Raw genomic sequence first — 72,089 nt, 5'->3', positions numbered from 1 at the left:
CGAGGCGAGTAGGAACTAAGCCTGGGGATGCTTGATACGTCCCAAACGTATCTATAATTTCTTATGTTCCATGCTACTTTTATGATGATACTCACATGTTTTATACACATTATATGTCATTATTATGCATTTTACGGCACTAACCTATTGACGAGATGCCGAAGAGCCAGTTGCTGTTTTCTGCTGTTTTTGGTTTCAGAAATCCTACAAAGGAAATATTCTCGGAATTGGACGAAATCAACGCCCAGGGGCTTATTTTTCCACGAAGCTTCCAGAAGTCCGAAGAGGAAACGAAGTGGGGCCATGAGGCGGCGACACACTAGGGCAGCGCGGCCCAGGCCTTGGCCGCGCGGCCCTAGCGTGTGGGCCCCCCGTGACTCCTCCGACTCCGCCCTTCCGCCTACTTAAAGCCTTCGTCGCGAAACCCCCAGTACCGAGAGCCACGATACGGAAAACCTTCCAGAGACGCCGCCGCCAATCCCATCTCGGGGGATTCAGGAGATCGCCTCCGGCACCCTACCGGAGAGGGGAATCATCTCCCGGAGGTCTCTTCATCGCCATGATCGCCTCCGGATCGATGTGTGAGTAGTTCACCCCTGGACTATGGGTCCATAGCAGTAGCTAGATGGTTGTCTTCTCCTCATTGTGCTATCATGTTAGATCTTGTGAGCTGCCTATCATGATCAAGATCATCTATTTGTAATGCTACATGTTGTGTTTGTTGGGATCCGATGAATATTGAATACTATGTCAAGTTGATTATCAATCTATCATATATGTTATTTATGTTCTTGCATGCTCTCCGTTGCTAGTAGAGGATCTGGCCAAGTTGATACTTGTGACTCCAAGAGGGAGTATTTATGCTCGATAGTGGGTTCATGCCTCCATTAAATCTGGGACAGTGACAGAAAGTTCTAAGGTTGTGGATGTGCTGTTGCTACTAGGGATAAAACATCGATTCTTTGTCCAAGGATATTTGTGTTGATTACATTACGCACCATACTTAATGCAATTGTCTGTTGTTTGCAACTTAATACCGGAAGGGGTTCGGATGATAACCTGAAAGTGGACTTTTTAGGCATAGATGCATGCTGGATAGCGGTCTATGTACTTTGTCGTAATCCCCTGATTAAATCTCATAGTACTCATCATGATATATGTATGTGCATTGTTATGCCTTCTTTATTTGTCAATTGCCCAACTATAATTTGTTCACCCAACATCTGTTTATCTTATGGGAGAGACACCACTAGTGAACTGTGGACCCTGGTCCTATTCTTTACATCTGAAATACAATCTACTGCAATACTTGTTCTTTACTGTTCTTCGCAAACATCATCTTCCACACTATACGGTTAATCCTTTGTTACAGCAAGCCGGTGAGATTGACAACCGCACTGTTACGTTGGGGCAAAGTACTTTGATTGTGTTGTGCAGGTTCCACGTTGGCGCCGGAATCCCTGGTGTTGCGCCGCACTACACTCCGCCGCCATCAACCTTCAACGTGCTTCTTGGCTCCTACTGGTTCGATAAACCTTGGTTTCTTTCTGAGGAAAAACTTGCTACTGTACGCATCACACCTTCCTCTTGGGGTTCCCAACGGACGTGTGTTAACTGCACGCATCAGTTGGCAAGGCAAAGATGAAGACTTCTGCAAAGGATAATGATTCCATTCCGTCGGAGGCTCCCAACCTCCGATTCCTGCTGTTGACACACGTCTGTGGGGCCCATCTAGAATCAGGCTTATCTCTTTCCAATCCCCTTTTCTCTTCCTCCCTTTTCCCGTCGCAGTCGTTGGTTCCGATGCTCCTCCGTGTCCATGGCTCTGCCGACGCCGCCCTCCTCTTCCTTGCTAGCCAGGCGTGCTACAAGCCACCGTATAGCGCGATGACAGCGTAGAGAGGTGACCGCCTCCTCCCTTCCCTCTCCCCTTCCTCCCAAACATCGGGCGTCATGGCGCTCCCGTTGGATACAGAGGCACAACACCACAATCGTAGTGTCTCCGGCCCATCCCTGTCACCGGCGAAGGTCATGATAGAGGCTTTAACTCCTCGTCCCGCTGCCTTATTGTGACAAATGCTGCGTCGAGGATGACGTGGCGATGACGACCGCGATAGTCAAGCTGCCTGAGAGGGACCCGCTGCTGGAGGAGGTTGGAGGCTTTTGTTGAGTTGCGCATGCGGTCGCAAAAGGTGGCGCATCGGTGGTGAAGACGGAGATCGAGATCTCGCCGGTGGTGGAGCTGGAATGGCGGTGGTTCTTCCACGGGAAGGGCAGTGCTGCTGCTAGGGATGGGTTGCGTGCTGCAAACTGTGGCTCCGTGTGCTACCTATGTCGCCCGGCGGTGCTACAAATGGTGGTTGCCGATGCTGCAAGGAGTAAGTGGTGGTGCTACCATTGGTGGGCAGCGTTGCTACAAGGAAGTCTCCGACAAAGTACCATAATTTGGCGAAGTGTTCACCGAGGTCTCCGGCGAAGTACAGTGTTGCGAATGGTGGGCGACTGTGCTGCAAAGGAATGCCTATGTTGTTGTAAATAGTCAGCAGCAGCGCTGCAAAAGGTCACCGATGGTGCTACCACCAGTCAGTGGTCGTGCTGCAAGAATGAAGTGATGGTGCTTCCAGCCGGAGTTGGAATAGTGTCGGCTGTGCGCCGACGAGGAGTAGTTCATGATGGTACACTTGTATATTTTCTGATACAAATGTTATGTGGTTCCGCTACTTTAGTATATATGTTTTGCTATGAGTTCTCCTGCGAGTCTCCGGTGATGTCTCCGGCAAGGTCTCCAACGATGTGTCCGGCGAGTCTTCGGTGAAGTCTCCGACGAGGTCTGTATCTGGCGAGTTTTTTTTTCTGGACGAACCATTTTTTTCCTTCAATGAAGTAAAAGCGGGACTTTTTTTGCTACGATGAAGCAAAGCCTGCAATTGAGGTTAAAGTGGACACATGTCAAGCAGGAACCAGGATGCTGGGAAGGTTGGAGCCTTCAAAGGATTCTCAACAGTCCCCTTCTGCAAAACCCAGATTTGTTATAGATTAACATGGATCACTCCTCAGCTCCATTTCGTAGAAAACAAGCCATACAAGGTTCAAGAAACATAAACCGGCAGGGGAAGGAAACCTAAACCCTACCAAATCAAAACAAGGAAACTAAAAGGAAACGAGTGCACCGATTAACATCTCCAAGACACATCTATACATGAAGCAAAACCGGACACATCTATCCTTGAAGCAAAACCGAAGCAATCAATGTCATATACACAGAGGAGCATATTACGAGGTTTGGAGTTGCAGAAGCAGGGCTTGGGCTTAACACATAGTGGTTTTTGTGTCTGATTGTCAGACTTTGGTGCACACTATGAAGTCCAGCAGCCACGAGCTCTCTGAAATTGGCTTACTCCTTGGCGAAGCAACAAGCAATTGTGTGGGTCATTTCGATGATTTCGATTTTATGTTTTGTCCCGTAACTGAAATCAGGTCGCTCATTCTCTTGCCCGTTTTGGGTTGGGAAATGAGACTGAATGTTCGCGCTGGGTAGATGTTGCCTCCTGTTTGTCTCTGATCTTGCTGCCGGCGATATTGCCGAGCACCCAATTAAATCTTTATTTCCCCCTCAAAAAATCCTTTTTTCGATATAGGACTTTTGCTTTTACGAATGGTTTGGAATTCTTCAGAATTATACTCCAATATCTCTATATTAATCTATACCTAATAATAAAGAAAATAAGGTTTCCGTGGTTTGGTCCGTCCAAAAGTTTCGTCCGTCCGCTCCAAAATTTTGGTCCGTCCAACGTGTTTTAATCGTTCCCTGCTTGCTAGCGATTTTATCGGTCCGTCTGGCAGCTAGATTTCCATAGTTGTAGTTCATGTCGTCGTGGGCCCAGAGACAGCCCAAGAAAACAGAGATCGCAGAAGGTTTCTTCATCTGACTTGGTCGCGAGAAGAGACCGACCCAAACTGAGTCCCCGAACCACACCCGATTCTTCCTCCTTTTGCTTTTGCACAGTCTTTAAATATGGAGCGATCTGCATCTACTGCCTCACATCAAATCTATTCCATCTACAAAAAAACCTAACAAGAAATCGAGCAATAGCCACAGTGTGACCATGACGGACAGAAACAAAACTCCAGCCTCCCCGTCAGCCCCGCGGGCGATGTGTTTGTCGTAGTGTCGTATAATCGTACTACATCGGACCAGAAGGCTGAGAAAGCATGGCCACAGCACCGTCCTGATCTGATGCCCACCTCTGCCTATGTCGACCTTTAACAATGACCACTACAACGGCGAAGACGACGAGCGTGGCGGCGCCATCGATGGATCTGTCCCCGATCGATCTCGACGTGATGGGCGCCGCCGCCCGCCGAGCTTGATGGCAATATACAACACTAGGACCTAAGACCGGGGATTAGCTTCGAGGACGTTGATGTGATCGGCGCCACCGGCCACCACCTTGGTGTAGATGCCGCCACCGACCCTCACGAACAGCGCCATATGGACGAGGCGCTGATCCCTGTAGATGATATCTACTCGTACAGGCCTTCGTAGTAATCGTGGTAGTACAATCCTTTTCTGGATCTTTTTATCTTTGCGGCAGATTAACTTCAAAGGTGCAGTTGCTCTTGGGCCAGCTTCTTCGCCGCAGAACTCAAACTAACATGGTGGTCGCCCGTCATGGCATAGACCACCAAGTCCATCATGAACGCGCTTATCCTCTCGCCGACGGGCGCGGGGTGTTGAGCAGCTCAAGGAGGCATGTCTTACGGACCCGGCGTGCACGTTAAAGCATTAATATGAGCCCATTTGTGTTCCCGTCAGCCCCGACAACGCCGACATGCGAAGCCGGGCATGCGCCGTGCAGGAGCAGGGCGGGAGGTTTACTACGCGCCTACGCCAGTCCAGTGTCGTTGTGCACTTGTGCTTCGGAAGCTTGAAGATGACAAAGACAATATAGAACACAAAACCACCAATCGACTTGCTCTTACATGGTCATGGTGCAAGATGATGGATGTATACCAACCACTTGGCGCAGAGGCATGCATCAGTACTTATGTGGATGAAGCTTATTAGTATTAATTCAGAGATGTTTTCTTTCTTTCTGCATGGATTAATTCAGAGGTGGTATTACTTTCTGCATGTGCTACACATCACCGTATTGCACAGAGCTTAGGCGATTAAACATGTAGAGATGATGGAGCAAGTTTGACAATCCAATTCACATGGATAACACGGCCATATTCGCTGTAGGAAACTGTTTGCGGGACTGAAACCCAGGGCTGCCAACCTGATATGGCCCCGTAGCAACCATCAAATCAAATAACACCGTGTGGTGGTAAAGTTTTTGAATTATATCACTACTAAAGAAAATTACTTGGTAAAAAAAATTGATACACAAGTTCAGAAATTCAGAGAAAAAATGCTTACAAATGCACGCATTGAAAAGGATAACTGAACGAGGCAAAATATCACAATTCACAAGATATGCATTGGGCCGAGTTGTTTCAATGCCTCCGTGATACATATTTTTCAGTCCCGTCGCAACGCGTGGATAGCAAAACTTTCAACGTTCTAATTTTTATTTTAATAAAAATTAAGATTCAAAGGTTGTCAGGGATGATAAGAATTGGCTGGTTAGAATCAAAATTAACGTGGCAGCTGACATCAGCATGTGAAATTTTTTCATGGGTGTCTGAGATTTATGGACAGAGTAGACACCTAAAAATTAGCAAAAACGTATTTTCAAATATTCTCGATGATAGTTGTGTTTCCATCAAATAGCAACAATTAATCCGCCGCAACGCGCGGGCATATTTCCTATTTATCTAAATTCAAATTAATATAGACACTGGATACTATCCAATTTGTTATGAATCTTAGCCAAATTTCATGAGACGGAAGGCGTTCTATGAAATACTATGTCAAAAGTTATTCTAAATTCAAAAGGTCTAGGTAGAGCTAAATTAAGGAAAATTTTCAACATGTTCTATAAGATGAATTCAGGCAAATTTTCAAAAGTCTAGGTAGAGCTTCATTCAGGCAAATTTTTAACATGTTCTATAATATGAATGGGCGTAATATGAATAAAGATGGTTTTATTTCATTTGAGGATTAGGCTCGCGAAGAAAAGAGGAGAAGGGGTGTTTTTATACACGCTCAACCAAATACATATTAAGGGGCAAGCTAGGTGATCAATGTAACAGTGACTCGAAAACTATGCGGTGCACAAAAAATACAATGTAAATTTTGTGAAAAATCATGTTATTATACTGTAATATACACTTTATTCTGCTATAAGATGCAATAAGAAAAATTTAGGTGATTGCCCTTATAGGTTACCAAATGAAAGATGCAACTTGTGATTTAACGTGCTACCGTAGCAACGCACGGGTTTTGTGCTAGTATGAATAAAGTTCCATAACTTTAATTAACAAATAAAATATGAAAACATCAACAAAAATAATTCACATTATCTGCAAAAGAAAAAAATCACACAGAAAATGAGTATATACATACTTCAGTTGGTACCAGTGGATCATCATGGAATTCTTGCGTCAAGTTTGCTAACAATCTTTTTTTTGAAGGGGGGGGGGGGGGGGGGACTCTTAATTACTCAATAACAGTGTTTACAATAGCAAGTTCGGCAATAAAATCTGGCACTACACCAACCCACTGATTATAAATACCAGACCGACTAGCTAGATGGGCTAAGCCATGAGCCAGTCCATTGAGATTTCTCTTAGTGAAAGACAAAAGACAAACAGGAATACCACACTTGGCTTCCTCAATATCATTGAAAATGCTCCACTGCCGTGACTTGTTTGGAGTCTTGTTCCTAGCTGCTTCAACAACCACCTGACAATCAGATTCTAGGACCAGACTCTCCACCTGCAGCTCGAATCCAAGTTTAAGACCCGCTAGAATGGCTGCAGCTTCAGCGTCCACCACATCCTGGCATGTTCTGATGGGTTTATTGATCGCGGAAATGACGATACCTTGATTGTTCCGTGCTACATCTCCAATTGTTGAAGCCCAGGAATTTGGATAGAAGGTTGCATCAATATTTATCTTCACAGTTCGTTCCTTCGGTGGTGCCCAGGAACTTGGAATCCTGCATATATCTCCAGTGGGAGAATACGAGCAAGAAACAGTAGTAGGAGTGCAGATCTTATGTACAAGAGCTTTACCTTTGTCATCTCTCTGAACCAGGACATGATCGACCAAAGCTGAAGCATAAGCCAACAGAAAATTTACAGATTTTTTTTATAGTTTCTTTACCTTTCTCATATATCGCATCACACCTTATATGCCAGGCACGTCAGAGAACAAGCAAAACCCCAGCTCTTTGATTCGTGTTGCAACGATCAAGAAGAATTAGAAGCCAATCCTTTCCAGTGTACCGTAACATTGTCTCTGGTGGTAGATCCCAGTAGTCCCTCATTTTTTCCCTCAACGCTCTTGCTTTGGTACAGGAAACAGTGGCATGGAAGCTGTTCTCCTCGTTCATATCGCACAATTTGCATGTGCTCATATTCTCCAGATTTGTTCTATGCCTGTTCCTTGTTGTAGCAAGGTTATCACATGCAATTCTACAACCAAAGATGCACATCTTGGCTGGAACTGGCACTCCAAATGACACTCCAGATTTTCCTTGCATTGTTCTGTGCTCCGCTCCCTCCAGCGAGCCACCTGGTACCATTGTTAAGATTGCAAGCCAACTTATAAGCGCTTTTAACAGAAAAGTTACCATTTCTTTCATAGTGCCACACCATGATATCTTCACTGGACTGGTCTGGGAGCCTCATATTAAGGATACATGCAACATCCTCAACATAGAAAATTCTTCTCACGATGTCCTGATTCCATTCGTTGGATCCGTTGGTTAGCAATTGGCTAACCCGTCGAACTCTAGCATTACTTTTACCAGCTCTTGGTTTCAGATTGTAGTCTCTTGGCAGCCAATTGTCCCACCATATGTTGATTCCTTTTCCGTTCCCAACTCTCCGGATCAGTCCCTCCTTGAGCAGCTCTAGCCCGTGCTCGATGCCACGCCAAGAGGGAGAGGCATCCTGTCTAAACACAGTATCCAGAAAGTTTCCATTAGGGTAGTAAATGGATTTTAGTAGCCTTGCACAAAGGCATAAAGGCTATTCGGATTTGAGACGATCTTCCAACACTTCCTAGCTAGCATAGCTTGGTTCATATATCTAAACCCCACTCCTCCAAATTCGTTTGGTCTGGTAAGCACGTCCCATGATTCCCAATGCACTTTCCTCTTCTTTTCATCCTCTCCCCACCAAAAGTTCCTTACCATGCGGGTATAGTCGTCGTGGAACCCCGCTGAAAGTTTGAACACGTTCATGACATAGTTGTTCATTGTTTGAGCCATGACTTGATGAGTTCATCTTTTGCACCCATTGACATAAACCTCTCAGCCCAGTTTGAAAGCTTTTTACCCAGACGATCCTTTTGTGGTTGAAATTTACCCTTCTTCATGCGACCTTCTGGGGTAAGCAGTCCAAGGTATTTGTCCTCAAAGTCTTGATGTTCCACCTCCAGGATGCTTGTAATCTCATTTTGCTTCTGGAGGGGGCAACTGTCACCAAACATAATAGAACACTTGTTTGCGCTTAAATTCTGCCCCGAACCCTTTTCAAAAGATGTGATGGCTGATTTTATAATACTAGCTTGCTGGTGATCCGCTTTGAAGAAAAGGAAGCAGTCATCTGCGAACATTAGATGGGAAACCCCTGGCGATGTTCTTCATATTTTCAGCTCCTTAGGTGTTGATCAAGGATTGCTCTATGAATCCTTTTTGACAAAGAATCAGCCACAAAGAGAAATAGATAAGGGGACAGGGGATCCCCCTGTCTTAGGCCTCTAGTTGGGACGATTTCTTCAGTGAGGTTGCCGTTCACTTGGACGCAGAACTTAACCGTGGTAACACAGGTCATGATCCAGCTCACCCACTTTCCATTGAAACCCAGCTTTAGAAGCAGATCTTTAAGAAAGGTCCAGTCGACCATGTCATACGCCTTGGATAAATTCATTTTGTAAGCACAAAAAAACTCACTTGGTTTCCTATTTCTTTGAATTGCATGGAAACATTCAAACGTTATTAGAGCGTTATCTGAGATGAGTCTTCCCGGGATAAAGGCGCTTTGAGTCTCACTTATAAGGCCGTGTAGGTGAGGCCTAATTCTGTTGACAAGACATTTGGATATGATCTTGTAAATCACGTTGCAAAGGGATATGGGTCTATAGTCTTTGAGATCACAAGCTTCATCAGATTTCGGAACCAACACAATCTTTATCATATTCATGCCATCAGGTAGTTCACCATCGTGGAAGAACTTCTTGATTTCCTTACAAATTTCTGCTCTCAAGAAAGCCCAATTTCTTTGGAAGAATCTTGCAGGCAGGCTATCAAGGCCTGGTGCTTTGTGCGGTCCAATCTAAAACAGTGCATCGCTGATTTTTTCTTCAGTAAACTCATCAACCAGTTGACTATTTATTAGATCAGTAACAACAGCTTCCACGGATTCCAAGGGGAGATGGCTCAATCTCCGGGTCTTCTGTATAGAGGGACTCAAAAAATAGTTGAGTCCTCCTTTTAATTTCTTCTTCGTCTGTAGCAAATGACCCATCATTTCTTCTCAGTTTTACAATTCTGTTTCTTTTCCTCCTACCTGAAGCTTTCCGATGGAAGAACCTAGTGTTGCGGTCCCCATCTCTCAACCATTCAATCCTAGAGCGTTTTTTCCACATAATTTCCTCCCTTAAGAGAAGCTCATCCAACCTAGATGAAACTCTTTTTATTTTCTCCTGGTTTCCGAAGAAGTCCCGGTTCTAAAGTGTATCAAGAATTCTTCTCAGATCCTTTATTTCCTTACTTACACGTAGCTGATCAACTTATACATAGAGGCCATGGTGGAGTTTAGCTTGTCATGGATACCTGCAAGGTCAGCAGCAGGACCAAGGTGGCTCCAGGTCTGGTCAATGTGATCAAACAGAGAGTTGTCTCTCTCCCACATCAACTCATAACGGAGTTGGCATCTTGTACAACTGCTCCTTTTTTCCTCCTTCGGGACGACCAAGATCGGGCAGTGGATTTAGGAAATGAAAATACGAGGGATAAAAAAAAGGATTTGCGACAATGTCACGTTAACGAAAATTGACCGCAAAGCGACCACTCAAGGGACCTCAGCATAGGAGAACTTCAATCATTTTGATTTGTTGGAGGGCATAAAAAAGAGGTACGTCTATCCCAACACTCTAAATTATCCACGAATCTCAATGACCTTGAAAAGAATTCATAATTCGTGTGGAAAAGAGTCGTAGAATACCAGGAATTTCCAAAATAAATATTTTTTCTTGATTTTCTATTAATGAACTACGTGTCTGCTTTAGAAAAAAAAGACATATCTTGTCCATGCGGCCATGCCAATGAATAGAGCTGGCGTTATATAGTTAAAACAACCAGTAGAAAACTGAAATAACTTGTTAGAGGGCTCCTTTCTTACCTAAAGATTTTTTTTCGGCCGGATACAGCCCAGCTGGACTGCTATGCAATAGGGTCCAAGAAGCAGGAGCAGGTGTAGAGATGGGCTGGACTGGCTGGTCGCTGGTAGTGGGGTTGGCCCAGTTGTGAGACCACAATCAATTTCGTATTTGCCTCCTCTTCAGAAACACGCCGCCTTTTCAGCGATCTCGCCCGCCGGTAGAATTTGCCAGAGTTATTAGGCTGGTCATAGTGCTAGTATCATAGATAGTATCATGTATACTAGACCATAAAAATAATGATGTGGCATGTAATTAAGGAGAAGAGATAGAACTGAAGTAACATAGAGGGATACTGTATCATAGCGCACCTTACAAGAAAAGTAAATGTTAAGTAAATCTTGTACATAGATTTACATTGAGATTCTACGAAACAATAAATTTAGAAGTTTATGATACTACTCTATAATACCACCCACTATAGAGATAGTATAGTAGACAACTATCATATGCATGATACTAGTATATGATACTATACACTATGACCAGCCTTAGGCGCCGCCGCAGTACCCATGCACATGCCCAGGATTCAGTTGTGCTCGCGTGAAAGCACGAGGGTTAAAAAAAAGATCGTTCAGAAAACAAAAACTACTCTAGGTAGCACTGGCTGAGTCTGAATGTCAGATTGATGAGGCAATTATCTACGCCGTCTCCCATTTCCACGGCGTTGATCAGATATGCTAATGCGTACGATTTCCCTCCTTAATTAGCTTTGCTTAAATCGTACTACTACGTGCTGTATATGCCGTCCAGGCTAGCCTGGACATAGGTCGCCGGTAGCTTCTACGAATACGTGTAGCCTGCAGTCAAAAGTGGACCGATGAGACTCACGTGCTTCGCATTTCTCGCCGGGTAAACCGATCGATGCTCGTTTCGTCGCAACACTTCACTCACCCAGCCATTAATACCGCCAATGAATTTACGATGAAGCGATCAGTCCTAGCTAGGCCTAGCTTTAGTTTATCCTTTTTAACCAACTTAGCTTTTAATTAAATTCAAAACCATCAGATTTGCATTGACATTCGTGTACTTAAGTTATAAATTTGGTTGCAACCGATTTTTCGGTTGTAAGTGAGGTTGCAACTAACAAAATATCGTTGGATTGTAGATTTCTTTTGTGATTCGTGATAATTAGGAATTGTTACATGGGTTCAACGAGATTGGATGATATCATATGACTGAGAACTAAGTTAGTATTCATTTCTCAATCGACTAAGAATTAGTCTCGCCCTTAACTTATAGCTTGGATGCATGTGATCGAACATAAAAAACGATACTCCATTTGTTCTAATGAATGTGGCTTATGATATTATTAGAAAGGCTTATGCTTGTGTGTTTCCATTCCCAAACTTTGCACCTTTATGAATGATCAGGATCCCCGATAGTTCTTGATGGGCTAACTTATTCCTTCAACTTTAGTGGTTGGAAGGGGCGAGTAGAACACCAAAGCACACCTCTATTAGATTTTTTTAAAAGGAGTGGTGGAATGAGGCGATCCACAAGCAAGGACAATCAAAGAAGGCCATGGAGTCCCTTGCAATGTTGGTATCATGGGAAATTTGGAAGGAAAGAAATGCTCATGTTTTTCGGAACAATGCCTCCACTTTAAGTATGTTGGTGACCAAGATAAAAGATGAAGCCACCATATGGAGCCTAGCCGGGGCTAAGGCCTTGAGTGTTGTAATGTCGCGAGAGTAGGCTTATATTTTGGGCTTGACCTTGTGTCAAGTCTTGGTTTGTAACAACTCTAAAACTTCTTCGTAATCAATTAAAATGGCAAATCTTTTGCCTTGTTTTAAAAAAAAATAGATTTTTTTTTAGAAAAACAATGCTCACTTCGTTCCAATGAAAAGTCAATCTAAGTAAATTTTGATCAAACATTTAGAAAAAACAATCAAGAACTATGGTTTATACAGATATCATATGAAAATATATTTCATGATGTATAAGAACGTTGATTTTAGATTGTACTACCTCCGTTTCAAGGAATAAGGCGTGCTCGTTTTACGAGCTTTTTGTTTGACTAAGAATTACTTCAAATATATAAAGATTATTTGTATGAAATTAGCATCATTAGAAAGTGTTTTTCAATACGAATCTAACGGTGTTAATTACATATAATATAATTAAGATTTTGTTGCTTAATTTTTATGGTCAAAGTTCGTCTTGGAATGCGCGTGCGCCTTATTCCTTGAAACGGAGGTAGTACATGTTAACAATTTTTCCTGAAAACTTGATCAAATTTTACACAATTTGACTTAAAAATAAAATATAAGCCTTACTCGTCGGGCCAGAGGTAATATTTGGCAATAACCTAGTATAGCTCGATCGCACTTGTACGCGTGTCGCTCAAAGGAGCTCGATCTCACGGAAGTCCTGTTGCGCGCGAATCTACTACATACTACTATCTCGATGGAATACCTGGAGTAGGGGCGACGCTTAATTTGTGCATACGTAGTACTACATAGCTAGCTAAGTACTAGGCCACTTGATCGCTCGCTGGAGAAGTGGAGTCAGGGTTTACTACGGTGTAGTATGAAAAAAAGAGAAGGAAGACATACGTCCAGAATGGCTCACGGCGCCGCCGGGCCGACTAGCTTTCTCTCTAGAAGATGGCCGAGCTCCGTGTTCCTCGTCGTGGTCCTCGCCGTCTCGGCGGCAGCGTGCTTGCGCGTCGCCGCTGCACAAGCCGGCCGCGCGAACCCCAGGCCGACCGAAAGCGGCGGCAGGTTCCTGGCATCGGCCATCGTCAGCCGGAGAATGGAGGGCGACGCGTGCCGTGCTGGCGGCTCCGGGGAGTGCGGAGCGGCGCCGGGCGGGCGCCTCAAGTGCTGTGGCGGCGCGTGCACTAACGTGCTCGCCAGCCGGAGCAACTGCGGACGGTGCGGGGCGCGGTGCCCGTTCGGCCAGCTGTGCTGCGGCGGGCGGTGCGTCGACGTGGTGTACGACGGGGAGAACTGCGGCGCGTGCCGACGGGCCTGCCCGGCCGGGCTGCCTTGCGCCTATGGAATGTGCGGCTACGCTTAACAAGGTGCATGTGCAGCTGCAACATTTCTTGGATTTAGCTTAGGTATATACAGTTGGTGCATTTGACATGGAGATGGAGGCAATTACCGAGTGTGTTGTTGATTAAAGTCTGTGCTTCATAAGGAGTTAATTATGCATTTCGAGTCGAGAACTCTCTGTAAATTGGGATGTTTTTGCTGCGTACCATACTTCTGTTGTCCAAAAAATTCGTAGGTGCCCCCATATATTCCTGGTATTTCTGTTATTTTGAAAGTATCATACTACCTTCATACCAATTTATTAGGTATCAATCACATATTTTATTGATCAAATTAGTAGTTAAATTATTTCTCAAAATGTGTAATGGTATAAAGTGGTATGGAGGAAGTACATGCTTTGCTCGTATATGGTTTGACATTTGTGTGAATCAGAAATTCACTATCGGGAAAAAAATAATATTTCGTCCCCCAACATCCAAAGGCCAAAGCAGTATAGATGCCGGCTTGGCATGATTTCCCCAATAGCACAAGCGATAGAATATATGGAGAAAAGAGGGTTAGGTTTTTTTTTGTAAAAGGGAAAAACTTCAGCCTCTTCATCAATAGATGTACACAACCATCATCAACAAGTGTTGTTATACAGCTGATGGACCATATAAAGTTGATAAAAAACCACCCACTAAAAAACACTAGACCATGAAAAGTTCATATATCACGTAGAAAGTTGCTGGATCATCAGCCAATGTGGTTAAAGATATCCATAGCACAATATTCATACGGCTGAACCCATATCCCATGTAACTTGTTCCTCTGCCGGATACACAGACAAGCCCATATAGAGGTTCATACTTCAAAGTTCGGCTATATGGAAAACCCGCTTTTGTTATCCCAATTTCTAATTCATGCTATGGCACTCTGTAGTCTTACACGGTGCTCCCCCGTCCGCTCCGTCCGATTGAAATCGTGCGTCCCAGATTCTCCCCCCGCTAACGTCCAAATCGTGTCCAGATTTTCCCCGTCGAGAGAGCCGTTTCTCCTTCATTCTCCCCCGTCGCGTCTCTTCTCCGTCTCCGCCCCAATCCTTCCGCTCCCGATCTCCACCGCCGTATCTGGCTCGTCGGCGGCGAGTTCCCCTACCAAATCGTGTAGTAGCATCCGATTGTCGAGTCGTGTAGCAGCTCTGTCGGTGCGGAGAAGCAGATCGAGGCGTTCCGGTGCGGCGCGGCGCTTGGAAGTTTCGCTCGGCGGCGCTGCGGCGCGGCGCTTGGTGGTTCGTTCGGCGGCTGGGCGGCGGCGCGGCGGTGCGGGGGCCGCAAATCCGACCGATCCGTGGAGTACATCGTCGAAGGAGAGCATCCCCGTCGGTGAGTTCTTCGTCCATGCGTTTTTACTGTTGTTTTTTGGGTTCGATTTCGCTCGTTATGTAGGTCGATTTCCCCTCGTTTAAGCTTCTTCTCCTCCACTTAGGAGTCAATCGGAGTATCGTACGTGCTGTTGCCTCCAATTAGACGATTCTTCGCGTTTTACTTACGATCCTGGATGCGCTAGGTTGTTAGGCACAGAGGAGGTGGATGTAGTTTTTTGCTTCATTTTTTGTTGTTTATACATCCTTGGTCTATTTATCAGTAATTTGTAAATGCTCTGTTGGATTTATTGTTCTACACACGCCATGTGATCATCTGTTTTAGGCACAGAGGAGGTGGATGTAGTTTTTTGCTTTCATTTTTTGTTGTTTATACATCCTTGGTCTATTTTAGCAGTAATTTGTGAATGCTCTGTTGGATTTATTGTTCTATAAAGGAATAAACGCCATGAGACTTGTAGTTGCTGAACCTCGTAGATGATTTTCTACAAGATGTAGTCATTGTTTGCAGGATGTAGTATTTATTTGCTGAGGTTCTTCATATAGTAATTTTTTTGCAAATTGTGTGAATTGCATGTAACATTTGTTCTATATGACTTATTCTTTTTTTCAAACCATGCAGTATGATGGCAGTCATAGGAATTCATGATATATACATCCTGTACAATGTTCATGTCCATGCAAATGTGTTGTATAATGTTAAAAATTGTCATATAATTGCCATATACTTGTTGTTTATGTATGTATATGTTTTGACATATTGCTTCGCTTTTTTACTTCTAGGATGTAAAAAATAGTAACTATATACATTTGCTTTTTTACTTTTCTGATGCTTATGTTGTATTTTTTTATCCAGTGCATGCAAAATGTATATGGCACTATATAATGTATTTTTCATAATTATTTTTTGCAGGTGTAATCATTTCCAGTCATTTCTACCAATCATGGTATGAATGTTTTGCCTACATATCATGTGTGCTTTCACTCCATGATGGTTTTTCCCTATCACAGCTTACCCAGATGACTAAACAGTTACATCTTCTTTTTTGTAGAAACCTGAACATACTCCAAAGAGTTCAAAACCTGAGAAATCAAAGTACAGCAGAATGAGGAACAAATTGCACTTAAAAGCAACTGTGCAGGGTGATGGAGGTGATGAAACAGGGGTGATACCAAAGACAGATGTTGTTGGAGACATGCCAAGTGCATCTTTGCCATCTGCTGATCTGGAAGATATAGCTGTTGATGTTGCTGTCGATGATAAACATGTTGATGAGGATAATGATCAAGAGGGGATGGTTGTTACTAAGAAGAAAAACCAGGTACTTCTCCATCCATAATCTTTTTGATTCTCTATGATTATGTTGGAGTGAAAATTTGTTAATTAGTCATAGGTCTGACAGGGTTCACTACTTTTCTTTTGCTATTTTTGTCAGAGTTGTCTGTTCAATCGTTCATCTCCTATGAAGATTGTTCGTGTCTGGAAGGGCATGACCCCAGAACAGAAGGAGTTGATTTCTACATCAGTTTTTGCTGACATTGCTCAGATGAAGTGTTCCAAGCTTGTGCCGGAGCTTTGCCGCTTCCTAATGTCTTGTTTTGATCCTGTAAGATGTTGTCTGGATTTTAGAGGAAGAGGAATAATCCCAGTCAATGCTGAGTCGGTTGTCAGAGTTTTAGGTGTCCCTGTTGGCAGCGCTGATGTTCCTTATCACCCAAACGTTGACGCCACTTGTTTGGTTTTGAAGATGTTTGGTATTCACAATGGAGTACACCCAAATGTTTCAACTGTCGAGAAGGAGCTTGGTCCAGAATATCCTGCAGATGATTCATACATGAGGAAATTTGTAATATTCCTTATTAGCTCAGTCTTTGCTCCTACTACTGGGATAAAAGTCAGTCCTAAATGTTATCCGTCAGTTGTGAATATAGAAGACATAGGTACTTTGAAATGGGCTCAGTTTATTGTTGACATCATATGCCAGACTGCAAGTGCAAAGGATAAGAAGAATTGGTTCAAGGCTTGTATGCCTTATCTCATGGTCAGTATTCTTTTCGTATCTTAACCTCTATCTTAATCATGTTGAGGACAACACTTAGATGTTGATTCATTGGAAACATCTTCAGGTCCTATATGTTGATTTTTCTTTTCTGAATGTGCTTTGCAGGTCCTATATGTTGATTCATTGGAAACAGACGCTCTAGATGTTCCACATGATGGAACTCGTTGTTCAGTTTGGACAAACAAGATGATCACCACTGTATGTGATTTGGACACACGTAGTGATGGTTCATTTGGTGCCTTACCGGTATGTTTTCGTCATTCTAATTTTACATTTCGTGTATTGTTTTTTCATCTCTCAGCTAAATGTCCCTTAAATTAATTTTTTGTACTGATATTCTTCCTTTTGCAGTTGAAAACTTGCTTCAGGGTTAATTTATCATTGTTCATTTCTGAACCTTCGCAAGTTGACATGTTTATAAAACGCCATCTGACCGGCAATCACACAGAAGAGGTGAGCAAATAGTTGCACTGCAGCATTTTTTTCCACCCTAATGTTCTCATCATATGTTCTTAAATAGCTTCTTAAACATGTCTATCATTTTTTGTGTCAGCATTTGTTCTTTTTTCGCTAATACTGACAAGAACTTATGTTTTTTCAGTTGGTAAGATGTATATTTCTTTTGATGCGACATAAAACTTATGTTCTCCATTTTATTTTTTCCTACACATGTTTCCAGGATATTGTGAATTGCAGAAAGGCTGTCGTAAGCATGTACACTACTTTCGAAGATGGGTTGGTTACATTCGTTCGCTCTCTGGGAGGTAACGAAGGCACGACATCAAAACACAATCAAGAAGAAGTGCCATGCAGTAAGAAACAGAAAAGGCGAAGAGTTACTCGTGTTCCAACCAAGGAGGTGTTGGGAGGCCACAAGGAAAACCAAATTCAGTCACACGCAGACATGATGGATGTTGACAACGTTGTACCACAAAATGCAGATGTAGTGGCCGGTGATGTGGCAGACCATAATGCTCAGGAAGATAATTTGAACAAGAGCATTCTTGGACAGGAAGTCCCTTTACATGAAGATGCTGTTTGCTTGGATGATCAGTTTGTACATCCACAGTCAAGTAATGTACCTCAATGTACTGAGCAAGCAACCCCAAATGCTCTGAACCAGCTGCAGGTTATATATGGTTCTGCCTCTCAACACACAACTTCCAGCCAAAATGCACAGTCCAAAGATCAAGATTATGATGGTAGTGGTACCAAGTCTGTGTTAATAGGCAGTTCAACAGGGAAAAAGAAGTCTGTGTCATTTGATATACAGGGAGAAAACCCTTTCCAGCAACCAAAATTGGGTGAAGACACTGTAGCTTCTCCTTCAGAAACAGTTCAACATAGTCCATCTGTTAGGAGACCAGTGACCAGGTCAATGTCTCCTAAGAAGCCAGCAATAACTTCTCAAGGAAGTCCTCAACAATCCAGAAGGCAGACTAGGCTTGCTACATCTGAATTGAGGGCAAGTAGCATCAAATCAGACATCATCGAACATGCACCAGTCAATGTTTGTTTGCAGAAAGGTTCATCCTCTTATTCTGTGAACAACACCAGCAATATAGTGTCAGAGCATGAAGCCCGGAAATCTCCAGTTCTTGTCGAAACAGAAACGCAGAGGAAACGCAGAGAATTAATTGATGATTGTCCAAGCTTTGATCTTGGATTTGAAACCCAAGTTAACCAAGAACCGTCAAACCGTCTCGACACAAAGGAGGAGGAGCTCATTGTTATATCTAGTAACGAGAGTGGCGACTCGTTAGATAAGATTTATGCCACAGTTGATATTCCTTTGAGGACTCCTCACAAAGATCAGTGCCAAGTTCCTGTTGTTACATCTGTTGGACCCAGCAGCTACACTCCTGTTCCTGAAGCTCACAGAAAGAGAATTGTGAAGCCAGCCGCAAACCAGAAGTCGCCTTTTGTACGAAATGATAAAAAATCAGTTGCAACAAAATTTGCCAATGATGTATAGAGTAGAGTTTGTTCCTATGGAGGTCAAACTGAAGATGCGGTGAACAAGCAGAAAATCATTGACTATGGATCTTTTTTTATCTATCTTTGGGACTTGGCTGATTCTGTTAGGCCCGGTGAATGGCTAAGCAATTCAACTTGCCAAATAGCACTACATGTACTGTCAGCTGAGTTGGCGGAGCAAAAGAAGCATGTGATGCCCCTAAGGCTCGCGGTTAGTCACATACCACTTCTTTTTCACTTTTCTGTTCATGTATGTGCCATCTCTGTTTTCTGAATGCTTACACTTGCTCTTTTTCTGCATGTAGGACAAGCTTAGGAACGCTAACTGTATTCATGACCGTTTCGTGAAGAAGCAATTTAAATTTGATCCTGAGTGTCGCCTAGACCATAAAGAACAGGTAACTTTTTTTTTGCTTCATGTTACATGTACTATTACTCACAAACTACCATCACTACTTTTTTGTACTAACACTGAAATTCATGTTTCTTTTGTTTGTTATGGTCTTGTAGATATCATTTCCAGTGCTCCAAGACCTAACACCAGATATTAAACAGTTCAATGGGCATTACTATCTGATTGTGATGAATGTAAAGGCTGAGAGGTTTGAGGTGCTGGATTCTCTCAGAGGAAAAACGGACCGGGCTTTCACTAAAGATGTAAGAAACATTATTGGATCAATCAAAGGATTGTGGGCTTCAAACTATAGTGAATCCAACATTGACATTCAAAAATGGCCTACTGAGTTCATCGATCATTCAAAGCGAGACTACATCGTAAGTGCAGAAATATCCTATCTCTTCTTTTTTTTGATTTTACATAATACTTTTATCTGCCCATTGTTCCAGAGATTCATAATACTTTTCTGTGCCCATTGTTTCAAGGTACGACTGTGGGTTTTTCATGCTAAAGTTCATTGAGCTCTGGAACGGAAGGAAGATTCTTGGTCTAATCAACCCAAATGACATGCCAACCATTAGGAAGCAATTGACACTGAAGTGGCTGGAATGGTGCGGCAACAGCATTGCATGGCAAGAAATGCTGTACTGATTTTCTGCATGTAACAACAGGAGGTACTCCCCTGTTAAATTCACTTTGTATCCACAACATGTACTTTGTGCTTCAAATGATTATTTTATCATCTCCTACTATTTCCCTTGCATTTATCTTTTTCTTTTTTTGGTTTGACATGGCTGCTGCAAAGATCACAATGTTATATCGATCACATTTAGGTTATAAGTACAAAGAGCAAGCAAAAATTTGACAATCAACCAAATTAAAACACATCAAACCATAATACATAGTCAGTGCATCATATGCCCAATTTATTACAACTAAAGCATAAAATTTTCAACATTGTTTTTCCTTTTTCCATCCGGTCCAGGGGTGATCCTATCTTAGACAACACAACTAAACCATGTCACGGAAGAAGTTGATTTCCTTTGCCTCCTTGTCAGGGGTGAGCTTATCTTTGCATGTTGCTGCCGTATGTCGAATAGAGCCACACACACTGCACTTGACAACCTTTGTAGGGTTCAAATGGAGCCCAGATTGTTTTCTTTTTTCTGTTGGGCGCCCTTGTTTTGCAATGTACACCGGATCCTCAACATGATCGAACTTTGAAGAACTTCCTTGCCCAGAATCACCTATATTTTCTCCTTCTTGTTCCTCAACATTAGGTGTAGTTGCTTTTTTCCTATTCTTCCGTTTTGCAGATTCTGTAGCTTTCATCGCTTGCAATTCTTTCTCCAAAGCTAGCATGTATTTATCTGCCAAAGCCTTTCCTTTGTCAGATGTAGATGCAATTTTTGCTACTCTAGAGTATTCATTGCAAAGAGTGCCATAACGTAGCTGCTGCCTTTCCTTGTTACTCATCTTCCTATCTGTTGGCACCTGAGGTAACTCCATTTTCTGCTGCACAATTGTTTCCTCTGGTTTCCTCCACCTGGGGAGAATGTACCGTTCTGGAATATAGTCAGTAGTACCTAACTGCACCATTACTCTAAATATATGGCAGCACAACAACCCATCCCTACTGAATTTGCAACACTCGCAGATGTAAGTTTCGGCATCCAAGTTAGCTTCAACCTTGTAGCTTTTATCGCCATAGCCATAAACATAGGTTTTAATTGGCATAACCACATAAGTTTGGCCACCAGTTTGCTGCACATTGTATGACGTCACTTTCCGAAGCTCAGCCCTGAAACGGAGGTATATTGGCAGCGTATACACTGTCAAAGCTTGCTCTTCCAGCGGGTAATCTCCCCATACTCTAACAGTCTTATCCTCATCTTTAAACTCAACTGAATCCTCTGCTACATCTATTTTTTCCTGTAACTTCAAGTACTGCTCGAAGAAATGGTGCAGGTTGTTGTGTGGGTCGACGTAACTTTTCAATACTGCATTGAACCCCTCACTACGGGCAGTAGTTTGTAGGAATGGAAAGAAACGATCCTTGAAGTAGGCAGGAACTGATGTCTACGTTCCCCCTCCTTTCCTGTAGACAGTGTTGGGCCTCCAAGAGCAGAGGTTTGTAGAACAGCAGCAAGTTTTCCCTTAAGTGGATCACCCAAGGTTTATCGAACTCAGGGAGGAAGAGGTCAAAGATATCCCTCTCATGCAACCCTGCAACCACAAAGCAAGAAGTCTCTTGTGTCCCCAACACACCTAATAGGTGCACTAGTTCGGCGAAGAGATAGTGAAATACAGGTGGTATGAATATATATGAGCAAGAGCAACGGTGCCGAGAAAATAGCTTGCTGGCGTGTAGTTGATGGTGGTAGTATTGCAGCAGTAGTAACACGGTGAAACAAGAAACAAGCAAGTAGTAACGCAGCAGTATTTAGGAACAAGGCCTAGGGATTAGACTTTCACTAGTGGACACTCTCAACATTGATCACATAACAGAACAGATAAATGCATACTCTACACTCTTGTTGGATGATGAACGCATTGCGTAGGATTACACGAACCCTCAATGCCGGAGTTAACAAGCTCCACAATTTGTTCATATTTAAGTAACCTTATAGTGTAAGATAGATCAACAGATTAAACCAAGTACTAACATAGCATGCACACTGTCACCTTCATGCATATGTAGGAGGAATAGATCACATCAATATTATCATAGCAATAGTTAACTTCGCAATCTACAAGAGATCATGATCATAGCATAAACCAAGTACTAACACGGTGCACACACTGTCACCTTTACACACGTGCAGGAGGAATAGGACTACTTTAATAACATTGCTAGAGTAGCACATAGATGAATAGTGATACAAAACTCATATGAATCTCAATCATGTAAAGCAGCTCATGAGATTATTGTATTGAGGTACATGGAAGAGAGATGAACCACATAGCTACCGGTACAGCCCCGAGCCTCGATGGAGAACTATTCCCTCCTCATGGGAGCAGCAGCGGTGATGAAGATGGCGATGGAGATGGCAGCGGTGTCGATGGAGAAGCCTTCCGGGGGCACTTCCCCGCTCCGGCAGCATGCCGGAACAGAGACTCCTGTCCCCCAGATCTTGGCGTCGCGATGGCGGCGGCTCTGGAAGGTTTCTGTGGTTTTCGCCGAACGTCTCAGGGTTTTCGATCCAGGGGCTTTAAATAGGCGAAGAGGCGGCGCAGGAGGGTCGAAGGGGCGATGACACCATAGGGCGGCGCGGCCAGGGCCTGGGCCGCGCCGGCCTATGGTCTGGGGGCCCAGTGCCCCCCCTCTGGTCCTTCCCGGGTGTTCTGGATGCTTCCGGTGAAAATAGGAACCTGGGCGTTGATTTCGTCCGATTCCGAGAATATTTCGTTACTAGGATTTCTGAAACCAAAAACAGCAGAAAACAGGAACTGGCACTTCGGCATCTTGTTAATAGGTTAGTTCCAGAAAATGCACGAATATGACATAAAGTGTGCATAAAACATGTAGATAACATCAATAATGTGGCATGGAACATAAGAAATTATCGATACGTCGGAGACGTATCAGCATCCCCAAGCTTAGTTCTGCTCGTCCCGAGCAGGTAAAACGATAACACAGATAATTTCTGGAGTGACATGCCATCATAATCTTGATCATACTATTTGTAAAGCATATGTAGTGAATGCAGCGATCAAAACAATGTATATGACATGAGTAAACAAGTGAATCATAAAGCAAAGACTTTTCATGAATAGCACTTCAAGACAAGCATCAATAAGTCTTGCATAAGAGTTAACTCATAAAGCAATAATTCAAAGTAAAGGCATTGAAGCAACACAAAGGAAGATTAAGTTTCAGCGGTTGCTTTCAACTTATAACATGTATATCTCATGGATATTGTCAACATAGAGTAATATAATAAGTGCAATATGCAAATATGTAGGAATCAATGCACAGTTCACACAAGTGTTTGCTTCTTGAGGTGGAGAGAAATAGGTGAACTGACTCAACATTGAAAGTAAAAGAATGGTCCTCATAGAGGAAAAGCATCGATTGCTATATTTGTGCTAGAGCTTTGATTTTGAAAACATGAAACAATTTTGTCAACGGTAGTAATAAAGCATATGCATCATGTAAATTATATCTTATAAGTTGCAAGCCTCATGCATAGTGTACTAATAGTGCCCGCACCTTGTCCTAATTAGCTTGGACTACCGGATCATCACAATGCATTGTTTTTACCAAGTGTCACAAAGGGGTACCTCTATGCCGCCTGTACAAAGGTCTAAGGAGAAAACTCGCATTGGATTTCTCGCTATTGATTATTCTTCAACTTAGACATCCATACCGGGACAACATAGACAACAGATAATGGACTCCTCTTTTATGCATAAGCATATACCAACAATTAATAATTTTCTCATTTGAGATTTGAGGATTGCTGTCCAAAACTGAAACTTCCACCATGGAGCATGGCTTTAGTTAGCGGCCCAATGTTCTTCTCTAACATATGCATGCTTAACCATATGGTGGTAGATCTCTCTTACTTCAGACAAGACGGACATACATAGCAACTCACATGAAATTCAACAATGAAAAGTTGATGGCGTCCCCAGTGAACATGGTTATCGCACAACAAGCAACTTAATAAGGGATAAAGTGCATAATTACATATTCAATACCACAATAGTTTTTAAGCTATTTGTCCCATGAGCTATATATTGTAAAGGTGAATGATGGAATTTTAAAGGTAGCACTCAAGCAATTTACTTTGGAATGGCGGAAAATACCATGTAGTAGGTAGGTATGGTGGACACAAATGGCATAGTGGTTGGCTCAAGTATTTGGATGCATGAGAAGTATTCCCTCTCGATACAAGGTTTAGGCTAGCAAGGCTTATTTGAAACAAACACAAGGATGAACCGGTGCAGCAAAACTCACATAAAAGACATATTGAAAACATTATAAGACTCTACACCGTCTTCCTTGTTGTTCAAACTCAATACTAGAAATTATCTAGACCTTAGAGAAACCAAATATGCAAACCAAATTTTAGCATGCTCTATGTATTTCTTCATTAATGGGTGCAAAGCATATGATGCAAGAGCTTAATCATGAGCACAACAATTGCCAAGTATCACATTACCCAAGACATTTATAGCAATTACTACATGTATCATTTTCCAATTCCAACCATATAACAATTTAACGAAGGAGAAACTTCGCCATGAATACTATGAGTAGAAACCAAGGACATACTTGTCCATATGCTACAGCGGAGCGTGTCTCTCTCCCATAAAGTGAATGCTAGGATCCATTTTATTCAAACAAAACAAAAAACAAAAACAAACCGACGCTCCAAGAAAAAGCACATAAGATGTGATGGAATAAAAATATAGTTTCAGGGGAGGAACCTGATAATGTTGTCGATGAAGAAGGGGATGCCTTGGGCATCCCCAAGCTTAGACGCTTGAGTCTTCTTGATATATGCAGGGGTGAACCACCGGGTGCATCCCCAAGCTTAGAGCTTTCACCCTCCTTGATCATGTTGCATCATACTCCTCTCTTGATCCTTGAAAACTTCCTCCACACCAAACTCGAAACAACTCATTAGAGGGTTAGTGCACAATATAAATTGACATATTCAGAGGTGACACAATCATTCTTAACACTTCTGGACATTGCATAATGCTACTGGACATTAGTGGATCAAAGAAATTCATCCAACATAGCGAAAGAGGCAATGCGAAATAAAAGGCAGAATCTGTCAAAACAGAACAGTTCGTATTGACGAATTTTAAAATGGCACCAGACTTGCTCAAATGAAAATGCTCAAATTGAATGAAAGTTGCGTACATACCTGAGGATCATGCACGTAAATTGGCTTAATTTTCTGAGCTACCTACAGGGAGGTGGACTCAGATTCGTGACAGCAAAGAAATCTGGAACTGTGCAGTAATCCAAATCTAGTACTTACTTTACTATCAACGGCTTTACTTGGCACAACAAAACACAAAACTAAGATAAGGAGAGGTTGCTACAGTAGTAAACAACTTCCAAGACATAAATATAAAACAAAGTACTGTAGCAAAATAACACATGGGTTATCTCCTAAGAAGTTCTTTCTTTATAGCCATTAAGATGGGCTCAGCAGTTTTAATGATGCACTCATAAGAAATAGTATTTGAAGCAAAAGAGAGCATCAAGAGGCAAATTCAAAACACATTTAAGTCTAACATGCTTCCTATGCAAAGGAATCTTGTAAATAAACAAGTTCATGAAGAGCAAAGTAACAAGCATAGGAAGATAAAACAAGTGTAGCTTCAAAAATTTCAGCACATAGAGAGGTATTTTAGTAACATGAAAATTTCTACAACCATATTTTCCTCTCTCATAATAACTTTCAGTAGCATCATGAGCAAACTCAACAATATAACTATCACATAAAGCATTCTTATCATGAGTCTCATGCATAAAATTATTACTCTCCACATAAGCATAATCAATTTTATTAGTAATAGTGGGAGCAAATTCAACAAAGTAGCTATCATCAAATATAGGAGGCATATTGTAATCATAATCAAATTCATCCTCCATAACAGGTGGTAACAAAAGACTACTATCATTATAATCATCATAAATTGGAGGCAAAGTATCATCAAAGAAAATTTTCTCCTCAATGCTTGGGGGACTAAAAAGATTATGCTCATCAAAACCAGCTTCCCCAAGCTTAGAATTTTCCATAGCATTAGCAACAATAGTGTTCAAAGCATTCATATTAATAACATTCCCATTAGCATGCATATAAAGTTCCATGGGTTTTTTAATTCTCTCTTCAAACACATCATGTCCTAATTCAAGATAAAGTTCATAAAGATCTCTCATATTTTTGTTGTTTTCCATTATGCCTAACTAGTGTAAACAAGAAACAAAAAGATGCAATTGCAGGATCTAAAGGAAATAGCTTCGAGCACAAACACAATGGCGCCAGAAAAGTACTTTACCTGGAACCGAAGTATGAGTGCCTTTTACCTTTCCTCCCCGGCAACGGCGCCAGAAAAGTGCTTGATGTCTACGTTCCCCCTCCTTTCCTGTAGACAGTGTTGGGCCTCCAAGAGCAGAGGTTTGTAGAACAGCAGCAAGTTTTCCCTTAAGTGGATCACCCAAGGTTTATCGAACTCAGGGAGGAAGAGGTCAAAGATATCCCTCTCATGCAACCCTGCAACCACAAAGCAAGAAGTCTCTTGTGTCCCCAACACACCTAATAGGTGCACTAGTTCGGCGAAGAGATAGTGAAATACAGGTGGTATGAATATATATGAGCAGTAGCAACGGTGCCAGAAAATAGCTTGCTGGCGTGTAGTTGATGGTGGTAGTATTGCAGCAGTAGTAACACAGTGAAACAGTAAACAAGCAGTAGTAACGCAGCAGTATTTAGGAACAAGGCCTAGGGATTAGACTTTCACTAGTGGACACTCTCAACATTGATCACATAACAGAACAGATAAATGCATACTCTACACTCTTGTTGGATGATGAACGCATTGCGTAGGATTACACGAACCCTCAATGCCGGAGTTAACAAGCTCCACAATTTGTTCATATTTAAGTAACCTTATAGTGTAAGATAGATCAACAGATTAAACCAAGTACTAACATAGCATGCACACTGTCACCTTCATGCATATGTAGGAGGAATAGATCACATCAATATTATCATAGCAATAGTTAACTTCGCAATCTACAAGAGATCATGATCATAGCATAAACCACGTACTAACACGGTGCACACCTGTGTCACCTTTACACACGTGCAGGAGGAATAGGACTACTTTAATAACATTGCTAGAGTAGCACATAGATGAATAGTGATACAAAACTCATATGAATCTCAATCATGTAAAGCAGCTCATGAGATTATTGTATTGAGGTACATGGAAGAGAGATGAACCACATAGCTACCGGTACAGCCCCGAGCCTCGATGGAGAACTACTCCCTCCTCATGGGAGCAGCAGCGGTGATGAAGATGGCGATGGAGATGGCAGCGGTGTCGATGGAGAAGCCTTCCGGGGGCACTTCCCCGCTCCGGCAGCATGCCGGAACAGAGACTCCTGTCCCCCAGATCTTGGCGTCGCGATGGCGGCGGCTCTGGAAGGTTTCTGTGGTTTTCGTCGAACGTCTCAGGGTTTTTGATCCAGGGGCTTTAAATAGGCGAAGAGGCGGCGCAGGAGGGTCGAAGGGGCGACGACACCATAGGGCGGCGCGGCCAGGGCCTGGGCCGCGCCGGCCTATGGTCTGGGGGCCCAGTGCCCCCCCTCTGGTCCTTCTCGTGTTTTCAGGATGCTTCCGGTGAAAATAGGAACCTCGGCGTTGATTTCGTCCGATTCCGAGAATATTTCGTTACTAGGATTTCTGAAACCAAAAACAGCAGAAAACAGGAACTGGCACTTCGGCATCTTGTTAATAGGTTAGTTCCAGAAAATGCACGAATATGACATAAAGTGTGCATAAAACATGTAGATAACATCAATAATGTGGCATGGAACATAAGAAATTATCGATACGTCGGAGACGTATCAGGGACAAAAGTGGCTCTAATTTTATATAAATCACTAAGATTTGTGTTGTCCGCCACATCATGCTTGAAAATCATTTCTGCCCATCTACTTTCAAACTCTTCAATAGACATGCTGTAGTCAATAATTGCATTCAACTCCTGCCTTAGCTCCTCATGTTTTGACAAGAAGTTGCCCAACACAGCCTGTGCATTTTGCATAATGTGCCACCTACAGTTTCTGTGACAACAAAGTGGTAATGATGAGAGAATTGCACATCTCATTGCCGCATCTTGGTCAGTTATGAAGTTATCTGGCTGGACACCACCCATAGCTTCAAGAAACTCCTTGAACAACCACTCAAAACTCTCAATATTCTCGTTCTTTAGGAAACCACAACCTAGCTGAATTGTTTGACAGTACCTATTTATCCCAATGAATGGGGCAAACGGCATATTGTACATGTTTGTGATGTATGTGGTGTCAAATGATAGACAGTCGCTGTAGTTCTTGTATGCGGCAATTGCTGGTCCATCTACCCAGAAGATGCGGTCAACCTTGTCTGCATGATCTGTATGTAAGTTGAAGTAGAAGTCGGGATCTTCCTTCTTCATTCTGGCAAAGTGAGCAAGCAGCATTGACATGTCTTTGTGGGCGTGTTCTTCATCGATTTTAGCCATGTAATTGCTCACATCCTTGCTATCATATGGTACATTTGCAAGACCACCATACACTTCTCCCATAATACGCATGACCCTACCAGCAGATAAATTGACCTTGTGCAAAAGCTTGACAAAATCTTTCTCTTCCTTAGGGATGCCCTTATGAGACCTCAAGTACTTCTTCAAGGAGAACTTCTTAATCAACTTGTGATTGTGCTCCTCTATGAAATATGTTACATGCCACTTCTTCCCTCTCCTCTTTATTCGTAGTCTAGCTTTGCATTCCGTTTTCTTAGTGATGCTACGGTTCCTTTGCCTAACAGGTGGTGCTTCAAGTTCATGTATGTCTGCATTTTTCCCACTTTTATTACAAACAAACAATTGCTTGTCCTTCTGTCCATCTAGAGTAGAGTTCTTTGATGTGCTGCACTTGATTGAAAACCCAACCATTTTAGCATATTTGTTGTAGTGCATCTTCGCTTGCTCCCATGAATCAAACATCATTCCTTGGAAAGGTGTTTGGACATCACCTTGGCTGCATGGTGTTGACTGCACCTCATCATCATCATCTTCTTCTCCTGAATCATCAGTTGACAGTGTTTGACCTGTTTGAGTATCTGTGTCAGCGGATGCACCTGTATTGCTCCCACTTGCAAGCTTGATATGTTCAGAACTTTTTGTTACATCTGGGTTGTTTGACTTGCTGCCTGACATATCTTCTTCTTCTATTTGCTCTTCATTTGCTGGTTCATTAAGATCCAGTCCTCCAGCAGAATAACTTACATCCATAACTACTTAAGAAGATGCATTGTAATTAGCAAAAAGAAAGCAACAATTACATGTCGAAAAAACATGAAAATTTGGTCATAGTTGACATAGAATGTGTCATACTCAGATTTGCAAAACAAAATGACTGTTGGTTGATGTTTTCATGTTAATTGTCACAAAAGTACATTTCCTATACTTTTATTTTTTTACATAACTCAATTATAAGTTAATTAAAACTAACAAATTTATTTCTTTTCCTACCACAGGAAGTTGCAGGGAAACTATAATGAAAAGTACATGCTGCTACTACTGCGCTACGAGGTTCCTCCATGTTGTTCTTCTTTTGCCTTCACAAAAAGTTTCTACATGTCTCCAAGATGGACATTCAACTGAAAGTTACATGATTTCCCGAGGGTTTCAATCATGTTTCATGCAAAGGCACCAACTTTTCGCAATATACATGTGGTTCCTGAAGGTTTCAACCATGTTTTCTTTTTTGCTTCATGTTACATGCACGGTTTCTAGTCAGTGCTGAACAAATCTGCAACTAGTCAATGCGGTGCAAGTACTTGCCTTAGACATGATTCAGAGTTTGCATTTCAGTTTATGGCTTTTTGCTGCTAAACCTCTACTGAATGTGTGCAAGGAAACCTGTACTGAATATTGCATGTCAGTTTTATGGTTCCATGTACTGCTTTCCCCAGTGTGTATGTTTTTTCCAGCCATGATTGCCATGTTTTTTATCTTGCACATGTTCTTCCTGAGCTCTAGGTCATGTTACAAAGCAGTAGTTCTTACAGATCTGGTGTTACAGATGTAAGAATATCATGGTGCAGGTCAAAGTTCTAGTTTGTATTTTCATGATTTCATCACAAATCCCTGGGTTATTGTAAGAGATCAAGGTTCCTCTAGATATATGTTTGATTCTGCTTCCATAGATGTAAGAAAAGTATGTAAGAACAGTAGGATTGGGGGAAGAGGAGTCAGGTGAAGAAACTAGGATTGGGGGAAGAGCAGACAGGGGAGGAAGCATCTGTTACCTGTTTCTTCGTCCTGAAGAAGGTAGGCGTCTGATCTATGTTATAGTTGTTCTTGGAGAGCTGTAGATGTAATTTTGCTTTATGTTCCAGCCATGGAATTCTTGGTCTATGGCGGCTGGAGAAGGAGAGGAGGAGGGAGGAAGGAGGAAGAAGGAACAGAGGTAGGGTTCTGGAGATATCTGTCTCCTACTGATCGATGTATTTCTGCTTTTGTCTTAGGGGATGTATTTTTTGCCTGGAAGATGTAGTTTCTGTGGGTTTGGGGCACGTGATGGTGGTCCACGCGTGTGAACGTGACAGGTTGTCCACATGCGATGGGACCACTTTCTATTTCGGGAAATTTTTGCCATTTCGGGAAAGTTTTCCATCCGGACAGGGGGGGCACTCCGGTAGACTAACCGGTGCTATGGCACCACGTAGCAACGTCCTTTTGTTATAGTAGTAGTTATGTTTCTGGATTTTATATCGAAGAAGGATGGAATCTGGACACTGATGCGCTTGAGTGAAGGATATAGTTGTTGATAGATTGAAGGAGTTGAAGAATCTGTTGACGGCTAATCAAACACTCTCTTAAATTGTTTTCATGAGAGTGATATTTCTACTAGTATGCACGCTATCCACCTTCTCTCTCCTCCACATTTTAGGGAATCTTGTGCAACCCACTTCTCTCTCCTCTCGTACTTCTAAACCACAAGTTCAAGTTGTGAAATATATAAATATTTGGGTTCGCAATGAGAAGAGCTTCAAAACAATTATAATATTGAATATATTTTTATGATATATGAAATTGACCTTTTAAAACTTGGTGAAACTTCAAACACTGACAGCAGGTGTTTTTTGTTGAAACAGTTTATTTCACCGTGTTTAAAACTTTGTTCATCATAGTTAGAAAATAATTGAAAATTTCTTTGAGTTTCAAACCATAAAATATATTGATAAAAAAATAACCAACATCAAAATTCGAGTTCGAATGCTAAGGGAACACTTAATGGCTGCAATTAAACCATGGTGATCAGAACTCGATCAGGTTTCGTTGGGTTTCTTCAAAATCCACGGTTCATTGTGTTTTAAAATTCAGGCTTCAAAATTTGTCACAATAAACTATTCAAGGCTTGTTAAAAAGACATCTTTAAAATAAAAACACATATTCAAACTAATTGTTATTTTGATAATTGACATACACAGACGTTTTGAACTTAGGCTTAGAAAATAAATTGATGGACTAATGGATGAGAGATAGTGTGGAGGTGTCAGAGGCATTATACCATATGGAGGAAATTGCACAAACCAGCAACTCTCTGGGAGAATGTTGCACAAACCAGTGACTTAAAGTTTGTTTTGCACAGACCAGTTACTCTAGGGGTAGCTTGCTGCAAGGAGCTCTAATGACTTCATTTTGTTGTTTAAAACTAACCGTGGCACCTCTGCAACATGCCAAGCCACTTTTTTCCCTCCAAAATTACCACAACTAGCTGTAACACATCATGCATCAGTTTTGATGATAAAAATAGATGTATTCTAGTACAAATAATGACATCAGCAGTACGAGCATTTGTAAGAAAAACAACATGAACAATGGAGCATTGTAGCATCCAAGATGACAGAAATAGTATGATCATCATTAGGATCACCATCATGGTTCATAGAAATATTTACAAAATTTGCGTCTCTCCGCGAGCTCGGCTCTGGCATCGGCGATTTTCGCCCTAGCCTCCGCTAGATGAGCGCCAGGTGAGCGCCCCTAATTAACTAAGAGCATCTCCAACCGGGGCGGCAGAAGGCGCGCTAAATAAACTACCGATTTGGCGCGCGTGGGAGCCTCCGCGAACCTCCAGCAAGCGCGCGAAAACGCCGCGCGCGCTTTTGCGCCATCCTGTGCGGCAAAGTTGTCGTGTCGACTGCCGCGCGCGCTATAAACGTCACACGTGTGCACCCCAACCGTCCGGAAGTTTCACATCCGCCGCGTGACGTTTCACCGCCCCGCCTCGCTCCGCCTCCTACCTCGCTCAGCGCCGCCGCCCCGCCTCAAGACGAGATGCCGCCCTGCCGCCGCTCGACCTGTGGCTACCGCGGCGTTGGCACACGGTCGAGCGGCACGTTCTACGCCGAGATCCGCAGCGGCGATGAGCGCATCAGGCACGGAACGTTCGAGACTACGCACGAGGCGGCGCGCGCCTACGACGCGGTCGCCTGGTGCCTCGGCCGCTCCCGCCGGACGATGAATTTTCACGACGTGTGGACGCGGGAGCAGGCGGAAGCGCTTGCGCCGCCGCCTCCGGCCGTCACGCGCGAGCAGCAGTGCCAGCGCGAGCTCGAGCAGCGACTCGTCATCGCGGAGCGCGACGAGCGCCTTCGCCTCGAGTGGGCGCGCCAGTTCCCGGAGGGCGTCGCCGCGATGGAGGCCCTCTATGCGAAGAAGGAAGAGGATAAGGCGGCGGCGGCGAAAGGAGGTGGATCGCGAGGAGCTGAGGGCGAAGTCAGCGGCGAGGAAGAAGGAGAGGGAGGAGAAGGCCACGAGGAAGGTGGAGGAGAAGAAAAACGGCGCCGGCCCGTCGACGATCGTCCTCTCCTCCTCCTCCTCCTTCGAGTGGACATACACTCCGGTGTCGGACACCACTCGCTCGTCAGATTTTGACTGGGATTCCGAGTAGTTTAGGGTAGTTTCGAAATAAATATGGTTATAGCATCGAAGTTTGCAATATATTTCGTATTTCCAGTTAATTTTTCATGTTTTGTTTGATCTATTCCGTACGCAAAATATGATCAAAATGTTGTTTGCGCCGCGCTGTGCGCTACATAATGGAGCGTCCGGCGAAGGAACTTTTTAAACGTCCGAGCACACGCTGCATAATAGGGCGTCCGGTGGGGGGAAATTAAGTGCAACGCGCGGTAACGTTTACAGCGCAGTCGCAGTGACATATAGCGCGCCGAATTTTAGTGCGCCTGTTGAAGATGCTCTAATACACTGTTAGATACGAAGCTGATCTCTTTCCAACCGATTAACTCTAAAGTTGCTGGTCTGCGCAACGAAATATTAAAGTTGCTGGTCTGTGCAACATTCACCCCAAGACTTACTAGTATGTGCAATTTCCTCTACCATATGCATAAAAGATTTTTGTATGTCCAAATTTCAAAGCAAAAAAGGTAAAATCAATTATGCGCGTGCAGGCTAGAAAAACTTTTCTTCAGACATATATAGTATTACTTCGAGCGCATACACGCTCGACCTCTACACATCAAGTACACACCAAGTACTTCAACTCATCCGCGAACAAACAACAGATGCCTTTTTGACCGCGCGCGTCAAAGTCATACTAGTAAGATCAACTATATGCTTCGGTCGTTCCTTTTTGCGGCGATTATACACACCAGCAGCAGAGAGCAGGTATGCGGCTCTCGGCCCCTGCGTGCCGTGTTGACTGACACCGACTGATAGTCAGATAGTCAACACGTTAATTGCTAAAGTTGAGCTGCACACACGCCATGCGTGCGGGCCAACTGACGACTAATAAGGAGATTCTACAACACACAAATTCCATAGGATAATATTAGTTCTGTCTGAGATTAAGGGGACGTTCCCTCGATCAGGAGATGCCCTTAACTAGCGAGCATGTCCACGTACGGCTTCCTTCAGCCTTTGCACCACCCTGTCGATGGTGCCCTGCTGCTCCCCAACCTACAAAAATAATGCATCTTGTTAACTATGTTGAATATAAATATATTATCTAGTCATTTTTTTGGGTTAAACTTTTGGTTTAGTTGAATAGTACATCAATTATATATATGGTATCAAAGCTAAGAGATGTTAAATTTAAAATCATGCTCACGCATTATTAAAAAGAGGCTTACACTGAACCCACCTTAAAAACTAAAATAACCTAGAAGTGAGGAGTAGCATAGCCACTTTTCATCAGGTCAAACTTTTAATTGAGTTGGCTACTCACCAGCACGTGGATGGTGTAAACGGCCCGAGCGCCGACAATGGAGAAGTGCGCATTTTGCACCTCGCCGCCGGCCTCTTCCACCGCACGCACCGCGCGGTGAAACGACGCGCCGTCGCTGGGCGGGGCGCCGGTGACGAGGATGGCGTGTAGGCCGGAGCCCAGGCGCTGGACAGTTACATCCGGCAACACGGCGGCCACCGCCCCGGAGGAGGAACCTGAGCCGGATCCCATGTTCTGCTGGGTCGTCGTCATGGCTGCCGTCAGCTCGCGCTTCCGCTCCTTGAGCCTCTCCACCCGCTCCGCCGTCCGACTGATGTACGCTGCCGCCTCACCAAGCCTTTCAGGCCTCGTCGCCGCTACCTGTGCACGCACAAAAATCCACTCACGATCAGATGTGTGCATGCATGGCGTATGTACGTGTATGTTATGCATGCGATGTATGTACGTACTGCGGGAGAAGGCCCGTCGCCGGAGCGGACGAGCGTGTCAAGGCGGTAGTAGAGCCCGTTCATGTGGTTGCGGCGGTTGCGCTCCACCGTCTTCCGTTCAGGCTTGCCGCCGGCTGGCATAGGACGATGCGGCGGCGGCGGGGGCGGCATCTCCATGATGACTGTGTACGTACTTACTTACGTCGGCACCCCTGGTTCCTAGACCGTCACTAGAGGTCACGAGTTAGCTAGCTGCTTGCAAGGTGTGTTGCTCGAGCGGCCGTGTGCATGCTATATATATGGCTCGCTAGCGGGTCGGATCTTAGTACCACTGTGCTAGTCAATCGCCGGAGTCGTGTCAAGTGGAGTACATCCAGGAGAATGGAGCATCTGTGTGTTAAGCTTTTAGACCAAGGACCACGACCATCTTTCCGTAAGCTTAATTTCAGCACCGCCCATTTAAGAATTGATCAAATACATTTTCCGTTTCATATTAGTATGTTGCTGGTTTAAAACAATTTTATACTAAATCAGCAAAAAATATTATGAAACAGAGAGGAGTAATGAATTTGCCCATTATATGAGGACCGTACGACCCCGCGGTAATTAACATCGATCGGCACAAGTGGTATATCTAGATAGCTTTCTTCATATGACTTCCCTCCTAGCGCCGAGTTGAGGGGATGACGGCGCTCGTCGACTCTTCTCATGGCATCAGTCTAGCGAGGGAACTGCAGCCACTGCGGGCCGGTGGCCGCAAGATACAACAGCGGCGCGTTCAGTCCGATCAGGGCCTGATGGGCTCGGGCGAAAGGGATGTGCGGGCTCCTGCGGCCAACGGTGTCACTAGTGGAAAACTGGGCAATAGGCCCGGTCCATTTGGGCCTTTAGACCCGGTTCCTGAACCGGGACCAACTAGGCGGGACTAAAGGGGGTACCCTTTAGTCCCGGTTCAAAGATAAACCGGGCCTAAAGGCCTAGACACGTGGTGCGGCCAGGGAGCTCGCGGTAGAAGGGCTTTGGTCCCGGTTCGTGGTACGAACCGGGCCTATGTTTCTCTGCCGCGGCAGAGAATTGCTATTTCTCTGCCGCGGCACAGATTTGGGCTGTACCAGCGTTTCTCTGCCGCGGCAGAGAAACAGGGCGTTTCTCTGCCGCGGCAGAGTTTCAGCAATGCATATATATATCATTCAAGAAACCACAAAAAATCGTCATGAATATATATAGACATCGTCAACAGTACACGACATAGTCAACACAGTACACGTAATGCATGCATATTTACAATACAACTTTTCCTGAACGAATATCCTCCGCCGTCACGATCTTCCGATAGTGCTCTCCACCTGGGGTAAGGACCTCGGTAATAAAGAATCCCGCGATTTCCTCTTGAATTGCTTTTATTTGATCCGCTGTTATGAGAGTGTCCCGCAGGCGTGTCATCTATATTTAAAAAAGGAGATCAATATATGAATGGAACTCAATACAATAGATGGTACTAATTAAGATTAATTGTGAAAATTTGTTATCGTACACGAGTGTGGTGTATTTGGGGATCCCCACCCTTGGGACAGGACATGTCACGCATGAAGGTGCAGACGTAGTATCCACATAAGTTATTCCCTTTTTCCTGCCTCATACACTTTACGAAAAAATAGTTCGATCAAACTAATAATCAAGCATCGTATTGAAAGTAAATATCATATATAAAGTTTCACGGACATAGCTATATATATAGTACTACTTACAGGGTAATCTCTAAATGTAAGCTCCGGTTTCCATTCACCCGGAACAGTATTGATGAACCGTTTCCAAGCCCTGCCCGGCAAAAAATAATGAGTAAATGAGTAATTGATTAGTTGATGATATCTTCGAATTAGAGCAGATGAAGATGCCAATACGAAATTGATTGAAACTACCTCTGGAGGATGGCAGCCATGTCCGCCCATTCCGCATATTCTTTACGTTTCGAGTCCATAACGTTTACGACTCCAAGGTGAAGATCAATGATTAGGAGAATAAAATGGAAACTGCACAAGCATAGCTCAATGATTACGAGAATAAAGTGGAAGGTGCACAAGCATAATGTATGTTATATATAACACTCACTTGAAGTTGTAGGGAAAGAATATATCCTCTTTGTCTGCTTGCTTCTGTAAAAACATTACGATGTTGTCCTCTGTGTCCTTGGCGAAGTCTTGAACCGTAACTTCATGAACTGTGTTTGGGTCTATGAACCCCAGCGGTAGGAGCTTGCCTCTTTTGTATTCCAGCTTCTTCATTCTGCATAATTAAATGTATAGCGTACACAAAGAATATAATGAGGATAATTGTTAGTGCAAATGAATGAGCTACAAACTTAATTACACAAATAAATCACTTACAGTGCGGTGCAACTGATGACAGCTTTGTCGAGGGCGTCTTGATTGAATAACTGAAACAGTTCTTCTACGTCAATGTTTATCTCGTCTTTCCCCCGGAAGTAATGCTCATCTCTAAGATACACCGTGAGGTAGCGATCACCTCTTCGACAGGCTTTCAGGTACCATTCATGCAACCTTCGCATCTGAGTCCCTAGACGCGCGAGCTCGCCAGGTTTGACGAGATCAGATCCGTATCTATACTTGTTTACCACTTGAGCCGTTGGATAGTAATCTTCGTACTCAACTGATGCTCCCTGAGCTCTAGCCGCCCGTTCGATCATCGATGCCGTCTCTGGATCATGATATGGCTCCACGATGAAGTGGGGTGCGGCCTGAATGTCCTGCTGTCCAAGCTGGGCGACTTTTTTTGCTTCTTTCATCGCTTTAGAGGACTGTCCAAGAGAGCGGTCATAATCAGCTCTCAGCTCAGGTCTCTTCATTCTCGTCTCGGCAAAGTGCTTCACTGTCTGCGGTGGAATAAACATCTTCTTCGGCGCAGTTGCAAGAAACGCCTTTTGCTCTTCACCGCTCATGTGGCAACAACTCTGAGTCTGTTCCCTCATTGGAGTTGATGATCTCTTCGGAGCTGTAGGAGGTGCCGCGGACCGCTTCCTCTTTTGCTTAGGTGGAAGCGGCGGAGTCTCCTGACGAGGAGGAGGAGGCGGCGGAGTATTTTCACGCGGAGGAGACTGGTCATGGATAGGGAATCATCATCGCGCGAGAGGAGAATCATCACGCGGAGGAGATCGCACGGGTGGCGGAGGAGGCGGAGGTGGACTGCTTGTTGGCTTCTCACCTGGAAACACAATGTTCTCCTTCCGCCATTGCACGGTGGTTCTACGGGCTTCTCCCAGTTCTTTGATTTCCCCATCTTCACCTGCAGGGTGCTCAAGCACCAACCCCTCATACTCTCTCAACACTTCATCCACCATCACAACAGCAAAGTCGTCTTGGACCGGACGGCAATGGTAAGACCTTGTAGGTAAGAGGATGCCGACCGCCGCCTTGAAGGATAGGTTGAAAACTTTAACATGCAGCTCACAAGGACGGCTCTCAGTGAGATCATCCACGGGGGGGTAGCGAGGAGGCTCGACCACCTGGTCATCATGATCATCATTATCCACCTGCTGAGAGGAAGCCACGCTGCTTTTCCGGTGTGGTTGAGATTGCAGCGGGGCGATGGCATTGAGCAGTGCAGATCTACAAACTCTGCCCCCGAGCCATCCGAGATGTAAGTACTTGGGTTACCATGGTTAATTGGGCTTGCATGGTGCTCATACCCTCCTCTAAGTTAGCCAGCGGTCTGTTTCCCTTGCCTTCCTCCTCTCATGGCTTTTATCAGAAATCTCTTCCTTTCCGCAGGAAAGCCATACTTCCACGGAACGGAGCCTGCTGTGCCTCGTGTTCGTCCGCCGTGTTCTTTGTTCCCAAGGGCGCGTGTCAGCTCATCGTTCTCTCTTTCGGGCTGGAACAACCCCGCCTCCACGTCCCTATGTGCCTTTTCCAGGGCATCAATGGGAACCTTCAGATGAGCTTTCTTATAGATGCACTTCCCTGTTTCTGGATCCAACGTTCCCCCAATCCCGTAGAACCACTCCTTGCACCGTTCGATCCAACCGTGTGTCCCTAATCTGATCCCTTTACTGGTCAGTTCCGCCTCAGCTGCCTCCCACTTAGGACGGTTAGCCCTGTATCCACCTGGACCCAGAACTTGGTGATATAGCTTCAACGCAGCATTTGCCTTATTTATTTCCGACCTTCTCAAAAATTCTTCTGACTCCGTGCTGTACTTCACGAATTCGTCCCAGTGATTTTTTACCTTCTCACTGTCCGGAGTCTTCTTTAACTTGATAAGGCGGCGCAATCTTTTCTTGTGGCTCTTGAATAGTTCGGCCATCTTCTTCTTGCCAAACTCGCGGAGGGCCTGCTCCATCTTGGCCTTCTCAGCGTCACCCCCCTCTTCGGGTACTATGTTGAAATGTGCCATGAGCTTGTTCATAATGCTGTTTTTGGCTACATCATCGATATAAAGACCTTGAGCTTCTTCCTCTGCAGACAGCACTAGTCCCTTCGGCTTGTGCCATTCTCGAACGGTGATCGGGACGTGGTCCCTAACAAGCACTCCGCATTGAGCTATAAATGCCTTTGCACCTTTCTCTGGAGCAATCGGTTTACCATCCTTGTCGATGTGGGTGATGTCGTGCCTAACACCATCATCCAACTTTTTGGCCGGGCCTCGCTTCCTCGACTTTACAGAAGAAGTGCTCGATCCGGAGGGCTAAAAAAGAAATAGTTCATAGTCAGTACAATTTCATTAGTTAATGCATCTAGTCGATCAACAGCGGCTTAATTAATTTATATACCTCGGTGATAACTACAGTTCGGGAGCCATTATGATGATCTTGTTCCTCACCGGCGCCACTAGGATCTTCTTCCTCAATATCCTCCGCTCCCTCACCGGAGTCATTCAAATAAGTTGCGGTGACATCGTCACCGCCATCATCCTGGAATAACGTCGTCGTCGCGATCATCCAGAGTACCGTTTGCTATGAGTTCCTCCATGAAATTTTCTTGAATTTCATCTCTCTCCATGCTTTCTACAACGACCTGCAAGCTATACATAGGAACCATCATATGATCAAATTAAGGATAATGCAGAAAACTGAAAATGGAGTTACATATGTGTAGTTCTTAACTAAGGATCGATAATATAGTGCTGAAAGCAGATACTGCAGTTACATGCATACATAGATCGGGTTCATGTTTATTTAACCCTAATACATATCAATCACTACTACAACCACTCAACCGCGCAGACCGGGTCCTAGAGGGCGCCGACCGGGTCCTGAGCCGCGCTGGGTGTGCCCCCAAAGCCACGGAACAACAACGGGAGCATAGCTAACATGAGATCCCCGCATAACGCTCCATCCGGTCCTATACATGTTGTCTAACGCGTACATGTAACGGCGAACGTGCTGGTCCTCCGCTTCAATGCGCTGAGCTACCTCCTCCGGCGGGGCCGGCTCCCTCTGAAACGACCGTGGCCCATAAGACCTCCACCAAAGAATATCCGGGTCGACAACGGGACCCGGATTCCGCACCAAGGTGCGCGACCCGGAAGCTAAGACCTCCCAGTGCCACCCCGGCGGAGCCCAGTCCCGGACCTCCCCCATCTGCTCCATCTCCTCGGTGAGAGTCAGACCACGGCCCGCCGGCTGTCGCTGTCGCGGCATCGTAGCTACGAAAACAAATCATATATATATATGGTACCAACGTTAACATAAATTAAAAAATAAATTCACTACTTTTATGTTAGTCGGCGCCGGCACTACCGTTTGGGGGGCGCCGGCACTACATACTTTATTTTGGGCGTGCCGGCAGGGGCGTCGGCACTACCGTATTTGGGGGGCGCCATCGCGAGCGTAGCGGTTACCGGCGCACCGGCACTACATACTCTATTTTGGGGGCGCCGGCAGGGGCGTCGGCACTACCGTATTTGGGGGGCGCCATCGCGAGCGTAGCGGTTACCGGCGCGGCGGCCCTCATAACTATTTTTGTAACAGTAACACTAACTAAATTTCTAACTATTTTAACTAAATTTTACTAACTTTTTTTCTAAATTTCTAACTATTTTAACTAAATTTCTAACTATTGTTTTAACTAAATTTCTAACTATTTTACTAACTAATTTTACTAACTTTTTTTCTAACTATTGTTTTAACTAATTTTCTAACTAAATTTCTAACTAATTTTACTAACTTTTTTTCTAACTAAATTTCTAACTAATTGTACTAACTTTTTTTATAACTATTGTTTCTATATAATTAACCTAACAAATTAACTAATCTAACAAATAAAAAAAATAGAAGATGGCGGCGCTTACCGCGGCGGAGGTGGGCGTGGCCGGCAGCCGGCAGGTGGCGGGGGCGCGGCGGACGGCGAGGAGGCGGCCGCGGGCGGTGGGCGGGCGCGGGCGACGCGGGTGGCGGACGGCGCGGTGGCGGACGGCGCGGCGACGCGGTGGCAGGCGCGCGGTGGGCGCGCGGGCGGCTCGGGCGGCGCGCGGTCGGCGGGCGCGGTGGCGGAGGCGGTGGCGCCCGGCAGCGGCGGAGACGGCGGCGGAGACGGCGGCGGAGGCGGTGGCGCGAGGCGATGGCGACGGCGCGCGGAGGCGCGGCGGCGGCCGGCGGCGATTCGGCAGCTGGCGGCACAAAGCGCCGTCTCCGCGGGATTGATCTCCGCGGAGACGAAGTGTTTTCTTGTATACCTCCCCCTTTGGACCCGGTGCGTGTTACAAACCGGGTCCAAAGGCCCCCCTTTGGACCCGGTTTGTAATACAAACCGGGACAAAAGGCCAATTTTGCTGCGTTTTCGCTGCGCAAAAAGGCCTTTAGTCCCGGTTTGTAATACAAACCGGGTCCAAAGGCCCCTTTTTTAAAAAAATTTCATTCCCGCCTTATTTCAAATGAAAAAAAGCCACCGCACTGCCACACGTGTCCACCGCCGCCACCGCCGTGTAGTGGCCACTGTCGCCACCGCCACCGCCTGGCCACCACCGTCACCGCCATGTACGGGCCACCGCCGTGTACGCGGCCACCACCGCCACCGCCATGTACTGGCCACCACCGCCACCGCCACACGTGTCCCTTCCCCGTGCCACGTGTCGCCGCCGCTTCCACGTGCCTCGCCCCACCGCCACCGCCACACGTGTCCCTTTCCCGTGCCACGTGTCGCCGCCGCTTCCACGTGCCTCGCCCCGCCGTCACCGCCATGTACGGGCCACCGCCGTGTACTGCCCACCACCGCCACCGCCGTGTACTGGCCACCGTCGGCACCGCCGTGTACTGCCCACCACCGCCACCGCCACCGCCTGGCCACCACCGTCACCGCCATGTACGGGCCACCGCCGTGTACTGCCCTTCCCCGTGCCACGTGTCGCCGCCGCTTCCACGTGCCACGCCACGCCGCTTCCCCGCGCCACCTGTCGCCAAACTTGCCGCGTCGCTGTGCTATAAAGCGCCGCGTGCGCGCGGAACCACACGTCGCCGTCGCCAGACTAGTTGTTTATCTATTTTATTGTATTTTCAATAAAGTCGTTGTGGCAGACGCTGATGATGAGAAAAGTTTCCCGCCAGATTACATGTGGAATTAAAGTACAGAACTCAACTGAAAATTAATTAAGATACATGGCCAGATAGTACTCGTGCCTAGCCCTATAGTACTCGTGCCTAGCTCAACTGAAAATTAATTAAGATACATGGCCAGATTCGATCGTTCGAGTCATTCAGTCATACTCGTGCCTAGCCCTGTAGTACTCGCCACTGTAGTCGTCGTAGTCGCCGTCATCATCGTCGCTGGCATCGGGGTCGCGGTAGTCAAACCTCGGCGGGAGAGCACGCGTGGGCTGGGACTGAGGGTAGCGCAGGCGGGGGCCACGGTGGGCCATGACGCCCTGGAGAGTTCGGTCGCGCCACCACAGCCGACGGCCGGCCTCGTTGAAGTTCGAAGGAGGCGGGCCGCCCTCCTCGTGCCTGGCGAGCGCCCTCTCACGCCGATTGATGAAGAAGCTCTCCCAAGTCGGGCTGTAGTCGGGATGCCACTGGGGATTCCTCCGCTGCTCTGGCGTGAGCTCGAAGTAGTAGTGGTTCGTGATGGCCATCTCGCGCGCCACACCTAGAGGGACAGGAGGGACCGGTACCCCTCCGACGCTCAGCAACCAGCCGGTAGGGACGCGGTAGCCCGGCGGGCAGGGGTAGTTCGACGCGCAAAGCGCCTCCGCCTCCCGGAGGGTTAGAGATACGATGGAAGCCATGTGACCTGGTGATGAGGTTTGCAGATATGAGTCTAGATGTGATATGTAAATGGAGGCCAAGCCAACATATATATAGTGAAAAAATGGCGGGAGGACGGAGGCGGGAAGCAGTGGAAAGCGCGGGAAGAAAAATAGGCGGGAACGCAGTGGCGCCAAAAACTGTCGGTGGGATAAGGACGTGTGGGTAACCTTTAGTCCCGGCTGGTGGGTACAACCGGGACTAAAGATCCTTTTTTGTGTCATCTAACAAAACTGTCGGTGGGATAAGGACGTGTGGGTAACCTTTAGTCCCGGCTGGTGGGTACAACCGGGACTAAAGATGTCGGCAGGATAAGAACGCATGGGTGGACGCACTGCTCGATGAAATAAAGCATGTAGCGCACGACGCTCTGTCGAAGGAACAAGACAAAGTAGAAGAGGTGCCGTGCCTATAAAAGGAGCATCGATACGCCTTGCCAAGCCCCTGAACGACTACATCTCATCTAACAGTGTTGGGGAAAGGGTTGGGAAATCTCCCGTGGCGCATCTCCACTTTTAATATCTTACATACAGTTACATGATTACACAAAAATAAATGGGAAATTGATTGCCATGTTGAGATACTCATTTGTGCCATGAACATTCTTCAATTAACTTGATGATGGAGCATCTTCATCATTTAATTAATCTTCTTCGGCCGTAACCATGGAGCATCTTCATCATTTAACTTGATGCTTGGATCAATGTTCACTCTGAAGGGTGGAATTTCATCAAACTGATTATAATCTTCTGACATGTCTGTCTTGTCCTCCACTCCCACGATGTTTCTTTTTCCAGAAAGAACTATGTGGCGCTTTGGCTCATCGTTTGATGTATTTGTTTCCTTATGTTTCCTTTTTCTTGGTTTGGTAGACATATCCTTCACATAGAAAACCTGGGCCACATCCTTGGCTAGGACGAATGGTTCGTCTCTATACCCAAGATTGTTGAGATCCACTGTTGTCATTCCATACAACTTGTCTACCTGAACCCCGCCTCCTGTTTTGTTGACCCATTTGCACCTAAACAAAGGGACCTTAAAAGAAGGTCCATACTCAAGTTCCCATATATCCTCTATGTAACCATAATATGTGTCATTTGGGCCTTCATTCATTATTGCATCAAAGCGGACACCACTGTTTTGGTTGGTGCTCTTTTTATCTTGGGCGATCGTGTAAAATGTATTCCCATTTATCTCGTACCCTTGGAAAGTCACTACAGTCGAAGATGGTGTCTGGGCCAGCAAGTACAACTGATCTTCAATATGTTTGTTATTCAGGAGATGTTTTTGCAACCAACCGCCGAAAGTCGACATGTGTTCACGTCTAATCCAATCGTTCGACTGCCCCGGGTTAGGAGCGTAGAAAGTTCTTGTGGTCACCGATATACGGAGCCACCAAGGTGGAACTTTGTAGGACTGTGTAGTGTGCTTGAGTCAAAGAAATCCCGTCCCTACATATCATTGATTTCCTTCCTAGCGTGCCTTTTCCACTTAGTCTCCCTTCATGCCGCGATTCAGAACACCAATCGGCTTAAGGTCAGGAATAAAGTCAACACGAAATTCAATGACCTCCTCTGTTCCATAGCCCTTGGAGATGCTTCCTTCTCGGCCTAGCACGGTTATGAACATATTTCTTCAAGACTCCCATGAACCTCTCGAAGGGGAACATATTGTGTAGAAACACAGGACCGAGAATGGAAATCTCATCGACCAGGTGAACGAGGAGATGTGTCATAATATTGAAGAAGGATGGTGGGAACACCAGCTCAAAACTAACGAGACATTGGACCACATCATTACGCAACCTCGGTAGAATTTCTGGATTTATTACCTTCGAGAAATTGCATTGAGGAATGCACATAGCTTCACAATGGGCAGTCGAACATTTTCCGGTAGAAGCCCCCTCAATGCAATCGGAAGCAATCGTGTCATTATCACGTGATGTCATGAGACTTCAAGTTCTGGAATGTTTTCTTCTCCATATGTATTATTCCGTCTAGGTTTATGGGGAAGCCAGACTGGACCTTGATACTGCTAAGACATTCAAAAATATTTCCTTCTCTCGCTTTTGTAAGAGCGTAGCTGGATAAATGACGTCCTTTAACTCTCTCATGCAGCTTTTTGGGGTCTTTCCAACGTTGCTGGTCCTCCCGTGCTTCGGTGTATCTTTTGTCTTCCCGTACACACCGAAGCCTAGCGAGGTTCACGCAAAGATTCTTCATCACGTGCATCACATCGATTGAAGAGCGGACCTCTAAGACTTCCCAATAGGGTAGATCCCAAAATATAGATTTCTTCTTCCACATGGGCGCGTGTCCGGCATCGTCATTCGGAGCAGGATCGTCCGCCGGGACCCTTTCCAAATATTACATCTAGATCCTTGACCATACCAAATATATCAACACCATCACGATGGGGAGGCTTCCTCCGGTGATCAGCCTCACCGTTGTAATGCTTGCCTTTCTTTCTTACGGGATGGGTAAGCCTAAGAAATCGACGATGCCCCTGTACACGACCTTCTGACCTTTTCCAAATAATCACCTTCGAGCTCATGTAAACAGTGTGTGCATGCATTGTATCCCTTGTTTGACTGTCCTGAAATGTTACCAAGAGCAGGCCAGTCATTGATGGTTACGAAAAGCATCGCTCTTAGGTCAAATTCCTCCTGCTTGTGCTCGTCCCACACACGTACACCTGCTAGGGACCACAGCTGTAGAAGTTCTTCGACTAATGGCTTCAGGTACACATCAATGTCGTTCCCGGGTTGCTTCGGGCCTTGTATGAGCACTGGCATCATAATGAACTTCCGCTTCATGCACAACCAAGGAGGAAGGTTATATATACAAAGAGTCACAAAGCCAGGTGCTATGGCTGCAGCTCTGCTCTCCAAAAGGATTCATGCCATCTGTACTGAGACCAAACCGTAAGTTCCTTGCATCCTGTGCAAAGTTTGGGAACTCTCTATCGATTTTTCTCCATTGGGAGCCATCAGCAGGGTGCCTCAACATCACGTCTTTCTTACGGTCTTCTTTGTGCCATCGCAACAACCTAGCATGCTCTTTATTTATGAACAAGCGTTTCAGCCGTGGTATTATAGGAGCATACCACATAACCTTGGCAGGAACCCTCTTCCTGGGGCGCTCGCCCTCAACATCACCAGGTTCATCTCGTCTGATCTTATACCGCAATGCAGTGCACACCGGACATGCATCCAAATTCTCGTACTCATCGCGGTAGAGGATGCTGTCATTAATGCATGCATGTATCTTTTTCACATCTAATCCTAGAGGGCAGTCAATCGTCTTCGCTTCGTACGTCGGCGGGCAATTCGTTACCCCTTGGAAGCTTCCTCTTAATTATTGTCAACAACTTTCCAAATCCTGAGTCAGTGACACCGTTCTCTGCCTTCCATTGCAACAATTCCAGTGTGCTGCCTAGCTTTTTATGGCCATCTTCGCAAGTTGGGTATAACAATTTGTTGTGATCTTCTATCATCTTGTCGAAGGCCAACCTTTCCTTTTCAGTTTCACATTCTCTCCTTGCATCAGCAATGGCCCGGCCAAGATCATCATCAGCAGGCTCATCTGGTGCCTCTTGATCTTCTACTTCATTGTCTTCATTGCCTTCTGCAGTATCATCGTATTCAGGGAAATTGGGATAACCGTCATCATCCTCTTCCTCTTCGTCATTGTCTTCCATCATAACCCCTCTTTCTCCGTGCTTGGTCCAACAATAGTAACTGGGCATGAAACCGGATCGCAGAAGGTGGCTGTGAATGAGACTCGAGCGAGCGTAATTTACGGTATTCTTGCAGTCCACACATGGACAATACATGAAGCCACCATGTTTGTTTGCCTCCGCCACGGCCATAAAATTATCCAGGCCCGCAGTGAACTCGTCAAACCGTCGGTCAATGTACATCCATTGCCGATTCATCTGCATGATATAATTAAGCTGATCAAAACCATTACAGAACATCACGATGTATATATACACATGCATTTTATCAATTGCAGATGAAAAGGATAAAGTTGTTAACCTCGATGAAGAAGAAAAAAGCAAGTTAAGTGTGGCTTGATTTGTGTAAACTCAAGTGGCAAATCCTCTTAAGCATTTCATCGAACACCTCTTGTGCATGTGAAGAAGAGAGGAAAGCAACACACCCCTCTTGTGAAGATAGTGAAAAAATGGCTAAGTGTGGCTCACACTTGGGCAGGGGCAAGGTTATATAGCCAGAGGGGGGCCTTTGGACCCGGTTTGTCATACAAACCGGGACTAAAGGGTTCCCCAGGCTGACACGGCCTGCCGCGCCCTGCGGGTGGACCTTTAGTCCCGGTTTGTATGACAAACCGGGTCCAAAGGCCGCTACAGGACAGGCGCGAGCAGGTGGGGTCGTCCTGGGCAGAAACGAACCGGGTCCAATGGGGGCATTGGACCCGGTTTGGTTCAGCAGTGGGTCATTTGCTTGGGTCCAAAGGCCTCTTCTCCACTAGTGTGTGCGGTCCTCTTTTGTGTTCCTTCCGCTTCATGAGGGAGCCTGGAGCATCTTCTCTAGCCATGGGGGTGGTGGTCTTCTCTTTCATCAGAGCAGATTGGCTAGTTTTGTGGCTAGCTTTGGCGGATCTCGCGATCTGTCGTCTAGTTGCCAGCGGTGAGGCGTAGCTGCCGGTGAAATCTGGCCCCGACTTCGGTCATGGCGGATGATGGCGGCGTAAGTTCATCGTTACCTTGTTGAAAGCATTGTCTCTGCAGTCTACGTTCTTTTCGCCTGGGCTGCTCTGGGAGAAACCCCAGACCCGGGTCTCCCATATCGGACGATGGTGGTGCATAGCACCGTTCTACATGTTAGGGGCATCGTGTTTGGAGCAGACAACTGATGGTGGTGGTGCTGAGGTGGAGTGGTGTGCCTTTGTTGCATCGGCGTCGTCGAGTCTCGGCGGCATGGTGCAGCGGTATCTTGGAGATGGACGCAATGTGATGGGCATGCGCAAGATGGTGCCATCATCTGGCGCCGTGGCGGCGTCGATGGCAGGCATGGCAAGGTCAATGTGGTGATCCCTCTTGATGATGGGTTTGAGGAAGATGATGGCGATAGCGATTTCTGCGGTGTGTGCAATGGCGTGCGCTGAGGGTCTCCGTAACTAGTTGTGCTTCTCATCCGCCAATGGGCGGCTTGGGAAGGCATTCGGTTTTAGATGATGTGCATTGGTGTATTTTCAGGGTACTAGCCCTGTTCATGGTCACCTCTTTCATCACTTTTCTAGGTATAACGAGTTGTCGCTAGAAAGGTAGCTTCGAGTTGTCGCTAGAAAGGTAGTTTCGAGTTGATTTTTATATCTTCCTTGTAGGCTTTATGAATAATCTAATAAAAATGTGTGCATCTTTTAAATGCAGAGCCTGGAGCTATGCTCCTATTTCGAAAAAATGCATATACAATTTGTCTCACATGGATCTCACTAAGTATCATGAACACCTTATTGATGATGAGAAAGTAAACCTTGAGTTTCTCACTAGGAAGCACGATCTTGAATCTCTCCAGGTTGTTCATGAAAACTTATGTTCCAGAATGAATCTCTTATGCCAAAGTAAACTCATGAAATCCAAGAAAGCTTCAACACTCCTTGTTTAAAACGCTCTATCTAATGTGTGCAGCTCAGCTACCCGCGACATGGGGGGTGATAAAAGCATCTCTAGCAGACCCCTTAACACATTCAAACTTGTAAAATAATTCTTACAATTTTTGACGAAAAAACATCCACTCTCGATCCCGAAAATCCGGCCGACTCGTAAATACTTTTAAGGGGAACTGAAAATTGACGCCCGAGTACCCTATATCCTCAGTTTCTATGACAAATTTTTAGTGCACTGCAAACCGGAAAAGGGTTGGCATGAGGGAAGTTTTAGCTCCCTTCATCGCCCTTCCACCGCGGAACTCGCAGGAGTCCAGCCAAATTTTGCCACTCCGCCACAAATTCCGCGACACTCTCTAGATACCTGATCTGGCAGCGCCACATGACCCCTGCCTCGACCTTATGCTACACCGGAGCTGGCAAGGACACCGCTACCCTCTCTTCTACCTGATCCTCGATATGATACCTGGGGCGGTGTGACCTACGGGCGATGCTGGAGGCCTCTTCCTCATCTTCTAGCTGACCGAGATAAGAACAAAGGTCGTGGGTTGGACTGGTGTGGGAAAGGCTCGTGCAGTATGCGGCCTCCCGCGCCACCAGTAGAAAGTGTTGGCAGCAGAATCACACGGGGGCACGACGCCGGAAGCCCCCCAGACCAAGGTTTTCATTATCGCGATACTAGGAAGTATCATTTTCTGATCACTTGTATCGTATATATCATAGTATTATGATACTATAGATTCTATTTTTAAATAAAAATATATGTAAATATACTCTTCAGCTCGCTACGCGGTTGCGCCCTTAATTTTTTTTGTATAAGCATGAAATCGTATGGTATCGAATGTGTACCAGGATACTAACGATACCATGATACGTATCACGGTACATGTGGAATGCTACCAGATTTAGATAGCACCGCAATGCGTATCGATTCATAGTACTAGTATCGTAGAACTGTAAAATACTGCGATACGTATTGGGATACTAATGACAACCATGCTCGGGGCCTCAACTATGATGAAATCGCACATGCATGCGGCCGTGGAAGCCTCGGGGTTTTCGGTGGTGGCAAAATTGCAAAGAGATGGGAGGGTGGGTTAAGCAGCCAGAGGAAGAAGAAGGGGAACGGGAGAGAAGGGGAAAAAACAAGCTGAACTACGAGATCTTACGGGATTTTCTAGGGGTGCTCCTTGTTAAGCTTCATGCACTAGCCACTTGAACGAAAAGTCCGAACTGATGGAAAGGACCAGGCAATCCACATATATATTTCACAACACCCCCACTCGCGTGTGACGGGAGAAGAGAAAGTCAACACGTGAAAGAAGAAGAGCACACCGAAACAGGGCATCAGCGGTGGCTAAAGAGGGGGGCAACAATAATTTTTAGGCTTAATTGCGAAAACCATGTGAAAGCCAGGATTTGAACTCGAGACCTGGGGCTCTGATACTATGTTAAGCTTCATGCACTAGCCACTTGAACCAAAAGTCCGAACTGATGGAAAGGGCCAGGCAATCCACATATACATTTCACAACACTCCTAATTTTGAAGGCAACATGCGAGCAAAATAAATAAAAAATGGGAAAAGAATAGCGATAACATTCTGTAGATATTAGGTAGATATTTAAATTTGTTGAAATTTTGTAGCCAAAATAAACCTCCATTGACCACGGCATGTGACAAACAAAAGAACGATAACATTCTATTCATTTTTTCTTCATGTGAAGTTATATGCATTTTTAAAAATTCTTGTTGAGTATATTAATATGAAAATAATCCATGTACCATATCGTTTCATCCTTATGTGATTTCATTCCTTGTCTCCTCACATGTCGTTGTGCAATTAGCGTAATATTTATATGTTTAGAAATATTTATCCAAAAACATAATCAAGAATAAATTACTAGTCGTTGAAAGTACATCTAGAATTGCTAAATGGGTTGCTTTATTCAACACATTGTAGAGCACCGATTTTACTGCATCACGGGCCATTTACCAGGCAAGACCCGGCGAGCGACGGTAGTCTAACGACATATGCAACACCAAATAAAAAATAAGGGCTTTCTTAATTCATAGAATAGTAAAAGCATAGGATTAGGAAAAGTATAGAAATAAGATGTCATATCTACTTCAATTATATGAGAAGATGAAGGGCTTCTTTGATTTATATGATAGGATAAGTACAGGAATAGAAAAAAGCAAAGCATAAAATTGAGATGTCATGCCTATTTTAATCCTATGTAAGATGAAGCTCGTTTGATTGTAGCAAAATAATTTTCCATGAGATATGACATAATATTTTTTCCATAAGATTTACACTACAAGATTTCTGTAGGTTTTGTTTCTATAGAATATGTTTCTATGAATCAAACAAGTTGTGTAATTTTTTTGCGTATGATTCAAATCCTACCCGATTCAAAGAAACCTGAAGTATGTTTTACTATAGTAAAGGAACTTTTCATAAGTTATGATCTAATGTTTTTTCCTATAGGATTTACACTACAAGAGTTCTATATAGTTATTTTCTATAAAAATAATTGCTTTTCCTTTGTTTATCTAACTTTGATGTTCGGCATTGTGGGAGTCAGCTCCAAAAATTTGGGCCCCCAGAGGTTAAAGCAAAATGAGGTCCTAAATGTAAAAAAGTTCACACAACTAATGTAATTAAAATTCTATGCTTACAAATAAACGGCTACGTGCAGCTCGACCTTCGTTTTAAGTTTTTCGTATAATCGATGCATACTTAATATTAATATGTATTATTTGATACGATAATTAGGAATTGTATTAATGCTAAAATTGTGAACGTAGCACTACAGGACACACAGAAAAAAAAATCCAAAAAGAATATTCTTGGTCTAACCGGCCCTAATCTGGCATCGATGCGGTGGTCAGAGATTCATCCACATATAGACAAACTAATATTCCTCTGTACACGTGCTTGTTTATATTCACCAGCGCCAGATTGAGAGAGACTATACAAGTCGATGAGATGCTCAGTTCGGAGGATATGTATCGCAAGAACTGGAAACGACAAGTTAAGCTATTTTTGAGGAAGTGAATGTCGCAAGCTGCACGAATGCGCGAGTCGTCTGATTCCCTAGATGATGATATGGTGACATACAGGCATACAGCACTCTCCAAGCATCTTCTTCTGTCTTTTCTGTTTCTCTCTGAGAGATAAAAGGATCGTCCTAAAGTTGCATGCTGCTCTGGTCCTCCTCTTTCTCTTTCAGTCTTCGTCTTGGTCTACAGGAAGGAATGTGTCCCAAAACCTCGAACCGAAAGTCTTTAGCTATCTCCATTCAAAAGTCATGGACGTCTAAAACCGCAAGCTGACAAGAAAAATGCACTACGATCGTCGTGTCACAATCCTACGACTGGACTAGCAGTTCGAGCTTTACTCAGGGATGGTAATGAGCAAAGCCGGAGCTAGGATTCCGTATTCGGGTACGGAACAACGACAACCATTGCACACAATGATGGTTTTATTTGTCTATATGCAATTTATCCCTTCTACACCCAACTTTAATAAGGCAAGTCAGTCAATTTCTCTATATATTCCTTTCCTCTCCATTCGACATCTTCTCCAATTGTAAGAAATCTCTGCCACGGTTCTGTTCCCTTGGGCACAGAGATGACAATTGGCCACAGGACAAGCATCGTAGCTTGATTGGAGTTTTTCGTTAGTTTAGATTTGCTTAAAAGGAAATAACACATGCTTCAATCTAAATTGAGTTTCGTTCACACTTTTATTTGGATTCCGGGTATTGAAATACACACCTTGATATTCATGGGACATTTGGATTTTGATCTGTAGCCACTTGTATTCTTAGTGTTCAGTTAGTACTAAAAAAAATCATTGCTACTATGTTGTTTATCTAATTTGATGTTGGGCATTGCGAGGGTCGTCTCCTAAAATTTCAGACCCAGAGGGAAAGGAAAAAAGGAGGCCTTAAATTTTTTAAAATTCGTACAGCTAATATAGCCAATGCATACTTTTACTTAAGCATATAATCTTTCAATATCTGTTATTCGGTACCATTTTTAGAAACTGTAATAATGCTTAAATTGTAAATGTAGCATTAATCAATAAATTGGCCTCATTTTCTACTGTAAGCATCACCTTCTGGTATTCGTTAAAATCAAATATGCTTTGTAATTAAGCTTGTACACGACATCACTTTTAATGAGAACTATCTTGGAAATCTTGGATGTGTGATACATAGAGCACATATAGCTATTTCCCAAAACGATTCAATCGTAGAGCTACGAGCATAGAGAAATTTATCAACTACTAATTATCATAAAGAATTCTTCTACTCCGTAACAGAAGCTTGTATTTATCCTACACCTACCAGTGCAGCAAGAGAATTCAACAAATTACCGTCACCGATCTTCTAATCTCTTATATTGACATGGCCGTCTTATCTGCTCACCTCCTTCTTCATTAATCCATTTAGGTCAGAATGGATCCAGGAACTTGGGTTGGGAACAACCCTGAAAAAACAGTCACATAGACGATATGCAATAAACAAAAATACTCCCTCCGCCTAGAAAAAGATGCCGCATCCGAATTTAGATAAATCTACACATCATTTTCGAGGTAGAGGGAGTAGTATGTTACTGATCTTGCTTTCTTTTATTCTTGCTTTACAGAAGATCTTGCTAGTTTTATAGTTGCATCACCCTTTAATTACTTCACCTTGCATGCTTAACCACCATTACTTCTTTTATTGTGAATTTAGTTACAATCCTTTGCACAATTCACCTTTTCTCTCGATAAAACAAGCCGTGACCAAGGGATTGACGAAACAATTTCAGGAAAACCCTTTCCCCGTGGGAGAGCGGTATCTATTACTTATACTTGAGCGAGAAAATCTTTATTCACTAGAGATGTAACATGTAAATAAATTTCTTGAGTAGTTACATAATAAACTCATATACTTGGTAGGCCTCCATCATTGATGGTATGCACATACACTAGTAGAAAAAGGGGCATTCGTACCGGTTCCAGAGGGCCTTTCGTACCGGTTGCGCAACCGGTATAAAACATCCGGTACAAAAGCCCCCCCCCCTTTCGTACCGGTTCCTTACGAACCGGTATTAAAGGGGCCTCCACGTGGGCCACCAGGAGAGCTCAGGGCCAGGGAGCTTTGGTACCGGTTTGTAATACGAACCGGTACCAAAGGTTGCCACCCGCGGCAGAGAAAATGCATGAATCTCTGCCGCGACAGAGAATTCAGGGTTTAGGGTTTTTGGAGGGGTTTAGGGGTATCGGAGAGTTTCATATCGCGTCGATGCACCAGAAACGTGTTTGGGTTTAGGTAGTACATGAAGATCAAGATGATGCATAACAAGTTGGTGCATATAATATAACACACATGTAATTGCATAAGATCGTAAATTAAGTAGTACATGCATGAAGATTGATCTTCATGCATAGTGGTACTCTCCGAGGCGTACTCTATATATGTCTATTACATGTAGCATAGTGGTACTCTTCGAGTCAAACTATATATGTAACATATACATCTTCATTCATAGTGGAACTCTGCGAATGGTGGTATGACGTCCCGAAGGAAAAATCCCGCCAATTCCTCGCCTATTGCTATGAAGCGGTCCTCGATTGAGACCTTGTTCCGCTTTCTTGCCAACTATAAAAGAATAAGATACAAATGAATACATGAGCTATGTGTGTGTGTGTGTGTGTGTGTGTATATATATATATATATATATATATATATATATATATATATATATATATATATAGGATAAATACTTCCTACCCCTGCGTGTAGTTACACCCATGTCTATATACTTCCGTACGGAAGTATATACGATACTTTATCGGTTTGAGTATGTTCGTATACAATATCTAAGATACTCCAAACCAAGTTTGGTGAAAAAAATGCAAGTGAACCCATAGTTTGCATTATATATCTAAAATACATGCATATGTATACGTAAAAAATAAGTCTACGTAAAAAAATGTACATACTACCTATAAAGTAGTATATATACTTCCAAAATAGTTTTATATACTTCATACTACATGTACATACTCTCCAGCATGATAGATACTCTCTACTCCGGCATGATAGATACTCTCCACATGTACATACTCTCTACATGTACACAAGGTTGTACTTCCCGGATAACAGGGTTCAACTTTCTGTCGAACTTACCTGAACTTCCCATTTTCTTCAGAGCTACTGATTCTACTTCGTGTTTCCCAACCATTTATCGGAACTATGCAAATGATATACCGTTGGATAGATAATGAAAAACCGCAACTTTTCATGTTCACACTTTTCACAGATGTTGCACGGTTTAAATTTAATTTTGAAAATACGAAAACACATCTATATGGTCAGAAAACGAACTTTTAGTTCGGTTTTTGAATCGCTTATCGAAACTGTGCAAATGATATACCGTTGGAAAGATAATGAAATTGCGCAACTTTTTCATGTTTTATGTTTTTTCAAAATCCTCACAGTTTTTGAACAATTTTGAAAATACCGAAATTCGGACGTACTCAAAAAACGAGCGGACAGTAATTTGGATGATTTGTTTCAACCGTATATCGGAATGATGCAAATGATATGGCGTTGGAAAGCTATGGACTAGGCGCAACTTTGTTATTGCAATTGTTTTCTCTAATTCCTTACAGTTTAATAGAATAACACGAATTACTGTCCGCCTGGTTTATATGACGGGCACCGAATGTTTTCCCCCGCGTTTTTCATGCGGTATATTTAAACAATGCAAATGATATACGGTTGGAAAGGTCTCAAAATGGTGCATCTTTTTCGTATCTACCATTTTTGCCAACTCCAAACGATTTGAAAGTAATTTTAGAAGTTTTAAAATCATGTTTTCGGTATACTTTGTGGGATAACAATTTGAATTTAATAGATTAGATCTATTTATTTGTTTTAAAATGTTGTAGGTAATGAAATTAGACATATACTCTACCATATAAAGCTTTTGGTGACAATTATTGAAGTGGTTGGTGATCAAATCGATGAGATTTGAACAATAGATTTCCGCCCCATAAAACCAGAGCATTGAACTTCCCTCGACACGAACTTGCACTTCTAGGGAAATGCGGTTGTACTTCTCGGCGCTGTTTCACCAAAGTGTTCAGTAAAATGACTAAGTTTCTCATACGGTGTTCGTTTGAGGTCCATGGCCACACAAAATGCTCAGCACAACCACGCGCATCTGAACTTCCCACGACATGTCCTTGTACTGCTTGGCCTTCATGGTTGTACTTCCTGGAAATGTTCTGATACTAGTGTGTTTTACAAAAACTAGCATGTGTGCTTCAAAATGATAATGTCAGATTGTCCCTATATTCTATTTAAGAGATTCTGCACTTCCCGGATCTTAATATTTGAACTTCACAATGTTGCTTTGTGAACTTATTTGGGGGTATTTTCTTCATGTAATTACCGCTTGTACTTACTGTTGTCTCCGCCTGTACTTCTCAGAATCACTGCTCGTACTTCCTTGCAGATGACGGGATTATTTTGTTTTTTCTACATTTGAACTTTGTCGGGTTTCTTATACTTCCTATATTAAGTGGGTGTATTGCTCGTGTTGAATGGTTGTACTTCTCATTGTCAAGTATATGAACTTCTTTACGGGTGATGGGATTATTATTGTTTTTTTCCTATGTGAACTTAGGTGGGAGTATTTTTCTTTGAACACTTTTAATTCATGTAATTACCGCTTGTACTTCCTGTTGTCTCCGCCTGTACTTCTCGGAATAACTGCACGTACTTCCTCGCAGATGATGGGATTATTTTTGTTTTTTCTACATTTGGACTTTGTCGGGTTTCTTGTACTTTTCTATATGGGTGTACTGCTCGTGCCGAATGGTTGTACTTCTCATTTTCAAGTATATGAACTTCCTCGCGGGTGACGGTATTATTTTGGTTTTTTGTACATTTGGATTTTGTCGGTTTTCTTGTACTTCCTATATTAAGCGGGTGTACTGCTCGTGTCGAATGGTTGTACTTCTCAGCGTCAAATAAAATCGAGGCATCCGAGCCTACACAAATCAGGGTAGCGGTCGAGGAGCTTCAGCGGCAGCGAGACGACATCGTCGAGGGCGCCAACGGTTCAGGGTGGAGCTTGCTCGAGCTAGTCTAAGACGGTGACCAGGCAATAGATAAGTTAATTGTCGAGATGTAAAATAGTGGTTGCTATCCTTTATAAAACATTGTACTGCTCCACAATGGAATGTGGATGCTATCTTTTTACAAAATATCTGACGTGGGCTCTGTATACTGTTGTACATGCCGTTAGGAAAGGCGGTATTTTAGCTAAAGGTTCGCTGCAAGCCTGCAACTATAGCTAGCACACATCTATGCTGGAAATTGATTATAACCTGGTCAGCGTAAGATTATGGAGCAGCGACAGCTTGTGGAAAACACATCTGTATCAGTAGCAAGAGAAGCAGCGGCAGCACGCGACCAAATGCTTTAATTAGTTTACTCCATCTATTCACGATTGTACTTTCACGACGATAATACATGTACTGCCCAAACAAAACAAGCTCAAGTAATATGTATGCACATTTTTTACATACATGGTGGTGTGTCTGCACTTCGTATGCTTGTACTTATTTACTGGGTATATCTGCACTTTTTTTCTCACCATATCTGTACTGCCAAACGCTGAGACACAGTGCTGCGAGCCAGGCTCGGTATGCCGCCGCTGGCCGCCGCAACGCGACCAACACCGTCAGAGTACGTGTGACAATAATCTCTCCGCTGCTAGAACTAATTTTTCTGCCAAAAATTGAACCAGCGGACGAATCAATTAACCACGTTCCACATATTCGTGCACTGATTCATACATCAATTGAGAGTTTCTCAAATTGTGCTTGCCGTGGACGACCAACGCACCTGCGGAAAGAAATTCGCGAGCAGCCTAGCAGAACACGGTCTTGTCCAGGTCCTGCGGGGAGGATGGTCATGGTGACGACATGAGCTGCTGCACTAATGGAATCGGAGGAGGTCGAGCTGGGGGAGTCGCGCCGGTGGCCAGAAGTCGCTTTGCGGCAGGGAATCACGCCGGCAGCAGCGGACTCGCAAGAGGCGGCCGCGGACTCGTAGGACGAGTTGGGAGGTCGTGGGGATGGAGGTGGAAGGAGCGCGCGAGGACCAACGTCGTCGCAAGGCAGCGACCGCCGGCGATGCGACCAGCGCGGGCGAGGGGCCGGCGAGGGGAGGCGGCCTCGACCATCTCTGCCGACGGCGCAGCCAGGTGAGCGGGAGGTTGAAACAGCGGCGGCGGGCCAGGCCAGCGGCGGCGAATCGGGGAGGCGCGTCGTGGGATGCAGATCCTGGCTGTCGGCGGGCATGGCCGACGGCGGCGCGATACTGGCAGGCGTCGGGATGCTGGACGGCCGCGCGATCCTGGCCGGCAACGGGAGCAAGGCCGACGGGAAGAGGGAGCCTGGCCGACGGGGCAAGGTGCTGGCCGACGTGGGGAACGGGAAGGTGGGATCGTGCGTGGGTGGGGATTAGGATACGTTCGGGATGTTTTTCCCAACGATTCGCTGTTCTCCTCCTAATAGGGCTCGGTTGGTGCTCAGAATAATATTCTGAGCACCGGTTGCAAAATAGTATATATATATATATATATATATATATATCTTTACTATTAAATTGCAATAGGTGGCTGCCTGGTGTCACACTTGGGCTTTTGTTTTTTTTTGTTTTCATCTAGCCCAAAGAAAAAGCGGCGTGGCCCAACTCTCCTATCTGGACGGAAAAAACATCACACGCATATGCATTGCAAGTCCGATCCAATCTGACCAATATTGTTTATTAGTGTTCGATTTGAAGTCCAACACGTACGATCCTATGCATTGTTAGTCTTTGTACGGGTAGTATTTAGCAACACGTAATAGGAGTACGCAAGTCCGATCCGATCTGGCCAATATTGTTTACCCATTCCTAATAGGAGTATGCACTATGCAGATTCTTTGTACGGGTAGTATTTAGCAACACGTAAGTATACGTACGTCCTATATGCATTATTCGCCTTATCCATCTTTTTTGGCGGCCATGCGTAGATCGTCCGCTTCCAGGTCTGTGCGTCCGATTCATTTAGGACTAGGCTGACATTTACGAATAGCCTGGCGTTTAGATTAAGGCAGCCCCGATCCACAGAAAACCAGAGTAAGAAAATCTCTGTAACTTGGGATCCCCGATCGGTAGTCGAGTGAAGAAAAACAATTAATCAGCTAGAACTTGCGCCGGTGTAGGTGTGCGTGTGCCGCTAGGAATCGATCTTTACAATTGGTCTGGCGGTTAGACTAAGGCAGCCCATATCAACAGAAAACCAGAGTAAGAAAACCCCTGTAACTTGGGATCCCCGATCGGTAGCCGAGTGAAGAAAAAAAAAATCAATCGGCTAGGACTTGCACCAGTGTATCGCTACGAAGACCGGGAAGGAGGGCACCGCCTTAGCCCCGACATCCACAGGCCGAGCCAGCGTGATCTGGGGCAATCCCATGCAGGCCCGCAGGAGCCCATCTGGGCCCATGCGCGTGCCTCCATCCCCCGCCTCGCCCTCTCCGCTGCACCACCGCTGCGCCACGACCGCCAGCGGCGCCGCCAGCGCCCGTTGCCCTACGCCGCGCCCGACGAGCTCCTTCTCGACAGGAAACGTGGGAGGGGAAGAAACCGCCCCGCCGCCACCATCCCCTGGGTGCGTGCGGCTTTGCCGAGCCCCCTCCGGCGGCGGCAAAGCAGGGAGGAGAGGCGGGGGCTACATGCGGCGGCTAGGGGAAAAGCCATGTGACTTGGAATCCCCGATCGGCAGCCGAGTGAAGAAAAACAATCAATCGGCCAGGACTTCGCGCCGGTGTATGTGTGCGTGTGCCGCTAGGAATCGATCAATATAGAGCAAGCACAAACAAGAAATCCAAGGATTTAGAGATAGGTCCCATATAGAAGCCACTTTCCTGGTACCACCCAGACGCCCGCTAGGAATCGATCAGTAAAGTAGCTAGAGCGATTGCTACAACAACGAAAAATCCAAGGATCTACAGAGATGGAAATGCACGAGCCACTTGGCAATCCTACAATACGAACACTACAAGAAGGAGAGCACAAAGATGAGATGAAAACAGTTAGATTCATGGATTTGACAATTTTGGATTCAGATTGCTGATTAGCTATATATGCAAAGCAAACCTTCAATTAATCCCAGGATGATAATATCTATTTATGAAGTTCAAATATTTACTTTTAGTCGCGAAAAAAGAATTTTATTTGAAACTGTACACACAAAGAAACATTGCAATGGGGTCTCGAACATGCCGAACCACCATGATGATGTATGATTGTTTCTGCCGAACACAATGAAACAATGTTGACTTTACTGTTGAAACCAACTTAAACATAAGAGCCAATATTATCTACACTCTAATGCACTATAAAACACTTTCCAAATTATGTAAAACATTAACATGGTTATATCAATTTATCATGAAAATAGGTTACTCTCATTTGTCTATTTACATGTAATCATGTATCTAAACAATAAAATGCGTCTTGAAAATCCAAGTTTCTTATTTCCGAATGGAGAAAGTATTAAATTTGTGTTAATTTTAATACTCCCTTTGAACCAAAATACGTGTGACACATTTTGCCCAATTTTCATTATCTGCGACAATTTTGTTTTGATTGGCCCGTAGCAACGCACGAGCAAGTGTGTGTGTGTGTGTGTGTGTGTGTGTGTGTGTGTGTGTGTGTGTGTGTGTGTGTGTGTGTGTGTGTGTGTGTGTGTGTGTCTGTGTGTGTGTGTGTGTGATATATATCAACGCGGATTTGCTACCATGGTGGCTAGCTATGCACCCCCTCTTAACCGCTTGATATAGAGTGTACAATCTTTGGATGGTACAAGATGGCAAAAGCTGGCTATTGGTATGTCTTCACGGTTGTCAAGCTGCCGTTGGAGCCGTTAGTTAGCTTTGGGGTTGCTAGCTGTAAGAAAGAAAAGAAAGAAGCAACTAGAAGTGTATTACAGTTGCAAATACGTTTGGAATTACAATCTGTGATGTATCCACATGGACTGCATATGAAGAATTCTTGGTGCTGTCGGCTGTTACCTGTAAGGGTACTTTGGGTCAATTTTCACAGAGTGTGCATCGACATCTCTGTCTTTGATTGGGAACAAATGATGGGATCAACATGGTTTTCAACGTACCTCTGTTCCGATGTAATTTGCACGTACGCTCGATTCAGCTCACCCAAACAGCTACACTACCTGCTGGATCGATTTCAGCTAGTACTAATTGTATGCACGTACCAGCCTAGCTAGTACTAATCAATTGATCGATTCTTTAATAGGCCCAAAGCAACTCATGCATACCCAAAAGCAATTGGATCACCACAGGTGCATATTACACGCACCCTTTATTAACTTCTACTGATTTCAGGATGTTACAATCTACATCTATTACAGAGTACATAGGTATAATACTACTTGGAGATGTATACGGAATACGCACACCATACCGTGCCAGCATTGGTCGGGATTACGTTAATTCCTAACACACAGCTACTGCACAAAAGCATGTAGTTTCCTGAAGCAAACTGAGGACGGTAGGACCGAGTCAAACGAGGTGGGCGGCGTGAGATTGCTCCTGGACATGCGACCCACAGTGTGGCGCGCTCCTAGCCCTGTCCACGTACTGAAGGATCGCCAGGACCGAGCTTATGGTTGACGAAAGAGTCGGCCACCGTGGCCTCGTCGCGTCGTGCAGAAAGTGGAGAGGCGTCGAGCTCGTCCCGAGCTTTCCGCGGTGGGCGGCTGCACACTGGAGCAGGACGAGGTTGTGCGTGCTGATGGTGTTGTAGCAGAACTTGGCGCATTCCTCGAAGGCCCCCGCGCTGCCGAGAAACCTTGAGCTCGAAGATATCACCATCGCTGCAGCAGCCAGAAATGGATAAGACCATCGAACCTGCATATCATATGAACCTTAAAACTGACCATGCAAAGTGCATACCATATAAACAGATGAAGAAACATGAACAGATGAAGAAACGAATCTTGTGTTCCAGAATTTTGGAAAGAGATGAATGTGTGTACTGGCTACCAAAAGAGAAACGGTGTTGGGGTAGTCATATGTGCCGATTTGTATTTCATAGTGTAGTACAGTTGATTTAGCACTATCTTTTACTTTGATAACTGAGCAGTATATGTATTGCAAAGTGTATTGCACGTAATGGTGTGGATTCAAAATTTGAAAAGTGTGCTCCTGGACAGACGGTGTTAGACTAATCCGTTTGCAAATTGTGCTCTCAACTGTACATCTGGTATCATATGGAGTATATCCGACGGCTGCTACAACACCATCAGCACGCACAACCTCGTCCTGCTCCAGTGTGCAGCCGCCCACCGCGGAAAGCTCGGGACGAGCTCGACGCCTCTCCACTTTCTGCACGACGCGACGAGGCCACGGTGGCCGACTCTTTCGTCAACCATAAGCTCGGTCCTGGCGATCCTTCAGTACGTGGACAGGGCTAGGAGCGCGCCACACTGTGGGTCGCATGTCCAGGAGCAATCTCACGCCGCCCACCTCGTTTGACTCGGTCCTACCGTCCTCAGTTTGCTTCAGGAAACTACATGCTTTTGTGCAGTAGCTGTGTGTTAGGAATTAACGTAATCCCGACCAATGCCGGCACGGTATGGTGTGCGTATTCCGTATACATCTCCAAGTAGTATTATACCTATGTACTCTGTAATAGATGTAGATTGTAACATCCTGAAATCAGTAGAAGTTAATAAAGGGTGCGTGTAATATGCACCTGTGGTGATCCAATTGCTTTTGGGTATGCATGAGTTGCTTTGGGCCTATTAATATAGGTCTGCTATTCTCGAACCGGTTCGAGAATAACTATTCTCGAACCCTTTCTGAACTTCCGGGTGTTTTCCTAGTGAACTTCTCGACGGAATACCAGAATTGTATGTTCGTGCGGACAGTATTTTCATGATGATTTTCAAACCGCTTATCGGATTGATGCGTATAATATACCGTTGGATTCCCACGGAAATTTCGCAACTTTTTCGTGTTCATTGTTTTCCCAATTTCTATATTGATTAAAACTAATTTGAAATATACAAAACGGCGTTTTCGCGGATTTCTCTATTTATGTACAGTTTTGGCGTTCCAATTTTCAAACCGTTTATCGGAATGATGCGTATGATATGCCATTGGAAAGGTGCTGACTAGGCGCACCTTTTTCATGAAGAACACTTTTCTAAATTCTTTATAGTTTAAGAGCAGATTTGAAAATACGTGATTACGTTTTTCGAACTTCTCGGTTTTTCGAACTGTTTTTGGGGCTTTTTTCCGAACCACTTATCGGAATGTTCCAAATGATATTGCGTTGAAAATATATTGATTAGGCGAATATTTTTCATGTTGAATGTTTTTCCAAATTCTAAATGGTTTTAGTTTAATTTCAGAAATACATAAAAGTGAAGATAACGCCGACATAAGAACATTTCGAAATTGCCTCATCTAGATTGATTAGGTGTGGCATTGCGATATGTTGGAGTATTAGTAGAGTTATATTAGTGCTAATTGTACGTTGAGTTGGTCGATTTGCGCAATCGGTGGTTGTACGGACGATTTCTATGCGTATGATTTTCGTCCAGAAAAACAGAGTGCATGAGGTGCTCGAATATAGAACTATAGAAGTGAACTTCCTTATATCCATTAGTGAACTTCCGATCGCGGTATAAAAGTTTCAGGCATGTAATAAAATTATAGCGAACTTCTGTGGATGTGAACTTCTTCTCCCCTGAATCTGAACTTCCCGACGGACTTCAATATTGTACAGGGCGAACTTCCGAAACTTTAGTCTAGTTTGAAGTGAACTTCAGAAAATATAGCGAACTTCCGTCGCATCTGCACTTCTCTGGATACAGATCTGAACTTCCCCTTATCTGCATCTGAACTTCCAGATGGACCTCAACATTGTAAGGAGTGAACTTCAATTTCATATATGAACTTCTATACGGGGAGTGAAAGTTCATACAGAGGTAAGTGAACTTCCTGATGGTGGCAAGTGAACTTCTGAAAATATTTTATGAACTTCCACATGTTCGAATTGAACTTCCGAGTTGTGTTTGTCTTTTGTTCAAAGTGAACTTCCAAAAATAATGTGAACTTCTATTGCGTTCGAAGTGAACTTCCGATTTTTCATGTTTAGTTATGCAACAGCCTTCTGAACTTCTGAATTTGGCAAAAGTGGACTTCTAAATTCGGCGAGTGTGAACCAAGTCTTGCAGATGTGAACTTCCTGATTTTTTGAAATCTGGAGATCTTTCCAAACTTACAATTTTTGTGTATGTGAACATCCAAGTTTTGCAGATGTGAACTACGGAGTCTTTGTAGATGTGAACTTCCTATTTTTTGTACTCTAGTTTTTTTTAATTTTTCTCATAGGGAATAAACTGAGATCTGGCAACAGGCATGGGTCGACTCCCTGTGTCGAGCGCCCGGTGAACTCCGGCGCTCGGTCGATAGGGCAGTACACGGCCAGCGGCGCGCCGGCCGGGAGGTCGGTGGTGGCAGCGCGTAGGACGGGTAACGGGCAGCGGCGAAGTGCAGGCCAGATCACGGGCGGCGCACGGGGCGGGAGATGGGAGGCGCGCGGGGCGGGAGGTGGGCGGCGCGGGCGGGGCGGGAGGTGGGCGGCGCGGTGCGGGGCGGGAGGTCGCGGGTGGCGTGCGGGACGGGAGGTGGGAGGCGCGGGGCAGGAGGTCGCGGGCGGCGCGCGAAGCGGCAGGAGGTCGCGGGCGGCGCGCGGGCGGGAGGTGGGAGGCGTGCGTGGCAGGAAGTTTGCTTCCTAGTTGGTTCGGTTGGTTCAGGGGTTCGAGAATAACTATTCTACAACCACTCTTAAGGGGGTTCGAGAATAGTTGGGCTCTATATATATATATATATATATATATATATATATATATATATATATATATATATATATATATATGCAAAATAGTGGGCTACCCGCATGGCTAGCTATGCATACCCCATCAGCCGTCCAATCTGCTATATAGAACATGAAATCTCACCTCAGGAGCACGGTTTTCCAACGGCAGGCACTAACGCCGTTGTATTGGGAGCACACTTTTCAAACTGATGCCACAGCAAAACTCTACACTCCCTTCTCCATTGCAAACTTGATGTACAAAGTTCTGCTATTTTACAAGGAAAAAGTGACGCAAAGCTAACTGTACGACATTATGTATTACAATAGCAGCTAAGACCTTATCCCACCATAAAATCGTAGCCATGGCTCACTCACGTTTCTCTTGTTAATCGTTGCATCCATGTAGTATGTTTCCCTTCTCTGTTGAAGTAAGTAGCCTAGTAAAGCAAATTCATTGCTGGCAGATTTCACAGCCTAAGCCAGGTTAGATGATGTCCCCTTTGATGCTTTACCGTTCGCTCCCTTTCCTTCATGCTAAACTAATTACATATCACACTCTCGCTTGTCGTCGTGCTACTCCACGGCGTTGCAGCGCGCTATCGGAGGGAGCAGCTGGCTGCATTCGACTCGGTGGCGGTACGTACGCACACTCGCCGCCGACGCCTCCACCAACAAGACCAACCACACGTCCTCATCATCCGTGACGACGGGAAACGATGTGCATATATGTGGCTGTCGCCGCCGTCACACATGAGCGGTGGCGCTGGGCACTGGCGCTGCAAGGGTGACGAAGGATGCTTCTTCGGGTGATTCGCTCCTCGTTGTCGGCCTGTACATCGTGGACGCAGTGCACCTGCTAGAACATCTGCGGCAGCGTATGGATGGCGGGACGAGGAGGCGGCGTGCACACCATGAGGCGGCTACAGGAGATGGCTGCACTACACGGTGCCAATGTGGGGAGCTCTATGCATGGTCGCTTCGGCGTTTGCGGGAGCCCTGACCAGAGTCTTCATCTCCAGTACTTGTGCAGCTGCAGGCAGGCATTCGCGGCGACGAACTGAATCGGCGGCTGGGTTGCATGCCTGTGCCTGCTGTTCGGCTCCTATGCCGCAGCTGAGCGTTGATCACTGAGGTGCCGTGTTGAGTTTCTTCCATTCTTTCTTCTTCTTAGTCATTTTCTTCCACCGAGCACTAGATGTGTTCGCGTCCATCACATGATTTGCTACTGATGATTTCACATGACCTTGAATGTAATGTTTTCTCATCTTTTTCGTTTTCTGTTGTCAAGAGCCAAAAAAAGTTTGTTAGAACTTAGGAGTAGTAAATGTCTGGGAATCCGCATGCCTGAAGCCTGAAGGGGTTGTCGTTCACTCCATCTTGCCAGGGAACCATCGGAGTGCATGCTTCTTTGTGCAAACGATGAGTTCTTAGATGCCATCAAGATGGGGTGCAGAGCTGGCCTTTTGTTGGTGGTTTGGTCATGGGATCGTGGACAAGGAAACGAATTTCTGGAGGAATAGAGTTGTGCCGCATTGTTCACCTGCAGGTTTTCTTGAAGCTTTGCCCGACGAGCTTCTTCCTCCATCTCAGTTCGGAAGGCGTCGCGTACGGTCAACTTGAAGTCTTCATCTTCACTTTGGGCGCCAACATCGTCCTCCTCGATCGACTAACCTACTCACATTGAATAAGACACATGTGCTTCTCTTCCATAAATGGCGTGCGGCGGGGAAAATGTTGCCGATGGAATTATAAGAAAAGAATGAAACATGTCTAATGAAACGTCCAATTGACTGGTCGGTTCAGCTGCAGTTTCAATGGTTCGTATGCATGATCACTTTTTTCTTCATTTCATTGGTCGAAAGAATTGTTGAGCAACAATCTAACGATTCAAAGTGGTGCCGCAGCCACCGTGAAAACAATGCAAGAGCCAGCTCATTCCATACTATACATAGACACAATCAGCAGACACGCAGTTATTCTTCCATGCGCCGTGTCCATGTGTTGGTTTTTCTAACACCCGTATGCAGGTTCGATTGTAAAACAACTAGTCTAGCAGAGCAAAATAATCACGTACAAGAGATCAGACAGCTTTTATCGAAAAAACGAACGCCACATTCAGCATGATAATTTCAAACGCATTTGCTACCATAATACAATACTCGTTGCTTCTTCGTTTTCCTCTCAACATACTCAACCTACTGGAAATACACTCTTTCTACTGGAAGTACACTCGTGCTAGCACATCAACTGAACACGAGAAACAACACATTTTCTGGTCGGTACAACGAAAGGGAGCAACCAGTTTCAAAAGCATGTCAAAACGAACGCCAGCCATTACTGGAATTTCAAACGCAGTTCCGGCTGTAATACCATGCTCTTTGCTTCGTCATTTTCACTTACATTTTTCAGCATTGTAATTCCAAATGGATTTGCCTCTGTAATACAATCCTACATGCTTTATTGTTTCTTTCTTACAGCTAGCAACACCAAGGCTGCCTAACACCTCTAACGGAGCTTGACAACCGTGAGAAGATACCAATGGCCAGCCTTTTCCATCGTGTACCATCCAAACATTCTGCTCTCTTTATCTAGTGGCAAAGAAGGGGTGCATAGCTAGCCATGGTGGTAGCAAATCCGCGTTGATATATATATATATATATAGGAAGCTCAATTGGGGCACCTAGGAGCATGGGCACCAAACGTGTATTTCGTACATACCTGGAGTGTACGTGTCTAAATTACACATACATAAGGTTTACATACCTAACATATACGCATACAAGTTACACATACCTAACATTTACATACTTAACATACACACATGCAAGTTACGCATACCTAACATATATATACACGTGTCAGTGTACGTACACCTTAGGTATGCAATACCTTAGGTATGTATCACTTGAGTATGCATATCTTATATATATATATATATATATAGGACATATTCATGCTACACCCGGGTGTAGTTACTCCCACGTGTGTTTCACACAATCTAGGTAGTATCTATCATACCGAAGAGTATATACATGTGGTATGAAGTATATAAGAATATTTTGGTAGTATATATATACTACTTTGTAGGTAGTATGTACATTTTTTACGTACACTATTTATTTACGTATAAATATGCATGTATTTTGTATATATAGTGCAAACTATGAGTGTATTTAATTTTTTTTCACCAAAGTTGGTAGGGAGTATCTTAGATATAGTGTACGAACATACTCAAACCAATAAAGTATGTTATATACTTCCGTATGGTAGTATATGAAACGTGGGTGTAGTTACACCCAGGAGTAGGAAGTATTTATCCTATATATATATATATATATATATATATATATATATATATATATATATATATATATATATAGGTAAACTAACTGGTGCACCATGGTGCATGGGCAGCATGAAGCATAAAAGGAAACCTGGACAGCACTGGGAAGTGATTTGTCTCAGTTTCTGATAATTGGAAAGTGCATTCTCCCTCCTGTTGATATTTGGAAAGTGTTTTTCTCTCCTTTATACACCTATGATGCAATCTGACACCCACGATCAAATTGTACGGTTATGATGTATGGTGCCTGGGCACCATGGTGCCCCAATTGAGCTTCCTATATATATATATATATATATATATATATATATATATATATATATATATATATATATATATATATATAGAGAGACGCGCTATTTGACACCCAGGGAGCAGAATACTATTCTGCACCCGGGCCGATCTGGTGCGAGCCGCTGCATCCATCCCCTTCTGGCGCGCGAAGACCCACCCGGCTCAACGACCCAGCGCGCAGGCTTCTGTCCCGCGCGTCGTAAGATTGTGTGCGTGCAACGTAAAAAAAACTTCCGCATCCCCCTACCCAAGCCAGATCGTGCGAATCAGTTTCCAAAGCAGGGACGTAAAAAAAAGAGAAACCGTGGCTGATGTAAGAACCTGCCAGCTAAAGTAAAAGGACTGTTGGACTTTTTCCTCCGGCAACGTAAGTATTAATGGCACTGCTAACTTTTCTTCTCCTGTACCGCCAAACACTTTTGCACATCATCCATGTAATAATTTCATTACGAACTAATGATACCTGCTTTATTACACATGCGCAATATTCTTGATTAAAAAATCTGCTGATTACACACATAAGACTCTGCATGATTATCATATTGTCTGACTACACGACGTAAGATTGACTGGCATAGCCTCATGTTTTTTGAGGGAGACTGGCATAGCCGCATGTTCCCATAGAATAAATGTGAGCAAGGCCTAACAAGACTCTAAATAAAACGAAGGAATTATTCATCAAACATTTAGTGATGTACATGACTCGCTATAAATATTTTTTGGTATAATAATTCCATTGGGGATTTGATGACTCATTTTCATCCTACTAGGCAACACGGTGCTGAAGGTCACCTCATCGGCACCTTGTTGGGGCTAGCATGACATATGTGAAGCCCCTCGGATCATTTGCTTCTCATCAATCTTGAACTCGAATGCATCTTGTTGGGCTAGCATGACATATGTGAAGCCCCACAGATCGGTTGCTTCTCATCAGTTTTGAACTCGAATGCTCATCACCAGCATGATCTTTCAGGTTGTAGGTTTGTTAAAAAAAATACGCCAAATGGATGGTGAATCTGAAAGCTCCATAAGAAAGAAGGACACATAAGATTATTTGTTCAGTAATATGTGTCAGCAACAAATGAATTGTATGATAAGGTAAATAAAAATGGACAATTCATTACATGATGGTGACCCAAACTTTTGCTCTTGGCAACACAAAGGTGACACAAACTTTTGTTCTGTTTCTAACATGTGAAGGTAAATAGCTAGTCAAATCTAGTCCGTAGTTAGTTTGGCATCTATGAAAGAAAATAAGACAAATCATCTTGCAACCGAAGAGCCTCACTATAAGTGAACGCACAACAAATTAGGCAAATGCTTCTAAGTGAAGAATAGATCTAAATTGCACGAAAAATCAGGGTAGTAATTCTAAGAAAACTGCATAGACCATGATATGCATGACCGACTGTTAGCATTTACCAACATGGCTGAAACCTGACGACAGAACTTGAATTTCTGTAACAAACATGTGCAGATGCTTGGTTTGCAGCAACTTGAATCAACAATAGGAATGCGAACTGCAAGCAGTTACCAACAAGCTCCGAGAAAGAATGAAATCAGCACGCTGAGCCTTGTAAAAAAATAAGATGTGACAACGGATAAAATAGATACGGTTAAGTAGGTTGCATAACATCGTTAGCTGGACAGATCTAGAGTCATAATTCAGGTCACTTGACCATACAGCTATGCCAGTGATACGTACAATCTAGAAAGCATGAGGCTATTTATCCATATGACTGAACAATCAGACACCAATCAACAACGTAAGTTGTTTTGAAAATGAGCCAAAACATATTTTAAATCTGCAAGCCCCAGCAGAATTGGAAACTTCAGAAATAAGATTTCCTTTCAGAGATAAGTTATTGAAGCATTTATATTATGTTTGGAGCAACTAATGCGTCACATGATAATAAGTATCACTGGCTAGCAAACCACAAGCGCAAGGGCCATATAACTTCACCATGTGAAGAGCTTAAGAAAACATAACACTAATAAAAAAAATTATTGAAAAATAGACTAATTAGTAGAAGGATATACGGACATGCATTTTTTTCCACATCTATCCATCTCTAAAGACAAGCTCAACTGAAGTTACATTAGCAGCATTGTTGGTTCTCTTCAAGATATATATTATTTTCACTTCATGTCTGTGAGTAGCATTTTTACGACCTTTCAAAATAACATACTTACAAACTACAGTGGAATTATTCTCAAAACAAAATACAGCTGAGTGAGCCACGGAGACTAAGAGACGTATATGAAGAAAAGATGTAAAATTAATAAAAGATTGTTCAAGCATTACGCGTTTTCTTCTAGCACCTGGCAGTCTCACTAACACAGTACATAAAAATATTTTCACCTATTAGCAACGCATATTTCCTCACATATTCTCAGTGGATCTGCACTGGAAACTTCAAATATCAGGCATGCTTACCATGATACTACCAAAGAGACTTGATGAATTTTCTGTTCCACTTAAACGTGAAGTTTTATTGTTAAAACACTCCAGCTCTGTAACTTTATAATTATAGAACCAGAATAATTTGCCTCAACCTAGCTGAGCATGCCCACTAGCGCTAGATTTAAGATACCATTGCAGCCAACAACTTAGAAAATTATGCATAACACCGGACCATGGTTAATCAAGAAAATTTAGCTTCTAGTGTATGCTAATAATTTAATTCACATAATGGTAAATCAAAATAGTATACATACTACTTTGCCAAAAATGAGTGCAGAATAACAAATCAAGCATACCATCTACCCATCAAGTATTTAACAAAGAGAAAATTCAGAAAAAAAGTATTCTGAGTATAGGATATAGATGCATCCCACAGTCATCAGTGAAATTGGGTGCACATCAGCATGTGTGCTAGTGATCTTGCTGCAATAATAAGGAGAATCAATTAGCACAAGTTACTAGGGATGTTGCTTGATTGGAAATGACATAAAATAAGTTCATTTTCTGAAGCAGCTTCCACACAATACAACCAATTTCCACAAATTAGAAGAAAATAAATGGTATGGAGACAAGTTTGCCATATTGATTTTACTCTGACACCCTACTGGATCTGACTGATTTGACACTTCAGTAAAAATGATGATATGGATCTACCGTATAGAATCAAAGGCTGGGCAGTAAAGATAAATTATGTTGTTTCAAGAATTTTCCATAAAAGATGCTAAGTTTGTAAGTTCAAGTAGAGATTAAAACCCCCAAAAATAGGCAATATACCAATTCATAAGGTTAGCAATATCCCCATTCATAAAACTAGGTCCTTGATGAGCCGTGTGTTCAATAATAACTTGGTAAACAATTATCTTCCTCACCCAGGGTCACGTAATTTTCAAGGAGAAGCACCTAAAATTAGAGAGCAATAAACATATTCATATACGCCTACTGTGTGATTAATGTGGCGAATTGCGTCCAATCATAGGTCAAGCAGTATCGCTAGGTATGTATAATCTACTCCTAAGCATGCCACTTGTAAAGTTCAAGATTACCACTACCGTTACATTACAGTAGGACAACAAACAGAACAATTACCGCTGCCATTAATCTACTCCTAGGTACGTATTTGCTATTTCCAACAAGTAGGACATTGAGGCTGTAGAAACTGTATAGCTGCAAATGCCATTAAAGAATCTCTACCTAAAGATCAATCTTCAAACAATCCTACAGAATCTATGATATTGCAGTTTTTGAAAAACAGAATCGCTGATATTGCAGCACAATTACAGAATCGCTGATATGCCATAGCATTGGTATCAGGCGGGTCAGTGAATAGCAGATAAGGTAAAATTGATTATCTAAAA

At 44.1% G+C, this 72,089-nt stretch overlaps 1 protein-coding gene and 2 long non-coding RNA genes across 3 annotated transcripts in view; all 3 read right to left on the bottom strand.

Moving 5' to 3' along the window:
* Positions 1–33,597: 33,597 nt before the first annotated feature.
* On the bottom strand, positions 33,598–35,022 carry LOC127309636 (transcription factor bHLH162). Its single transcript, XM_051340412.2, has 3 exons — positions 34,802–35,022; positions 34,353–34,712; positions 33,598–34,084 (listed from the first exon to the last, which is right to left on the bottom strand). The coding sequence occupies exons 1-3, from the start codon at positions 34,955–34,957 to the stop codon at positions 34,010–34,012; spliced, it is 591 nt and encodes a 196-aa protein (XP_051196372.1). The 5' UTR covers positions 34,958–35,022; the 3' UTR covers positions 33,598–34,009.
* A 996-nt stretch (positions 35,023–36,018) lies between these two features.
* LOC139831962 (uncharacterized) lies at positions 36,019–36,600 on the bottom strand. The gene is made up of 3 exons (XR_011746380.1): positions 36,529–36,600; positions 36,315–36,422; positions 36,019–36,223 (listed from the first exon to the last, which is right to left on the bottom strand). It is a non-coding gene; the product is annotated as an uncharacterized lncRNA (long non-coding RNA).
* A 32,237-nt stretch (positions 36,601–68,837) lies between these two features.
* The window catches only part of LOC127307865 (uncharacterized), a 3,925-nt gene continuing 673 nt past the window's right edge, over positions 68,838–72,089 (bottom strand). The window contains exons 3-4 of the long non-coding RNA XR_011747021.1: positions 70,633–71,157; positions 68,838–69,843 (exon numbers count right to left, since the gene is read on the bottom strand). This is a non-coding gene — a long non-coding RNA (uncharacterized lncRNA). The remainder of the gene's footprint in view (positions 69,844–70,632; positions 71,158–72,089) is intronic.

This window comes from Lolium perenne, chromosome 6 (assembly GCF_019359855.2).
Source record: "Lolium perenne isolate Kyuss_39 chromosome 6, Kyuss_2.0, whole genome shotgun sequence".
Lineage (NCBI taxonomy): Eukaryota > Viridiplantae > Streptophyta > Magnoliopsida > Poales > Poaceae > Lolium > Lolium perenne.
Note: the sequence above shows the minus strand (reverse complement) of the source record. Positions and strands in the feature narration are given on the sequence as shown.

Excerpts from the sequence above, each read along its gene's own strand:
- LOC127309636 (XM_051340412.2), bottom strand. The coding sequence starts at position 34,957 with ATGGAGATGCCGCCCCCGCCGCCGCCGCATCGTCCTATGCCAGCCGGC. Across the intron at positions 34,713-34,801 it reads GCGACGGGCCTTCTCCCGCA|GTAGCGGCGACGAGGCCTGA; the intron begins GTACGTACATAC and ends GTGCGTGCACAG. Across the intron at positions 34,085-34,352 it reads TTTACACCATCCACGTGCTG|GTTGGGGAGCAGCAGGGCAC; the intron begins GTGAGTAGCCAA and ends TTATTTTTGTAG.